Genomic DNA, 72,089 nt, shown 5'->3' on the forward strand with positions numbered 1-72,089 from the left:
ATCAGTTTCATTACAGATACACGGCGCAGAGCACGCACCGCACATCAGTATGGCCGTGTCGCCGCGGATATACCAAGGCGTGAAATTTACATCTAGACGTAAACAAATTAGCTCATAGGTCTTGATAGTTTTATTGTAATATGGTTATCCAAAACTGCTTCTTTATTATAACCTTACTTTACCAACCATTTAATATAAACTTGGGCAACAATTAATGATTTAAACGTAGAATGTTGTTGCAATGATTTGGACTTAAATAGTTTTAATTTCTACTAAAACAAACTAGCTACAAAAAGTATTTATGAATTGTTAATGGATGACATTTTGACGCAGGAAATAAATTATTAAGTTTGCATTTTGGTTAATATTATTTCTGAGAGGTTTTAGACCTCCGTAAAATCGTTTCATATTTTAAAATTAATAACTGCATTGTAATTTAAATTATTACGCAACTTAGAAAACATTGTAAAAATAAATGAGTGCAATAACGAAGCAACTTTGTCGCCTCTGAGTTACGAGAGTGGGGATTCGTGACACGTGCACTCGCTTATTTAAGACCGAACGCGGCGGAGCTCAGACACCTTTTGTGTCGAGCGCTCGAGCGGTGAGGTCTTTCATTTCTATTTTTGTGCGATTATTTTTTTAATAATTTTACTTGATTTTTGATTGTTTGTTAAATTATTCATTTCGAGATTAACTAAAACTATAAATCAAATATTAATTGCTTTGTCTTTTTTATTTACAGTCAAATTAAAATTACCCTGTTAGATTTAGAATTCATCGAAGTAATAAAATTAGGTTAAGATTAATAAGTCATTTCACTCGATTTTTATTATTTTATTTGTGATTAAAAAAGAATAAAGACAACATGGCCGATGGCTCTAAAGGAGTCAGCGGTCATGACCTTTTTAAAAATTCTGATTCTAATCAAACTCCGACATATAGTATAATTTACATTGAAAAAAAAACTTACGTAAGATAAAAAAATGTCTGTGGAAAAAACTAAAGTGTAGACTATGTAGCAGTACGCTGCCTTTTTTATTTTATTTTTTGTCGTGGTGGAAAAGCTTTATGGCTACCTCTGTTCTTTTGGGCAGGGCAGAGGTTATGTGGAACTCGTTTACCCGAACTAAAAACCACCACGGCATGTCCCTCTCGTTGGCTTTATTGGACGTCCGGGGAACCCGTTGTATACTTCCCAGAAACAGAAACAGTACGCTTGCCTGCCAAAATTACGCGGGCGAAGCCGCAGGGCACATGACTAGATGTTATAGGTGACTACCTATAAATCTAAATTTTGAACACGTCCTATAACGTACCACCCTGTGTCCATACACCTAAGGCGGTGTTTAGCCTCATGAGCCTGTAATTACAATAGCAACCACGTTCTTCAAGCTTTGCAGCCTTGCAGCAGAAACGACGGTAGTACTTATCTGGTCGAGCTCTGTCACAAAACGCTCTACTACTACTATGCTACTTTTTTTTTTATTCCAATACAAGTTCGCCCTTGACTGCAGTCACACCTGGTGGTTAATGACGATGCAGTCTGAGGTGGTAGCGGGCTAACCTGTTAGGGAGTATGGTAGTCATACCCCTAATCGATTTCTGCGTGACATCGCACCGGAACGCTAAATCGCTTAGTGACACGTCTTTGACGGTAGGGTGGTAACTAGCCACGGCCGAAGCCTCCAACCAGACCAGACCAGAAAAAAATCACAAATTATAAACTCCCAAATTGCCCCTGCTAGGAATCGTACCCGGAACTTTCCACTTGAATTCACAGCGCTCACCGTTGCGCCAGTGAGGTCGTCAATAAATAATCTTTAAACCTAACTTATTTCTAAGGACTTGTGGAAAAATCTTGAGGAGGCCTTTACTCAGAGAGAGATCCTTAAACAATAATATTAATGATAATATTATATGGTTTTTTATTTTTTATTTTATTTTACTTTATTTATTTCTAAGGACTGCACCACAGTTAAGGATATGGTTTATATCCGCGAGCATTACCGGCTTGCATGTATATTATTTGTATACTGCATGTATACCTCCCTCTCCTCAAACCCCGCGCAGATAAAAGGCCCTGACTCCGGAGGTCTCCATGCCGGGGCATGTTGATAAGAGACTGAATCTCGCCGTTCACCTATGCCAAGCTCGCAACAGAGCCGCTTTTGGGTCGTTTTAATATTTGTAAACTAAGGAAAATTACTATGCTTAGTAACAATATAACTCTTAACCTTTATCCGTCTAAAATTATTTTATTTTTTATTACTCCTAGCTTGCGCTCCACTCGTACTTAGGAACGCAGTAATCTTTGCATTCTAATAATTTCCCACAAGTTGATACTCCATCGAGTTCGAGAAATTTAGTGACTATTAAGAAGTCACAGGATCCTACTGCGAGGGTATTCACGTCAGGTTTTTTTTTATTCCAAAAGACTGCAATATCACGTGGTGAAGTGATGTTGAAGTTTAAGATACTAGCGGGCTAACCTGTGAGGGGTTTTTACATACACCATGCGTTCGGCAGCATGTATGTTTCGCTAGGGTGGTAACTAGGTACGGCCGAAGCCTCCCACTGGAGCAGAGAAAAGTCATACTGATATAGGTTCCAAACTGCTCCTGCCGGAGATTGAACTGTGGATCATCCAAGACCTGGTATGAATATTTGAGACGCGATTTACACACGCGATTGCACAATTTAGTAAGAGTAAAAGTTAGCCGTAAGATCTCTCGTTTAATGTCAACTGTCCAACATGTCGGGGGTCTTCCAATGGTGTTTTAGCTATTTGCCCTTCCTATTGCCACTCGTTGTATAACGGTAACTCTGGTTCTTCTTTGGATCTCCTCATTCCAGATTTGATTATGTAGAGATACTCCGAGCTCCTTTTAACGCTGAGTGACTCTGAGCCTTCTTTCGAGACCCATAGTCAGCGCTCATGTTTCGAAGCTATAAGTCATCTGGCAACACACATTGTTCGAAGACTTTGGTCTTGAGGCACTGAGGTATTTTGGTCGAAAATATGTTACGGGGTTTCCCGAACGCTGCCAATCCAAGATGGCTTCGGTGTCCTAGGTGTACGTATCCGTCGACAATTTCGAGTGCTCTAAACGATTACTAGACGACATATTGTTATGTCCCAAAAATTAAAATTATTATTTGATACGAATAATTTTTTTTTTTTTAAATAAGTTATACATATATTGAGAGAGAGAGAGAGAGTGGCTAGTTTTACTTTTATCTTATGTCATGATCTGATTTCTGTGTTAAATAAATAAAAAAGAAAAAAAACAGCTGGAGGAAATACTGAAATAGTTATTTGAAAACGCATAATATTATAATAATTAAAGAACTTGCACCAAACTTTCTCCCCCAATTGAAAGAGCTGAAAGTCATTGTACAAGTAGCAGAGACTGCAAGTGAGAATAAACCAGATCAAGAAGGTTGAGCCACAGGGCCCCTTGGTGTATATCTAACTGAGAAAACCTAAATGGGAAAATCGCTGCGTTCGGATCTAGCTGTTCTTGCTGGTATAATGTGAGTTCATCATTCCCGAGGACCTCTGGGGTTATAACCTATTTTAAGTAAACCATTATTATTTGCGCACAATATCAACGTTTTACTCACATTTAATTTCTATGTCAGTAAATATAAAGTCTTTGATGGAATAAACTTGGCGTAGGTTTGTTGTGGCAAACAATTATTTGCTCTACTTTTCACTGTATAAAGACGCAAGATTTCACTCTACTATACATTCGTTTGTTAGGTTGAACAGTTGTGAGTGCAAAATGAATTTTTTGAGAGTTTGTTTTTTCGTCTTCGCTATGATTTCGATGATGCTGGGCACTGCCAATGCAGCACCTAGCCCAAGGTGGAAAATAGTCAAGAATATTGTAAGTAATTATTCTCTTACCTTTTAGTCCTGAATAATTATCAACATGCAAAGAGCCAGAGAGGATCTGTAATGGGATATACATAATTGTGGGCTCAGGTAACTGATTCACTTTAGGAATAAAAGGAGATTACCTTACCGCTTTGAACCGAAAAGTGGCAGGCAAGACAGGTACCCATAACGTGTGTCGTCGTGAAAGTAAGTAAAATTTTAGATATTTTTTTATTAAGTTTACAACAATGTGTGATAATGTTGAAATGGACAGTAAGTTTTTTTTTTATAATAATAATTGACGGACAAAGGAGATGGCCCATCTGATGTTCATTGGAAAGCATATAAACAGGGCAACACTTCGCGTAGGGCATGTACAGAAAACGTCCTGCAAATGGCCGCCCTGTGACCGTCACCCTGAGGCGTTGGCGTTAAGCCTCTTGTGTCTGTAATTACAACGAAAACCAAACCGTTCAGATCAGAACACAGCATTGCAACTCAGAAACATCCTGTTATAATATTAAGGACTAGCTGACCCGAAAAACCTAGAAACTAATTGCAGCGCTACCTACCAGGTGGACCTGTTTTATTTCTAAACTATGTTATTCGCGGCCGTACGTGTTATTCTATACCCGTCGCAACTTCTAAGCGATAGCTTCAATTTGTATATTTTAAAACTGAATTATAATATTAATATTTAGTAGGATGATCGAACGCATGCATTCGATCGTTGTCCCATATGCCTCGCGACTTGCTGTTATCTGCGAAGAGTTATGTCCTTTATCTCCGACAATATTTATCAGATCTTCATTAAAATTAGACAGAACATGCTTGATAGTATACACTTTCAAATAAAAAAAGAATTGTAAAAATTTCTTGACCCGGTATATCAGCTACCACTATACCAAATTTTATTTAAAGTTCAGTAGTTTTCACGTGATGCCCGGACAGACAGACAGACAGACAAAAATTAAATAAAAATCTGTTTTGGACTCAGTGTCGATTATAAAGCACCCCCCGGTAAAAATTTTCAAAATATATTAACTGTACAGAAATATTCCAGTTACAGTTTTATTATAAGTAAAGATTACTTGAACGATAAAAAAGCTTGGGTGTGAATTGCTCTAGCTTCATAGTTTAATATAAATGTACTGTGAAATGATGATAACAATAAAAAAAATTACCCGGCTAAGTTTGTTGTGGGCTCTTCTTAGACTAGGGCGCGTTTGGAACCCTTGTAGCTTTAGGTTTAAGGTGGCGAACGAAGATATCACCATCCCCTTACAATTATGTAAACATATGTATGAACGCTTCATAAGTGCTTGTGATGTGTGCCTACATGAATAAAGAAATTTTGAATTTGAATTTGTACGTAGTTTAAAAATTACAATCAAAACAAATTGTTAAAAATTCCTTTCTAGTATCAAATAACAATTGGTATGTTCTGAACCCCGTTCGCGGCGACAAATTGACGCGTAGACAACATTTCTAGTGTCTTGTTATTATGATTTCTACGGTTAATAACTATCTATTGCAGCGAGGTTACTACACAATCGGTAATTTCGTAATGATTAAGTTACTTAGAAGCACGGGGCTCTGCATTCAGCTCTTACAAGATTGAAAAATAAATGTTAAATTGTGAATGATTGATCTTGGAAAAGAACAAATGCACAATGTTTTGCCGGTTGCGTCTCAGTAGAATCTAACTACTGAAACGGTGGTAGACACTATAGAGACAGATTTCACGTTTCAAAAGAAGACGTAGATTAGAGTAAGCCTTCTTGAAATAAATGAATTCTACATTTTTGTACTTTTTTCCTTACAGGATAGAATTGGCAATAACATTCGTAATGGAGTAAAAGCTAGTTCAGCTTCCACCCAAAGCGGGACCATCGCTAAAGGATAATTTAAAGCTAAGGTTCGAAGCTTACTACCATCGCTTAAAAATAGTATTATTTTAATAATGTTGACGGAATTTGACGCCCTTGGCCATACTTTTATCAATACCTTTCAGACAATTGACTTGATACAAGAATAATCACTGAAAATAGTCACTTTGTTAGCAAGATTCTAATTATTGTAGCTAAAGTTTCTATTGTTAATTATTTGGATTGTTTCCGAACAATAAAATACTTATGAATTGTTAATCAATATTAATTTGTATCTGTACAATATTCTTCCGGATACTTGCTTGACTGATTAGATGCGTAATAATTATGAATCTTAAACGTCACGGTAAGCAATATAAATCTGCTATTTAAAATCATACGGCTTTCGCTCTGACCTAATTATAAACTGACTTTTTAAACACACTGGAGTAGCAGTGCAAACGTCTAGACACATGAAAGTTATTGGCCCCATTTGTAAAGCCATTCTCTTGGTATTATAATAAAGTGCTTTTTATTTTAATCTATTGGAGATATAACAAAAAGACAGCTAAGTTTCCAGCGGTAATAATAGATGTTAAAGGCTTTTAGCGATGGTAGGCTTCTGAGTATATATTTTATATAATGGTCTTAAGTAAGTGCTCAATTTAAATATATTGTTACAACATGCTGTTTCATTTATTCTCCCTTTGTGTGTTAACTTCCTACTTGAGGGAAAAGGGTAGACATCAGCAACAAAGCTGTTCACTGCTGGACTAAAGGCCTCTCCCAACGGGAGGGTTTGCCCATAATCACCACGCTAGGCAGACGGATATCGCAGTATTACGCAGTATATGGCAGTAGAAGCATAAATGTACATATTTGAAAATTTAATTTATGTCCATAAAAATATAACAAAATTTAAAAAGAAAATGGACTGTAACAATATTTATATTAGGAGCAGAAATAAACTCGTTGTGCAGTTTACTAGGCTACACAAAGTTGCTAATTCATTCAAGGGCAATTGTATATTATTTTATAACAAATTACCAAATGAAATCTTTGAGATGTCTCTCAATAAGTTCAAAGTTAAAACGTAAGCTTACAGAAAAATCCTATCATAATATTAAAGATTACTTGAACGATAAAAAAGCTTGGGTGTTAATTGCTCTAGCTTCATAGCTTAATATAGATAAACTGTGAGATGGTGATAACCAAAAAAAAGTTACCCGGCTAAGTTTGTTTTGGGCTCTTCTTAGACCAGGGCGCGTTTGGAACCCTCGTAGCTTTAGGTTTAAGTTGGCGAACGAAGTTATCACCATCCCCTTACAATGATGTAAACAAATATGTATGAACGCTTCATAAGGGCCTGTGATAGGCCTACATGAATAAAGAAATTTTGATTTTTTTTTTAAATGGTCGCTGCTGCCTATTCTTTGTTATATTCCCTTAGTCGTCTCGTACGACACCCGAGGCAAGAGGAGGGTTGGTGGCAACTGTATTCTGATATGCATTCACCACACACAAAGCCTGTTTGCAAGGCAAACCTTGAACCGCTAGTACGTTGATCGTATCAGAAGTAGTGGGTGTATACGTGAGAAAGGCAGTGGAAATGTCAGTGGCTGTGGGGTGGCTGTTGCATGTGGTTGTGGCTAAGGGTACGGCTAAGGGTACGGCTGTGGGTGTGGCTGTGCGAGTGGTAGTGGGTGAGGGTTTGGTTGTGGCTCAGGAGGGGCAGTGCTAGTGATAGTGGAAGTAGGTCTGACTGTGGGTGTGGCAGTGCGTGTGGCAGTGGGTGTGGGAGTGGCTGTGGGAAAAGCTTTGGGTGGGCAGTCGGAGAGTCAGTGGGAGTGGCTGTGGTTTGGTTCTCTTTTCTTTCTTTCCGCGGGGAAATGCATGCGTTTGGCTATGGAAGTGGTAGGCGGAGTGGCAGTGGGATTGGCATTGGAGTACGTATAGCTGTGGGTGTGGCAGTAGGAGTGGGTGTGGGCGTGGGTATTGCAGTTTGTGTGGCAGTGGTTAGGTACACATTAATTAATGACACTAACATTGAGAATTGCCCGGGAATGCCCCGGCGCGGTGTAACCAAGCTTTATTCCGTAACGTATTAATAAAGTCAACAAATTTTAATATTTTAATAAGCTGCTTTTAAGTTTTGATAGGCCAATTTTGACATTTAACTTAAGTGCTGACGTAAGACTTTAAGACTAAACTTCGTAGGGCCGGCCGCATAATTGCTTTAATAATTAATCCAAAGTTATTCAATTTTATCAGTTTCAGAGACACGTTTTAATATAAAAATCCCTTGATATTCTAGAGAAGTTTTGATTAAGGTGCTTTATGTCTATGTTAACAATTTAAGTGAGTTTTCAATTTAAACTTCACTTAATTAGATTATTCTCAGAACGAGGAAGTAGTCGCCTACCATGGCCAAGTGCGGATTGTTAGACTCAACACGCCTTTGAGAACATTATACTCAACTCTCAGGCATGCAAATTTCCACACGATGTTTTCCTCCACTGTTAAAGGAAGTGATATTAAATTGCATAAAAGAAATAAATTTGTGAGAAATAAAGATCACAAACCATTTTTTATATTTATTTCTACCACAAGTTAGCCTTTAACTGCAATATTGCAGCCCGTTACCATATTAGACTGGTGATATCACCAGTCTTATATGGTAACGGGCTAACCTGCTAGGTGTATGACAGAGTTACATTAAACTCATACCTCGGGTTATCACTACCGGTACTCATAAATCGGTTTCTACGGCGACATCGTACCGGAACGCTAAATCGAGAACGCTAAACACCAAGCGGCACGACTTAATTGGTAGGGTGATAACTATCCATGGCCGAATCCTCCCACCAGACTAGACCAGAGTAAATTCAGAAATAGTAAATTCCCAAATTTCCCCTGCTGGAGATCAAACCCGGGACGTTCTACTTAAGAACACAGCGCTCGCCACTGCGCCAGGGCGGTTGCGATATTGCACGTTTTCAGTAATAGCTCTCGATAGTGCTCTAACTGTCGAAACTTCAGAAAGAAAACGGAAGGCCATTATTTTGAAGGCAATAGTAAGAGACTTTGTGTGTGTTTTACGACGAATACAAACGTCTATAAAACGAGTAAAAAACCTTCTTTTCACAAGCTTGTTTGATTGAATTTTCTGTTTAGATCGGAAAATAATGTCGACAGGAAGTTTTAATTAAACAAGTTTTTGATATTCATTCGATTGTTTTTGGAATTTGTGGAGATTAAAAATTAGACGTATTATTTTTTATTTTTTATAAAGTGTGGTAGTAGGATGTCGCTTTATTATAATTTTTTTATGGTCATTCTTTTTACAAAAATCAGTTACATCGCAGCAATAAATACTAACGTAAGTTAAACTAGCCCATACTCGGCGAAGATAGGGCTTTTGTTAGAGATTGCTTGCAGAAATAAGGCAACCTTTGCACGCCTAAAACTTTATGCAAATTTGTGTTATCCGGTTAAAAACTTTAACTGCCTCCGTATAGTAGTTACTATTTTTCTCTAATAACAGATCAAGGGTTCGGATTACCGATAATAATTATCCACAACACATAATCTTTAAATATATATTTCTTGTGTGCGTGTGTATGTCACTGAACTCCTCCTTAACGGCTGGACCGATTTGAATGAATTTTTTGGTATGCGTTTGGGTGGCACCCTGGACGGTTTAGATTCACAAATCAGCCCGACAGATGGCGCTGGGGTCCGCTAGTATTTAGTAATAGTCCTCAGTTAAAGATAATTATAATAAATTATAGGTTTCACAAGGGGCCAAGTTCGAATCCCAGCACGCACCTCACTTTACTGTTATGTGCGTTTCAAGTAATTAAAATATCACTTGCTTCAACGGTGAAGCAAAACATCGTGAGGAAACCTGCATGCCTGAGAGTTTTATATAATGTTCTCAAAGGTGTGTAGAGTCCGCCAATCCGCACTGGGCTAGCGTGGTGGACTACGGCCTTAATCCCTTCTCAGTAGAGGAGACCACAGTAGTGGGCCGGCAATTGATTGATATGATAATATTGACGATGATTATATCAGTTAGGTCTAAGTTTAATTTAATATTTAATTAATCATATTTATTCCAGAGTTTCCATATAAGTGATCTGTTTAATGCCGGTCATAAAACGATGATTCATTTAAGGGTGAGTTTAAAAGTTTTGTAAACAGACTACCGCAATCATTACCAACCCATTGCCGTAGATAAATAAATAAATAAATATACTACGACAATACTTTTATATATATAAATTTTAATATATATATATATTTTGATTTAGTTTAGTTTTTAATTATTCTATTTATGTTATAGTGTAGTGTGTAGTGATGGGTCATAGATACCAAATAAATAAATAAAATAAATAAATAAATAAATACACACATCGCCATCTAGCCCCGAGCGTATTATTATAACCCGTAGGGTAGCTTGCAATTACTGCTGTCAAACGTCACTTTTGTTTATTTATAGTATGGAAAAGTTGACATCAGTGATTGCAAGATTTATGCCCGTCGCAAGCCTGTTTCGAGATACGTAATCAGCCCGCGAGACGAGCTGTCACAAAAAGCTATATTACTATTGAATGTATGGAATAAAACCTCCATCCTATGAGCCTAACGTTGAGTCTTGATTATCAAACTTTTTCAGATACCACGTCATATAAAGCCAGAGACTGAAAATATAATAACTCATGTTTTAAGAGCACTAAAACAGAAATACCCGGATGTGAATAATAAAGGTACAAAACAGGCATGGAATAATAAAAAGGTGATGCGAATTTTGAAGAAGAAGTTACAATTGTATTTGAGGAACGTAAAAAACCGAGGGAACTAGCAAATAAACTTTTCTTTTATTTAATTTGTGTGTAAATTTGTACCTTCTTCCACTAAATTTTATTCAATTTTGTTCATCTATTGTTAGCCAACCATAAGTTATATTCGGAACATCTTTGCTCTGAAAATAGGACGACAATTTAGACGACTTCCCTGGCGCAGTGGTTGTGGTTTCTAGTCCAAAGTTCCGGGTTCTATCCCGGCAGACACATTTGAGAATTTATAATTTCATAATTTTCTCTGGTCTGGTTTGGTGGGCGGTCGTGGTTAGTTACCATCCTAATGATAATGACATGCCGAAGGCTCTTTAGCGTTCCGGTACGACGTCGCGTTGATACCGAGTGGGGGTATGGGTTTAATATCACTGACATACCCTAGCCAGTCAGCTCGTTACCATCTTGCTGCGTAATCACTTATCATCAGAGGAGATTGCAGTCAAGGGCTAGTTTGACTGGCTGTTGCCCGCATTCTTCGTCCGTATTACGGTTATTTCGAATCTCGTGGGAACCGTTATCTTTCTGGGATAAAAATTAGCCAATATAAACCTCCAAATCAAGTAGATTGATTGCTATTACTAGTATTGACTTATTAGTACTTCCTTGTCATTGAACAACCAAATATAATTGCAATAAAGAGCTTAGCCTAGCTTAGCTTAGCTGGACAAGGTATAAACCCTGGACACTATACTGAAGACGCTACAGTCGCTATAAAGACTGACATCAATGCATGTAGTATTAATTTCGGCATCGGCAGTGGGGGAGCCGTAGTAAGAGGTGACTGGTAATTTTCTCTTCTTGCTCTGTCAAGAATACTTGCCATTGTTCGGTATTACCAACACTGAGAGCAAATAGTTCTTCTTTTTTATGTATCTGAACAACAACACACGACACAGCTTTAACAGCAGCCCCACGATTTTTTTGCCTTCGTCTAATACTAACATTAAAGACTGATATAAATACATATAGTACTGATATAAATAAATACATAATTTCGCCATCGGCAGTTAAAGAGCCCGTAGTGGTCACAGCGCTCAGGCCGTCATTGCCGGAGAGTTGCAGGTTCAAATCCTACCGGTTCCAAAAAAATTTACATGAATTTTGAATTAATAAAATTGACATTTCCTCCAAGTGTTCCTAAACACTACAAAAATTTAAAAAATATACTAAAGAGGCAAATAAATTACAGAGACTTTTGAGATAATGCATGTTTAATCATTCATTTTAATGTGTACGATAATATCAACTGGTTTTCCTTTCCCGTCGCTTTCCTTCGAATTTGACATCTTTGAGTCCGTCAGGACATCGTTGAGCGTAGTCTTAACAAACCTCCTGTTACTTTTGTCCTTCCTTCTCTTCTTTCTTTGATTCTTCTTCTGCGTTAATTTGATGGTGTTTTTAGAAGATAAAGCCTTTTTATTCTTTGACACCTTCTTGTTTTTCTTTTGTCGTCTTTTTCGAAATTCTTCGAATTCTGTCTTTTCTTGTTCTATGCTCTCAGTAGGGTCCCTTTGATGCACTTGCGTATCCTATTGCAAAAAAAAAAATACATAGAAGTAGAGTTTTTTGTGACACAGCTCGTAGTGCTACTGTCAATCATATTTTACATACAAGCCGGAAAGCCCGGCTTGCGTTACAATAAATCTCCTAAAATAATTTATGCTGGATAGGAATGAGGAAATAAACTATAATATTAACTTTGACACAACTGTGTATGCACAATGAGTATAAAAACACTACGGCTCAAGGTGTGGAAGCAACCGGCCCACAGAATTACACTGTGCGATATTCGAACGCAGCGGTACGGAATATCCCGAACGCAGCGAACTTCCGAGTGGCGGCGATAGAATGCCAAAATATCACAAACGCTTGCCCATCTTCAAAACCCCAGGAACCCTACGCTCTTCAGACTGGAACGAAGCAGCATTGCTTTGTTCCAGTCTGAAGTGTTGCTCTGCTCCTAGGCGATGGTTTTCCATGAAATTTCTGGTGATCCATTAATTATTGCAATAAAAAAATATATTTATAAAGTCAAAGTTAAATCTTTCTATAATTAAATGCCACCAGTTTCCCAGTAGGTGGTATTGCAGTGAGGCGATTTTGTTCATTTTCTGTATCTTGACAGATCTTGACAAATGCTACAAAATTTCCAAGCGTGCCCTGGTAAAAGAATCCCCCTCTCGTGTATTGGTACTTAAATAATTAATCTTACCCGTAATTCTTGAATATGCCGTCTTTCCCAACTTCCAAAAAATGAATTTAAGGGTATTATTTCATTATTTTTAGCTTGCACCTGTAAGTAAAGTTATATCAAGGATTTTGTTTATGTTGCAAAAGCCAAACTGGCTTTGACTGAAGCTTAAATAATATATATATATATATTATCATATATATATATCATATATGTATATATATATATATATATATATATATATATGTATATATATAAAAATCATATATGTATATATATATATATATATATACATATATGATTTTTTTTTAAGTAAATATAAATCTACTACGACAATACACATATAGCCATCTAGCCCCAAAGTAAGCTTACCTTGTGTTATCGGTACTAAGATAGCTAATGTTTTTTTTTTTATGAATTCAATACACACAAATACTTATAATATACAGATAAACACCCAGACACTGAAAAACATTCATGTTTATCACACAAACATTATCCAGTTGTGGTAATCGAACCAACGGCCTTCGACTCAGAAAGCAGGGTCACTGGCCACTGCGCCACTCGGCCGTCAGAATTAGAAATAACCAAGGAAGATAATACAAATATGGTTCATATCATTTTATATCAAGCTTAAGACTAGCTTGGTTTTATATTTCAAGATAAAAATTAACTTAATAATAATGCAAAATCATTTACTTACCTTATTTTCAAAGCTTATATTAATGAATACGCAAAGAAAGGAGCTGATTACGAGTTGAATGTTCTTCATTTCAAGTAGCTAATGTTCAAACAACTGTACCACCAAGAAAGCGATTAACATAAAGGCAAACATTTAACTGTTTACAAAACACACATGTTACTACGGACATAGTTTTCGTTTTCCTTGTAGTCTTAAGAAATTCAATCATTTTTACACGCTTTATTTTAGCTTCACTTGTATGTTTGTAACCGACTTCTTTGTTACGTCTTAATTAAGACTCGTTGTTAAAATAAATATCTTTTGGTACCTAATGCAACCCCACTCAATCGACCGCAACGCCACGCGTATTGAGTCAAATAAAATCTTAGTATTTCGTATAACTACACTACGATTTTATTGAACTGAACCTCTCGAAACACGTTACCAACACCCATTAAGTCATGTTTTCGAGGGGTATCAACATCGTCAGTATCATAAACATACATGTTAATAGACAATTTATTATATTTGCAATTAGTATAATAATCATTTAAACGTTATATATTCGACGTATGGGGACGGATCTTAACTCGAATGTACTATTATGTGTTTATAATCTAGGTACTCATATATCAATGATACTAAATAAAAGGCAAGATATACACCATTTTGAGGTCGGTGCCATGTAAAATACTATATACTTTGTACACCGTTTGCTAAATAATATATTTATATAATTCCAATTTGCAAACATAATAATAATTACAGATTATTATATAATACACTAGCTGTTGCCCGCGACTTCGTCTGCGTTTACTTTTGTTTTTAAAGTATTCAGTATCGCTAAGCCTTAAATGAGTATAGTAGTATATATATCTATATATATATATAACACGTGACTGTCAATTAATTATAGACAAATAATTTGCAATAAAATAAAATTGCGACTATAATTAAAGATCCAAGCTATCCTATCTCTTAAGTTGGACCAGACTGCTCACGGTGTGCCAATTTAATTTAAAATCGGTTAAGTAGTTTAGGAGTCCATCGCGGACAAACATCGTGACAGGAGATTTATATATATTAAGATTATTATTTACAAAAAATATAAACCGTCTAACTGTTCACAAATGGGCGTGGTACCCGAAGTGCTGGCACTATTGCCCTATTGAATTGCTAGACTTAACCGTTGGGATAAAAATAAGCGTCACCAGACGTCAAGACCAATTGTAATACAGATAAATACAGCTTTTATATTTGGAATTACTTTGTAATTTTTTTTTTAATCTTTGCTGATGGTAGCAGTTTCTTTTAGTTTAAATATTTCTTATGTTTCTGTATTATAAATAATTGATCTTTTGTACGCCACTGATATTTAATATAAATAAAACAGAAAACAGTCTATGTGACGTAGAAATAAACCTGCGACGTATGAGGTTACCTCAGTAAAATATGTACTCATGAAAAACCAGTCCTTCTGGATTTAACACTATCAGCAGACAGCTGCGGAAGGAGACATAAAAGCCGCTGACCCTCCTACGCAGCCTGGCGGCTTTTTATCGGCGGCTTTCATTTTAGACCCGATTGACAAACATCTATTTTAGCGCTCGATGACCTTTAGAAAGGTCACCTTTAGAACATGACATAATAAAATTTGTGTGGAATAATATTTTTTTGGTCAAAATTCTAAAATTCGTTTAGAATATGGCCTTTTACTGTTTAGTTGAAGTTCATGATAGCTTGGCAGCGTTCTTCTCATATGTTGGTCAGCGTACATCTGAACATAAAGAAATAAGAACATTGAATGCCTGATTGTCAATTTAAATTTTGAAATAAATTTTATAGCGTCACTTACTTCGCTCTTGTTTCCATGGTTGTGAAAATCTTGAAGTTTTCTTTCTAAATAATTAAGCTTGTCTTGATAAAACTGTCTCTTTTCAAGGGTCAGTAAATGTTCTTCCGGCCGCATAAGTGAGTCTTCATTTTGAAAACCAGTTGTTTTTTCGCCTTTGCTATTTTGATTAATTTTATTTCCATGTTTATTAAGTATTTCTAGTAATTCCTCGTTATCATAAGTAAATGAATTGTCTTTTAGATTACCATCCATCAGGTTCACTTTCATAGAGTTTGTATTTGTGTTTTTGTATGGTTGAATATTTGGTATAGTTTTATTGTTATGAACTTCAACAAGATTTTTTTCTCTTAAAGAGATGAACTGCTGTTCATTTTTACTAGAACTTTTATTTTCAAGAAAGTCAGTGAGGCTTAAAGTTTCATCTGTTGCTTTATTTATGTTACTATTAATTTTTGGCATAAAAGCTTTCTCTGCAAATGCGTTATATATTTTCCGAATTTTATGATCCAGTAATTTTTTTCTATCGCAGGCTAGTTTGACATACTTAGCTTCTTCTTCTAGTTTATTTAACAAGTTAATTAATTTGTTGTTAGAATCTCCGTTTGAAATGTTTGTATTTTGTGAGGAAATATTATCATAAACTATTCTTCGCCTTGTAAGCTCCATGAAATTATTCTGTTTTGAAGGTGAAGTTATACTGGAGTCTTCTACATCATCGTTTAGCGTCAACTTTGTCATATTTGAACGTCGTCTTATATTTAAGTATTTTGACACTAGATAACGTACATTGGAGAAATCTTTCCTCGGTCTTACATCCTTTTTAAGATTTTTTGTTAATGCACTTTCAGTCATTAGTTTTCTTGGAGGCAATTCAAATACTGATGGTTTTAAAAATACACTTCCCCTTAGGTCGTGTCTCTGAAATAAAATTTTGTTAAATATTTCTTAACTCGAATTCACTGGCTGAGTTTATATTAATACTATGTATAATATAATATATAGAGTGCGCGAAGTGTAGGGTCGAAAGAGTATTTTATTAGTTTGTGCGCAAAATTTAATCTTACCCTCAAACGAGTATAATCTAGGTGATCTAGATGTAATTCATTTGTGCTTGTGTTGCAATTACTTCCATTTTTTCTGAAACACCAATAGCAAATTAATTATATTCTTTTACTTTAATGAATTTATATTGACAAAAAGGTAGAGCAGGACAAAGGAAGGGATGTCTTGATTTGTGATAGAAAATACGTGTAAAGGAGTGGATAGTGAGATGAAGGCTAATAGAAGTAAGAGGAAGAAGAAAACATGTTGTGCCGACCCCACTTAATGCGTGTTTAGCAAGAAGATGTTGTTAGTTGATTTTTTTATAATTTATTTTTTATATATGTAGCGGACTGACTGCTCAGTATCCTCTGGTATCTTCTATATATTTTACAGGCCAGGGCATTAATTCGGTGTAAAGCTGAGGTATAAAACTGAGGTAATTTCTACTTCTTGCTCACTTTTACTCTTACTGAATTTTATGATAGCAGATATTACCGAAATTCTATGTTGAGCTTGGATGGGACATTTTCCACAGTGAATATCGGCAAAACTACTACGGGAGGTTTCTTCTCTATACCGTTGCACGAACTCGCTGGAATAAATAGAAATATTTCATAAATCTCACTCTTCTCAGTCGGTGTATACTTACTTTCATAGTTCAAAGATGCTTTTTAATGCCCTTAAAGCTGTACAAAGCCTTGTTTATTAACCGAATTTCTTTATACAAGTGACTTGTACAGCTAAGTTGCAACGTGTTTACCAGCACAGAACTTTTGGTGCCGATCTTCGTGGCAACGAAAGGGTGCAGAGTGGTTTTTTTTTTTTTATTGTTTCATGGACGAAGGTTATTTCCTTTAGTGCCACATTTACAATACAGTTTGTAATGAAGATCTGGCGTATCGACGTCTCCTTGTAAGATTTGGCATTAAATTTAACAACTTTCACCACTGCGTTCTCATTAGTATAAATATGAATGAATGAATGAATACACTTTTATTGTACACCAAAGAAAAAAAGTAGTTACAGAGATATAAATACATAGCAAGAGAGTACAATTTGGTGACCTTATCGCTACATAGCGATTTTTCCCAGGCAACCAATGGCGTATAAGGAAAAAACATAGAAATGATAGGCGGTGCAATAAATAAGATTTAAAATTATACAAATATATAAATATATTACATATAAATACCAATAAAATATAAACATACATGAAATCACCCACAATTAATGTAAACTACTAACAATCATATACAACATATATAAATATGTAAATATATAACATAAATACCTATATAAATATATAACATATAACATCCTCAATTTATATGAAATACATAAATAATTAAAATTAAAATGATCCGCTTCAGCGATGTTCGGCGGATAGAGACAAAAAAAAATGCTTAAATACATACGTAGTTTCCTACCACTTTCGTAGCATAAGCAGTCCTCGTCCTCATCATAGCCAATAGGGCAGCCGCATTTGACGGTATAACCTACTTGAGTGGGGGCATCAGTCTTATATACCCGGTCTTTCCTCGGTGTAGTATGGAGCCTTGATGATAGGTTGCAGACGACGCGAACGACCTGAAAAATCCCGCCATATTGTTTATTCATATTTTCTTAAGTTATAATTAACGCACCAAGCAGATGATAAGTTTTGACAGTTTGCGTGCGCAGTGGGCAGCAACCCAGCCTTCTGAGTCCAAGGCTGTGGGTTCGAATCCCAAAACTGAAAAAATGTTTGTGTGATGAACATGAATGGTTTTCAGTGCCTTCATCTTTTTTACAATTTTATGTGCGTTTTGAGATATTAAAGATTACTTTTTTCACCAATCACCAAACCTCTCTTCAACTTTGGTGGAATACGGCCAAATCCCTTCTCACTCTGAGAGGACACCCTTGCTTGCTTTATATCGGGCATTTAGTGGCCTTATAATGATAAAATATTATTATATTCAAAAGGTATACATTACATTGTGTATTAAATCCACTTTGTGTTCTACAGATGCATGAAAAGAATATTCCTTGAAGACGGATATGCCGCAACCAACGTGTGTAACACGGCCATGCACGAGTGCCAAAAATGCATTGGATCCTAAATGTTTCGGCCTGAAATTGAAATTCTTTATTTGAAAAAAAAGTGTAGACACTTTATAGTGTCAGGTATAGGTAAAATAAAATTAAACTATTTTAATACAGGGCTACAGGGCACGTGACAGACCCACATAGAGATGGGGTTAAGGCGGTTGTCAACCACGCAGGCGCAGTGCTGATTGGTAGAATTCACAGACCTTTCAGAACATTATGGGGAACTATCAGGATAATACCATTTGACTACCATGAAACTAGTTAAATAAGGAAGGGATTACAATTACGATAGGGTATTACATGATTCATTAGGAAGAATACTTTTGCTTTGTAGTAGTAGTAGACTACGCTTCGGAGACGTGGACCCTGAGGGAGACTGAGAAGAAAAAAATAGATGCTCTAGAGATGTGGTGCTGGAGGAAAATGTTGGGAGTGACCTATAACATGTTTCGTGCTAATGAATCTTTTCATGACGAACTCAGCATCAAACAGCGCCTATCTTCTGCAGTTTAAGCGCGAATTCTTAGTTTCTTCGGTCACGTGTCCAGGCGTAATGACGTGTCCATTGAGCGTCTTGTGGTTCAACGGAAAGTAGAAGGTACCAGAGCGCGCGGTAGATCACTGATGAGACGGACCACGTGAAGGCCAGAATCGAGGCTCCTCTACATGAATGCGCAAGAAAGGCAACCGTTAAAGAAGAGTGGCGAAGGATTGTAAAGCGAGCCACAACACCCACATCACGACCACGACCAGTCTGTCAAGACTGTAACGACAAAGAAGCCCTTTTTCTGACATAGCTCGTCCAGGGAAATACTACCGCCTGGTTTGTTTGCCGCCAAGCATGTGTTCTCGGCTGGTCATGGTTGCCGAGAAAATATCAGGTCCATTAACCTCAGGCGTAGGTCTTAAGCCAGCGATTAAATCGCCATCAACGCCCTTCAGAACGGAACACAGCGTTGCTTCTTGGCGGCAGAAATAATCATGAGCACTTCTTCGGACAAGCTTTGTTACAAGAACCTATACTACTACAAAAACTTCCCTTCCCCCACCGATTTTGTCGAGTCCTGAGGCTTAACTTCTGGTGAGTTTTGCGCTCACCCTAAGCCCCCGAAGACGCTATGGTTATCAACTACAGTCCATCTATAACAACAGGTGTAATAACGTTGGAGAATAGATTATAAATATTATTCCTTACCATATATCATCAGCCTCTGTGATGTCCTCAGGGTGAACAGATTGTTTAGTTCTGTACCACGATCTTAACATTGAGTGAATGCCGTATTTCACTTTCTCCAAACTGAAACCTGTGTAGTTGAATAGTTTTCTGGCGTTGATTGGTATCCAGTTTTCATCGAAGCGGGTTAAGCCCGCCAATTGAGCCGGATCAGGGAACCTTTCTTAAAGAATACCAATACATCATATTATATTTATTTTCTTAAGCATATTTTCTTCATTAAAAAACCGTTCCAGCACTTACTATAAGAAATGTGCCGTCTCCTAGAATGAAAGGTGTTTAGGCCACGCGGGCCAAGTCGGATTGGTGGATTGTTGTACTACACATGCCTTTGAGAACATTATGATAGACCATTGGGTAGGACTTCGACTCCACTGTCGGGGGGCCGAGTTCGAAATCCAGCACGCACCTCTAACTTTTCAAAGATATGTACGTTTTAAGCAATTAAAATATCACTTGCTGAAGCAAGGAAACTATCGTGAGGAAACCTGCATGCTTGCGAGTTCTCCATACTGTTCTCAAAGGTGTGTGGAGTCCACCAATCTGCATTGGGACAGCGGGGTGGACAACGGCCTTAACAGGAGGGGTTAACATTGTGGGAGGGGCATGGTAATGGGTTGATATTATGATGATGACGATGAATTATACTTACTGGTAGCTCTGCACATGTCAACACTTATAATACATGTGTTAGCCCACACCTGGGCTAACGTGGACAGTTCGGGATCCCACTGCTGAAGCAATTAAATGAATATGTTACTATATATTATATATAATATATTACTTTACTTATATCTAGTACAACTTTATACTTCTGGAAAACTTTTCGTGAGACAATGTAGCTGTAGATGGGAGAGGTATAAAAGAATTATTCGTCTAAGTTTGTTAGAGGCTTCTTTTCAGACCAGGTCTCTTTTGGGAACCTCGGTGCTTAAGTTTTTTTTTTATTACACTAAAAGTTAGCCCTTGACAGCAATTCCACCTGGTGGTAAGAAATGATGCAGCCTAAGATGGTAGCGGGCTAACCTGTTAGGGAGTATGGCAGTTATATTTAAGCCATACCCCTAATCGGTTTCTACGCGACCTCATACCGGAACGCTTAATAGCTTAGTGGCACGTGTTTGTCGGTAAGGTGGTAGCCACGGCCGAAGCCTCCCACCAGACAACGATTTTTATTAATATAGTTATCACCATCTTCTCACCTGACTAATTTCGTTAAACATCTACTTAGGCAGTTTGAAAGTCCTAAAGAAAGTCCAGAAGAAAGAAAGAAAGTAATTTTATGGTTGTGCGCGTGTTTTGTCGACCTCCTGGCGCAACTGCTGTGAATTTAAGTCGGCCCCGGGTTCGATTCCCGGCAAGGCAGGAATCTTTTTGAAGAATTTATAATTTCTGAATTTTCTCTGGATTGGTCTGGTGGGAGGCTTTGGCCGTGGTTTGTTACCACCCCACCGATGTGCCGCGAAGCGATTTAACGTTTCGGTACGGTACGGTAATATTACTGCCATACTTCCTAACAGGTTAGCCCGCTACCGCTCTTAGACTGCATCAGCGTGAGATAGCAGTCAAAAAATTTATTTTTCTAAAAAGAACACCTTATTAATACGACTGCTGTTTTTAAGATGATGTTACGGCAAACTATTTTCTTGTTTTTATGTGTCGAGTTTCTGTTTATAATGACCTTAGAACATAAATTACGGAACTCCTCAATGGCCATGCGAAAATCATAAGCATTCAGAGTTACACTGTAGCAAACAATAAAGTTTCAAAATAACTTGTGGAAATCGGTTTCGGTATTCGATTGGTACGAAATTAGGGCTTATAACTGAGGCGCCTTCGGTCCATTTTGCTCTGACGTTCCAGATTTTCGATACATAAAAACCATTAACACTTGTGGGGTGTAACAATATCGTATATAAATCTCCGTACAAGAGCTCAACACTTCAAATAGCTTTACAAGAATTCGGTTGACTCTCATGATACTCCAATGACGTCCTTAACGATCCCGAAGATCTGTCAACTACAGATAATTCATGACAAGGGGCAGTGCACACTTCCAAAAACCCGGCGGAAACCAAACAAACAAAATGGCCGGTCATTTTCGAGCCTCCTAAGACCCTATGTCGGAGTTTTTGGGGCTTGCTCCAATACTAGACGACTCTGCGAGTTTGCTGTAATCTCTGGTTTACTGCTTACGATAGGTATTCAATCCATCTGATATTGTAACTAGTTTGGATGTATGTTTGTAACTCAATAAAGCCTGAAAGGCATGTGTTCAGGTATCTTACAACAGGCTTGCGACAGGCATAAATCTCGCGTTTTTTTCTGTATGCATTATAAAAGAAAGTGACGTTTGACAGCAAAGATTGCAAGAATTACGCCTGTCGCGAGCCTGTCGTGAGACACGTTATCAACCTGCAGATCTGGATTGAATTAAGCACAGAAATAAGTTTTACTGGATTAACATATTGACTACTTTTTATCCCGTAATTGTTTTTCGATTTTTACAGAGCGTGAGATCGTCATTTTTGCATTGTGATAGTTCAGGGGTTAGACAATAACATAGGCATCATCATCAATAGCCCGTGACAGCCCACTGCTGGACTAAAAGCCTGGCCCAGCTGGAGGATTTTCCCACAAGTGGGCAACACTGGTTATCGCGAAATAAAGAACCAAAAGCGAACTACAGCGCCGAATCTAACTTGCAGGGTTAAAATGAGTATGAGTAATGTGTATTTGACAATCTCCATGGTGCAGTGGTTTTAAGTTTGAGGTCTCGGCTTCGACTCCCGCATTTTGAAATTTAATGATTTCTGACCACCCTACCGACAAAATGTGCACCAAAGAGATTTAGCGTTCCGGTAGGCTGTCGCGTAGAAACCGATTAGAGATATGGGTTTTAAATAACTGCCATGCTAACCCTTTACCATCTTAGAATACATCATCAGTTACCATCAGGTAAGGCTAACTTGTAGAGGAATAAAAAAAAAGAATTCTGTGTACGATCAGTCATTTAACTCTTGTTCAAACAGACGTGTTTAATGGTCGATTGCAGTTAGGAAATAAATTTAAATGACAGATAGGACGCAAGTCAGACGTTTCGCTTGTACTTCTCATAAAAGTGAAGTATTTGTTATTAAAAAAAAAGTAAAATGGCCTTACTAATCGATACATCCCATAAGCTCTTGGTAGAGTTAGATTTGCAAGTCCAATCGTCCTGCCTTTAGCTGATCTGCCTCTTATACTAGAATAAAAGTTTCATCATAAAAGTTTCATCATAAGACTTTCTTCCAATTGTATATAAGACGTGTATATATTATCTTCCTACTAATATTATAAAAGTAAAAGTTTACGAGGGTATATGGATGAATGGATGTTTCGTACTCTTTCACGCAAAATCTACAAAAAACATATGACTGTAGTTTGGAATGGAGATATACCCTGGATTAACACATGACATTTATTGCATGGCATGGCATGGCATTATTGTAGTTAGTAAATATAGTATGTATGTTTCAGTACGTTTTTTTTTTTTGCACCGTCCACTTTTAAACATTATTTATTTATTAATAAATAATTTTATATCGGCTCCGTACGCTCGGGTTGCCTTTTAAAGATCACTATTAGCAATACGCCTTTGCACCCTAGCACTGAGTATCTACTATTCCAGTTTTCTTTGCGTTTTTCCTTCTGTTGAAATAAAGGTTTTTCTATTATATTCTTTGGCATTTTAACCCGGATTAAGCTGTCCCGATCTCCTTCCTTTGCAGCGCTGGAACCTAAACACTTCGCTGGGGTGGTTGACAGATGTCTAGGAAGTACACAACCGGTTCCCCGGGTTCCCCGGGTGTCTAGTAAAACCAACAAGAGTGATGTGCCGTGATGGTGTTTAGTTCTCTTACGTTTAGTGTTTACTCCCATTCAGAGAAGGTCCCGTAAAACCTCCGTCTCGCCGTTGGGATAGAGATAGCATTAAAGCTTTTAACAACGAACAGTAAAAAAAGGCGTAGTAACCCCTTTTTAGCATTGTTTATTAAGTACTAGGTGTTGCCCGCGACTTCGTCTGCGTTTGATTTTGTTTTTTTATTTGGCATTAAATTTAGTTGTAGATCTAAAAAAAATTAAAGTATGTAGTATCGCTAAGCCTTAAATGAGGAAGGAGAAAAATAATTATTTAAATCGGTTATAATTTTTCGGAGTTATGGTGTAAAATCGACAAACACTCATCCCCTCTCCCAAAGGAACCGAGCTTAATGTCGGGATAAACAGTACCCTACATTACTTCTAACACTTTCAAGAATATGTGTACAAAGTTTCATGAGGATCGGTTAAGTGGTTTTTGCGTGAAAGCGTAACAAACAAACTTACATTCACATTTATAATATTAGTAGGTATAGGGATAGTAGGGATGAACACGCAACTCACAGGTTAAATAAATCAAGAAATAATTCAGCGTATTCTGAGGTGATAGATACGTTTCTTGTACCAACGCAGAGTGGCCCCATCGCTCTATTCTGTAAATAAAAAACACTTTTTAAGTAAATAAATAAATCTATATATATAAAAGAGAAAGTGTGTAGGTATGTTCCGTATAGGTTCCGAAACGGCAGGTACGATTACAATGAAACTTTCAGGGAATCTCCGGATTGACCTGGCGAGTAATCCTGTAAAGTTTGGTGACGATCGGAGCACTCCTATTTTTGAACTGTCAAACTGTCAAATACAGCTTTTATTTACAATGATGATATTCTATTGTGTACATGGGTGTAGATAATGATCTTCACCCGCTCGAGAAGAGAATAGAAGAGAATGAATACGTAGAGAAATAAATGATTTAATATATTATGAGACTTAAATAAAAAAAATAATGATGTAAGTTTATTGTTTAAATAAAATAAAGCAAAATCTAGCTCGGCGAAGCGGGCTGGGTACGCTATTACTATATGAAAATACACATATTGTTATACATACCTACATATGTTGTACTACCCGTGTACCTACTATAACGACTGATGAATACTTTTATGAATAACTAGCTGTCCCAGCGAACTTCGTATCGCCTAACAATTTTGTTTTCATGAATACTATATTTCAATACTTTATATCCTATTCCGGACTAAGCGTAGGTAAAAAAAGTATCATTAAAATTGGTCCACTGTTCTTGAGTTATAAATGGTGTAACTAACACAACTTTCTTTTATATATATAGATATACATATCGGCGCAACGACATATGAAGTTGCTTAATAGATTATTTTAAAAACTAAATTGATTCAAGTTTAATCGTAATTGTTTTGCTCATGATTGAAGATGTGGAAACAATAGGAATCATATTTGCTCTTATTAATGACTCCTAATTTCCAAACCATGTACTACAACTTGGTTTGGAAATTAGAAAGCTTAGTAGGTGTATAGGTGCGTAGTATAAATCCATTTTTAAAAAGATTTAGGGGTGGCAAACGTGACATAATATACTCACGGGATTAAAGTGCGTGCACATAATGTGAGTGCCCTCAGGACACACCCCTAACCGCATGCAGTAGTCAGTAGCAAAGAGGGTTTGCTCCGGTATCTTGTCTATCACTTGAGAGCATTTCACAATTGCGTGCAGTATCGCTAGTATCAAAGGTATCTTCAACTAAAAAAATAACAATGAAAAGAATAACACACGTACACGACGACCTGGTTATCTGATCAAACAATCATTTGCAAAAGAGTACCTCTCTATGAAAATACCCATTTTATAAATTTTAAATTGCATATACAAATTTTCGGAACCGACAGGATTTGAACCTGCGACTCTCTATCAATCGCGGCCTAAACGCTATAACAAATTAAGCTACGGCTCTCCTACTGCGATGACGAAATTAGTATATGCCTTTTACATCAGTCTTATAGCGACTGTAGCGCCATCTAGTAGGAAACATTGCAGTTTCGATCTACTTTTACTTTTTAGACACTTTTGTAACAAGAGATGATACATTGCTTTTTTATAATTTTATTGTTTTTATTAGTATTCGTACCTAAACTTGGAAGAATTATCAATTTTAGAAAATTTAAAATGCATATACAATTTTAGGAACCGATAGGGTTAGAACATGCGATCGCAAAAATTCTGGAAATCGCGGCCTGAGCGGTTTATCATAAAATCTATGACACTAATTATTTAATTGGTGTATTAAGAAACACTCTATAGCGGGTGCAAGCGTCTTAGTGTGGTAGAAGTATCTGAAAATCCGAGTATTTATTTTAATGTGAAAGTATTCGAATTGAGTAAGTATTAGAGTAAGTTCGATGTAATTACAGGCACATGAGGCCTAACACTTACTCCACATTTGATGATGGCTTATCATTTACCGTCAGGTGTGATTGCGGCCAAGTGCTAGTTAGTCTTAATATAAAAGAAATGTTACCTGGTTCTTCATTGTTGCTTTATTTTATTCGACATGTTAGTATTTAGTTTTCTTACGTCATCAGGTCGACGGCCGATTGGCGTAGTTCGCAGCGACCCTGCTTTCTGAGTCAAAGGCCGTGGGTTCGATTCTCACAACTGGAAAATGTTTGTGTGATGAACATGAAAGTTTTTCAGTGTCTGGGTGTTTACCTGTATATTATAAGTATTTACGTATATTATTCATAAAAATATTCAGTCATCTTAGTACCCATAACACAAGCTACGCTTACTTTGTGGCTAATCTATATCTATATATATATATATATATATATATATATATATGTGTTTGTTACTCAGTTACGCAAAAACGGCTGAACGGATTGGAATGAAATTTGGCACGCATGTAGCCTTTGACATGGAAAAGAACATAGGCTACCTTTTATCTCGATTCCTTAAGATGTTTCTGAGGGAAAATTAAAAATTGTTTACGAGCTAAGGCGCTCGCAGACAGCTTTGAAATTTGGTATGCTATGGAAAAGGACATGTACTTTCTATACTGATCCCTCAAACAGTTCCCGTGGTAGGATTAAAAATTGTTAACGAGCGAAGCTTTTGACCCAATTCTGAAGTCCACGCAGACAACGTCGCGGGCAGAAGCTAGTTATAACATAAATGATCTCGATACCTCTTATCTCTTTATTCTTGAAACCCTAAATCTTAGTTATTTGTTTCACACGTCTACACGTCTACTAATTTTCACATAAAATTATAACTGACCACCTGTGAATTGAAATTTTAATTTTTTTTAACTGATTTTGTTAAAACAATGGTGTTTGGAGTCACAGAATAAAAAGTCAGTATCAATAGCTTTTTTGTCAAATCTCTTGTATTTTCTTTGGAGTTCAGGTAAATATGATCACTTTGACAACGTGATTTGGTAATAGCAAGGTACTACTCGGATGGTTTTATGGTTTTTGCACGTCATAAAGACTCGACTTATATTATTAAAACGCATATTATTGCGTTCGTATAAATTAAAGATGAAGCTTTCAAAACTTTTAGGCCAGTCGTAAATGACAAGTTCATGAGTACTTAGTTCACAAATTACAAAAGCAAATAAGGCAAAGATATCGTATTACAATGAGCCTATTTATTTTTGCTGGTATTACAGTGTGGTTACTATACAATTCACTTAATTATAAGATAGCTTGAAAAAACACAGCTCTGCTTTCAGATTTCAGATACAAAAAAGAGCAACTGTTAAGTTTCTTGCAGGCTTCTTCTCGGTAGAATCTGCGTTCCAAACCGGTGGTAATTTTACTACAAACAGTTATACCCACCCAAATACTTATTTATTTATTTATACTATTTATTTGCACACTACAAGTTAAAAAAAAACACAGACAGAAGCAGTATACAAAGGCTTAGTAGCGATCTCTGTCAGGCAACCTTAGGATAAGGAAAACATGCTGGATTTACTGACAGGTTTGGTCTCTTTTTGCATGGAATGTGAGTATTCCCCTTCGAACCTTGTCAGCCGAACTTCTCTGCAGTTACCGACTTATCTATTTCACTAAGCCAGTTAAATTGATTGCTTTACGCTAATATAAATCGGAGCGGCGTTTTCGAGTTTTAGTGAGACTAAGGAACAGAATTTCATTTTTATATAAATGTACCTAATCTAAATAAAATCTTACCGGCTTCTTGTCGATAAAATCTGCCTTCCAAACCGATGGTAGAGTCACTACAAACAGACGTACTTGACGTTTTAAAACTGCTTAAATAAGGCCTACTTGAAATAGATGAATTTAGAATTTTAATAACCAGCTATAACCCCCCGGTTATTGCAGTTTTATCCTAGAATCGTCGCCTACTTCAAGCTCGACTTTACAGTCAAGTGCTAACAAACAAATCCGAGAAAAAATCTTCGGTCCGCTCGCACTCGGTATGTCTGAACCTCGTTTTAGTTGTTCATTATAAATTTGTTACATCCGGCGAGTCAATAAGAGCTCGACTAAGTTGCCTCGAGGCCTTAAAGTGAATCCCTAGATCTTGAATTTGGGCGTAAACATTTGTTTTTGAATAGTAATAGTTTATTAATTCAGCTTTATTTACGCAACGTAATTTAATTAATTTATTAAGAGATTGCTTTGAAAAACGAGGGCTGGTATAATCCATAGCCTAAGAGTCCATTGCTGGACTAATAGGAGCGTTAGCCCACCACGCTCGCCAGACGGGTGGGTGGGGTGTTGTTGATCGCAGTAGATTTTAGTAGTACAATGAGGACGCTGTTGCAGTTGCAGTAGATTGTAGTAGAAAAGGAGGGGTGGTGACCAGTATGTTCTGGTGACAGCAGACCAGAACATAAACAGATTTCCAATGAAGAAACGTCTAATCTACTTTTAGAAAAATACTTTATTTCGTAATTGTAAATTCTGCCCAAGAACAAACAAATTATTAATTTTTATATAGAAATAAAAATGGAGACAAGACTGGTTGCTTCTCTGATGGGACGTTTCGGCCGTGGATAACTCTACCAACAATGTTATGTTGCAGAATCTGATTAGGGCTAACTTGCAGTAGATAAAAAAAACTATAACTGCCTCATAGGTGTAGGGGTTAGCATGTTGAACTACGAATTACGAGGTCCTAGGTTCGAATCTTGGGTCGGACCAAAAATTGTTTTGGTATCGTGTATTTATTGTTTAAGATTTTTCAGTACCAGCCCAGTGTTAGCAAATTGGTAGTCCCCTTGTCACAGAGAGCAAGCGTTCTTTCTGAGCCCGGTTAGTCATTAAAGACCACCAATCGGCATTGGAGCAGCGTGGGGGATATATGGTGTAACACCGTCTCTCATAACAAAGGAGGCGTATGCCCAACAGTGGGAATCATCATCTCATCTTCTCGGCGGGTTTCTTTACACAACCTTTCTTTCCAAGCAGGTTGTTAGCTAGCTACGATCAAAACCTCCCGCCAGATCAGATTTGCCAGGGTCGTTTTTCGGACGTGAAAAATGTGCAAGTAACAAACGTTGCGATCCGGTAGCATTATTCTAACAAACTTTTAAACAAACAGCATTCGAGCGGTTATAACAATGCTGTTTTGAGTTAGATGGTAATAAAGATTCTTGGTTTACAAAAGCTGCTTGTTAAAAGGAAACCTTTTTCATTTTCCAATAATTCTTAGGGGTATTTGCACGTTATGCTAGTTCTATTGGTTATGGTGTACGTACTCGGAGACGTATTTGTAGCTTCCGAATCTATTCAGGTATTTTTTATTTATACTAATATTATAAAGAGATAAGAAGAGATAAGATTATAGAAATAGAAATAGAAATAGAAAATATTTGCCCCATTTATTATCAAGGTTGTAGGCTCTCTCTCAAATCTCCGGATCTTTTGAACTGATTTTGAATATTCTTTTACCAATAGAAAACTACGTTATCTGTGAGTGTCATAGGCTATATATTAACACGAAAAATTTCAAACAAAGTTAAAAAAAAAGGGGGAACGACAACCTTTTTTGCGAACGCTGCCTTGACAATGAGAGATATTTTTTATTTGGATCATGATTGAGTTCTTGAGAATAGTTGTAGGTACAGTTAGTTAATGCTAATAATAAAGCCAGGGCAGAATATGTCTAACTTTTATAATTAAGGCACAAAAAGTAGTTTCATGTAAAAAAAATTTTAATTAATTTATATCCATCCGCGCGAAGCCGTTGCGGGCCACTAGGATTTTAGAACGTGGCATGACGTCGGAAGTGTGTTCATGCTCTGATATTTGAAAGGCGCTGTCAGGTGACACAGCTATTCCGTCGTTATGCTACGTTTATTATTAAGGCCCTGATTATACCTGTAAGCATCATGGCGTAGGTGTTTAGTTGGTTTAGTATTCATTTTATTGCTGAATTTTTTGTTGCAATTTTCGTGTTTTTTTTACTAATATAAACTTTAGTTTGTCTATTAGTAAATTAAAATATACCCACAGTGGAAAAACCTGGAAGGTTTCCCTCGTTCTCTTTTTTGAGAGAAGAGGCTTGTGGCCTGTGTGTGTGCGATGCTCATACCTTTATGCAGCAGTATTTTGTTCTATAGATACAATCCATTATTTTTTTTTGATCCAGGATACATCCGCAAATATCCTCGGAGATAAGCGTATTAAGCCAAATCAAGGAGCTCTGAGTTTTTATGCGTCTGTTAACAATAACCCGGTAAGCATATATTGCAATCTATTGCTAAGCTTTATATATATAAGCTTTATATAGCATTTGCCCCTGGACGTTTTCTCCCAAAGAGCTCTGCTATATATATATAGCCAGACTAGACACTTCAATATAATTTATTTGTGATTGTTTAGATTACCTACCTATCGATTTATTGGTCAAATGGGTTCATTCAATCCAATCAAAAGCGGATTTGATACAGGACTTATAAATCCGATTAATTGAATGTACTCGTACCTGTACGATGTGCTCGCAAATCTCCTATAAACGAAGTTCAAAGCTAACTCGTAAGATAGATGGGATTACAAGATGCTCTGAACCGGGTAATGATAGAGCTTTTACTCTTTTATTAATCGCCGACGCAATAACGACGGAGTATATAAGTTTGTCGCATGCGCGCGTGTGTGTGTATGTGTGTATATGTGCTTGTGGGTGTGTGTTTCTGTCTGTAGCATCGTATTTCCAGTAAGGATAAACCGATTTTGATTCTGTTTCTTTTTTTGGTCGATTTTTATTACTTAGTGAGATTTCGAGATGGCCACCGTCATAAAATGGAGGATAAAAATTAATTTTACACAACTCCGTAAATATGTACAAAAGATACTATGCTAAAACGTTTGAGAGCTAATCTTATTGAATAAATAAATGAAAAAATTATCCAACTTTTTCCCTACTCTATAAATGCATTTTACGTTAGGTACATATAGCCCTTAATAAAGTGGGCTATATTAATAAAGATATTGTGTGAATCGGCCAAACTATAAAAATAAGTTTCAATTAAGTCACTGCCAAAAAAAAAACTTCCTACTCACAATAAATAAGAAATTCTTCTTTTGGAGTCACTGGTATCGAACCACAAGAACTTTAAAGCAAACTCCGTAATTCTGTACTACTAATTTTTATTTTACAAACATTCTGGCAAGAGCAATACCAGTAGAATTGTTTACAAATATGAGCTTTAAATTGATTAAGATGAGTTCCATTTTACTCTGACTTTGAAGTGTTTCGATACTCAAAATCCACTTCACTTATGTAGGGTGACGTTCTTGTTTATTTCTCAAAAAAAAAATGTTAATTGCTTTTCAGCTACCTGTGAACAAAACATACTATGACAAAGACGAGAACCCACTACGCGTACCAAAGAAGTTCTACGAGGAGCGGAAAAAGAAAAGTAAGATAACAAAGTCACCGAAAAGGACCATACAGAAGATTATAAAAAATGGCAAGAGCAGAAGCAGGAAGATCTACGTAAATCCAATGACCCGAAAACCAACGCAGTCTTCTGTACATGTAGAGATCACAGAAGCCAGTACATATAAGAATAACGAAGCCCGGGTATCAACGGAGCACAATCACAAAAGGAAGCCGAGGAAAAATTCAAAGATCGTCAGATACCCAATGCCGTTTCATAAGTTTCAAACAAAAAAGGGAATAACACACAAAAGAAATAAACGGGAGGTCGTTAGAGATGATGTTTTTATAATTAAGGATTTGGACGAAATGGAATTTCTCAGCAAAGATAAAGACTACGATGTTGTTAAGGCTCATATTCAAAATTATTGGTAGATTTAGGGATCTTTATTAAATTGTATACGAAAGCGTGAAATGCATTTCTTTTATTCATCGGTTGCCTGTGTCTTCTATCACGTTTATTTTGTAATACATTTTCCACATTCAACTTTAATTCCCTGTTAAGATTGATTTTCCCTGTTATTCTCTTTGGTTAGTGGTAACATGTTAAATGTATAAACGCTTCATAAGTGCCTGTGATAAGGTCTTCATGAATACAAAACATACATACACATAAACATTTTTGGATGTGAAATTTTACATGCAGGTTTCCTCACGATTGTATCCTCCACTGTTGAGGTAGGTTATGTTTTATTGCTTAAAATGGGTCTAGGTCCACCGATGGTAGCCAAAGTTTTTACAAATAGGCCTACCACCGATGTATAAGTAATTGATTAGAATTTAAGATACCAGTAGATAAATGGATTGTACACGCCAGTGCTACCGTATATAAAATTGTTGTACCCTTACCGGGGTGATTTGAAACCGCTATGGAAACTATAGTTTTTAAGTTGAAAAAAGAAATTGTCACCATCAAATCTGAACAATGGAAACAATATTAATCGTCAAAAATTACTTTCGGATAGGAAAAGTATATTATTTTTGGAATATTGTAAAAAGTTTTGATTTATTAACCCCGTATTTAATGAAAACCAATGAATAACCATAGATAATAAGTTTTATTTTAATAAAAAAATCTATACTAATTGACAATATTTACACGTACAAAATACTAGACTTTGATACACACTAAAGCTTTAGAAGTTCCTAGATCTGAACTTAAAGAAAGATTCATTATACCACTTCTTATCCACATTTCACTCAAACATAGGGTTATATTGCCAACTTACACGCAAAAATATTAAAGCAAATAATATAACTGGTGAACTAGTACAAATTCGTATTGCAAATATTTCAATACAAAGCATACCTAATCTAATATACAACAATAGATTCTATTTACAATTTACTTATAAAGTTTACACGTAAACGTCCTGAATTTAAAGACGAATGCCAACGAGGTACTTACGAGCTATTATATTAATAATTAATAATACAATATAAAATAATTTAAGTAAGTATAATGTTTCGAAAAATATTCAAACATTTTCTTTGTATAAAACCTAATATAAAAATAAATGATATCAGTTTGACTACCTTTAGATACACGTTCATTTGTCTGCGTTCAAAATAAAAAAGCAAATACAGATCAACAAGACTAGAATCATAGAATTTTATGTACACAGAACAAGACGAAGCGTCTGATTTGGCTTTTGTTTTCCGATGTCTATTGACTTTCATATTTGTTTTTGTATTTGTAATCAATAATATTCGTTTCCCTCTTTATAACGTCGAAGACATATACATGCCACAAATGTACGTTTATTTGTCAAATTGGATCGGAAACTTAACACGATGAAGACATATGTTGAGTATTTAGCAAAGAAAGTATGTTTATTCGCTAAGTTAAATGAGAAAAACGCTCAAAATAAAAATTTCTGTGAGATTTATCGATGCTCAACTATTTCACATCATTGTCTCTAATTTTTTTGTATTTAGAATCAATGATAATTTGTTTCTTCTTTATGACATTGAATACGAGTAAACCCTTCTTTCAGATTTATTAACACTTAAATGTCTTGCAATCATCTTTGCTTATTGATGATAATTTTTAAAGTATTTATGACAAAAAAATGGCTTGCTTAAAACTAATCGTCCGTCATGCATTCTTCAAGCAGATTACAGCTTGTTTATACACTTATTAAGACTTTAATTAAAATCGTCAAATTTTACAACTGTTTTAGTCTCACGCTTCTTCGGCTTTAATGTCTTCTGCTCCTTTTTTATTACGGTACTCCCAACCTTGGTACGCCAGATCTTGGGGATTAACTTCGTGTTCCCTGAAGGCCACGCCGTTGGAACCATATTTATTATATTGGTTACCCTGAAAACAAGATGACACAATTTGTCTTAAGTGCGGCCAATTTATCCGCGAACCAAATGTATACAAAAAATCTGTAACGGCGTTGGATTAACAATAAATAAATAAATGAAGCGGTTATAGCATAGTGGGTCGGCCTTCCTTTAGTGGAACCATTGACTTTTCCCAATCATATGCGTTTTTAAATTAAGCTATTTAAGCTTTAAACGGTTCATGCCATGGGAGTTCTCTGAAAAGTTTTCAACGGCATGTGAAGTCCACCAATCCGCACTTGGCCAGCGTGGTGGACTACGGTTTAAACCCTTCTCATTCTGAGAGGAGACCCGTGCCCTGAAACAACCCATGTGCCGTGAAACAACCCTGGTAATGGGTTGTTGTTGTTGTTGTTGTTGTTGTTGATGATGATTATGATGATGATGATGATGAGGATAACGATGGTGATGGTGATGATGAAATAAATAAACACAAAACTTACAGCGTAGTTTTCGTAATGTCCATAATTCGACGGATTATGGCCTTCCCTATAGGGGCTCAAACCAATACCCGCAGGAGAGTATTGAGGTCCGTTGTAATGGTTGGACGAAAACGGTGAGGTCAGGTTGGGCTTGCAGAACTTGAAGTAACCAATAACACCTGTAAATCACAAAATAAAATAAAAAGCGCACGGCGTATTTAAACGAGCGGATATTAATGTTCACTAAAGGCATAAATGAATATCGCTTACTAAAATACTAAGTGAGTGAATTTGTTATGGCGACTACAAATCTAACTCCCAAGTAAAATTTGTCTTGGATTAGATCGACCGGGGCTGTTTTGTGAAATTTTGGGAGTAGGGCAGCTGCATATTATCTATTGCTAGAGGAATGATAATAGCATGGTTCAAACCTGGAACAATAAGAGCCATGAATCCAAGGAACTTCTTGAAGCTGGCCAAACCGAGGATCAGGGGCAGGAACAAGAGCAGTTTGAGCTTGAACAACTTCAGGATTAACAGCATAGGGATGATCAGCTTCTTCAGCTTGTGACGACCTGCAAAATAGTAAACATTATATACCGACCTTGTTTGTATTAAGTAAAAGTACTGTTCCAAACTACTTATATAAGTCCCCCTTATGGTAAGATGAAAACCATCGTCTATAAACAAGTCAACACTAAGCGGGGCATGCAAAAAACTAATCCTACAACGTGTCGCTTTGTATCCATTATCCTGAGGCGTAGGTGTTAAGCCTAATGTGTCTGTAATAACACTGGAAACCATTCCCATCAGACCAAAACACAGTATTTCAACAAATTCAAATTCAAATCTTTATTTGCATGATTGCAGTTTAAAAATTTGATCTTATATTAAAACATAACAAGCTCCCACGCATATGTTTGCATGCTATTTTATTTTCTAAGTTTCTTCTGTATTTGTGTGAAATGTGTGTGTGCAATAAAGACTTCAAACAAACAAACAAGTTTCGTGCTACAATCTGCCATTCTATGGCATGTATATGTTATAACTTGTATAATAACACGTTAATTATAAAAATATTTTTCCATATTATCCAAAATATCAGAAAATTAAGGTATCAAAACTGTGAAATTAAATAACAATGTCAAGTCAAAATTAAATAATATAAAGTAAACCAAAATATAAACCTAGAAACATATATATATATAACAGATATTCGTCTACTGAATAAAACTGACGAAGCATTCAATAATTTTAATCGTAAATTTAGGCAACGATGCTTTGTGGCAGAAATAAGCGTGACGCTTCTCCGGACGAGCTGTCACAAAAAGGTCTACTACTACTAGAATATAGTTTTATCAGTTGATTGAAGTTTAAATTGCTTCGTTAAGAGTTGATAAAGAATTGTTAGGACAAGGAGTTTTAAAATTCATGATTTTAGTTTGCTAAATATTATACAGTAAATATTTCTCTTATTTTCGAAATTATTTCCACCTATACCAAAATAATTCTAGAAAGGATGTGTGTGGACACTAACTTTTCGAGGGGCTGGCAGTTAGTTAATGTGAACATTTTACTACAAAGAAAATAAATAAAGTCTCAAAATCTCATAGACACATTCATATTAATTAAAATTAAAACAGGCATTCATAAGAACTGCAGATGGAAGTAAAAACTCAAAACAAAACACAACAAAAAACAAAAATAGAACCAGTCAGTGATGTACAATTCGAAGGCTGTACCCATCCAAAAAGTGAAACAAGCTTATGATACAGTTGAGTGTATACAATGTAATAGTGTATATACACATGCCGCTATATTGAACGTCACTCGTCAGGCGCAATACGTCAGCGTGTCGAGGTCATCCGTGACGCGTTGACCAAAAATCACCCAACGCGGCTAAAGAAGTTTTCACCTCGAAAAGTTACTTACGGAAAGGCGGGGCTTTTTTATCTTCAATTATGTCAACTTCGTCGGCGATCTCATCGAGGAATCTCGGAGCTATAACACCGTTGGATGTCACATCATCGTTTAGTTCTAGTTCCATGGCTGTCGATCTTAGAAATCTGAAAACAACAAAAAGGTACCTAAGTAATAAGTCTACACGGATAAATTGAATAAAAAAATTGGGCATTTTTTTTTATTCCACTACGAGTTAGCCCTTGACTGTAATCTCACCTGGTGGTAAGTGATGATGCAGTCTAAGATGGTAGCAGGCTAACCTGTTAGGGAGTATGGTAGTCACATCGCACCGGAACACTAAATCGCTTAGCGGTAAATATTTGGTCAGCCAACGGCCACCTGACCAGACCAGAGAAAATTCCGAAATAATAAATTCCCCAATGGCACCGTCCGGGAATCGAACCTCCTAATTAAATTCACAGCGCTCACCGTCGCGCCAGGGAGGTCTTCATTAATATATAACTACTAGCTATTGCCCGCGACTTCGTCTGCGTTTTTTGATGTGGCATTCAATTTAGTTGTAGTTCTACAAAAATTTAAAGTTTTCAGTATCGCTAAATGATGGGTTTGCTACTGTCTGCTGAGGAATTCTGTCCTCTATCTCCAACCACATTCTTCAGATCTACACAAAGTTTGGGCAAAATTAAACACATATTATAACCTCTATAGTACAAAAATAACTATTTAAATCAGTTATAATTTGTCGGAGTTATGGTGTAAAATCGTCAAAAACTTTCATCCCCTCAAAGGAACCGAACTTAATGTCGGGATAAAAAGTATTCTATATTACTTCTAACACTTCCAAGAATATGTGTAAGTACAAAGTTTCATGAGGACCGGTTAAGTAGTTTTTGCGTGGAAGCGTAACAAACGAACTTACATTGACATTTATAATATTAGTAGGGAAGTAGGGATAGGGATAGGGGTTTTGAAATTCGAAAGCTAACTGGGATAGTCTGATTTTAAATGTATCATTTATATTTACTCTCGAGATTTAGATATTCCGTGCCATGTTTATAGTTCGAAAGGCAGTTTAGATGGAAATTAGAAAGACGAAGTCATAAGATATTAATACGCAAACACAGAGCCCGTGCTGTCGGATATAGGTTAAGTGACTGAGGATCGTTTAGAACTGCCTGTATGAAAAGTTTTTCAATAAAACATTTTTTTCCAATAACTAAAACATGAGGCTATAACTACCACATAAGAATCGTGAATTTTTCGAAATAAACATTGTGTTCCTTCAGGCATACTTGTATAATTTATAAAAGCGAAAATGTGTCTGTTTGTACGTTTTTACCAATTTTTTATTGTTCCACTACAAGTTAGCCCTTTACTGCGATCTCACCTAGTGGTAAGTGATGATTCAGTCGAAGATGGTAGCGGGCTAACCTGTTAGGGAGTATGGCAGTAATACCCCTAACAGGTTACTACGCGACATCGCACCGGAACACTAAATCGCTTAGCGGCACGTCTTCGTCGGTAGGGTGGTAACTAGCCGCGGCTAAAGCCTCCCACCAGACCAGTTCAGAGAAAATTCGGAAATAATAATTGCCCTGCCGGGAATCGAACCCGGAACCTCCTACTTAAATTCACAGCGCTCACCGCTGCGCCAGCGAGCTTGTCAAAACCTATGTTCTCCTCAACCACTCCACCGTTCTTAATTTGGCACTAAAGCTTACGGCACCTTGAATATGGACTATTAATTCCAGAAAAATTCCGAGGTAATGATCCGGTGAAAATTTTAGATTATAAACCGCTAATGTCTTTGTAGCGTTTGTTAAATCTCGGAGGTAGGAACTTATAATTCTTTGAACCGGGGTCGGTATCCGCGGGATTTTAACGGAAAAAAGCGTATAAAATACAGGTAAAATGGGCAGTAAATCATATGTATTATGAAAATTAAGCTTAATTTGCTATACTCCACGAATCAGCAGGAGAATCTGTATGGTGTAATTTATAATTGCTTCAATCCGTATACTCCACACCAAACAGATCTTCGGCAATGTACCCTCTACGCACGTCTCGCTCCGAAACCGGAGCATCCTCCTGCTGTTCGCGGAGTAGGTATAGCAAATTAAGCCTAATTTTCATAATACATTATGGATTTCCGCAAAGTAACGCCTGCTTCTATACAAAATATGTATACTTTTATTGGCTTAGTATCAAACGATTAATCGGATTAGACGAGAAAAATATCGTCAGTTGTAAACGCTTTTTCATAAACTAATTCCTGTTAGATCTGACGTAGCAATTACACACTGTCCATGGCATATTGGCTACGGGACGGACCAGTGTATGGCATTCTGTATAATGGGTATTACAAACATGAGCTTTGTAAATAGCGTATACATTATTCCATTCGTGCCATTATGCACCAACTCGGGTGTAGACTAATCACTATCTTAGTCCAGGAATGTCCTTGGCCTAGGCCTCCTCTATTAAAGGAGAAAGGGTTTTAGAGTACCCACTATGCTGCTCCAATGTTGGCAGGTAAGTAGTAGTAGTAGTAGTAGGTAAGTATTTAAGTCTATAATAATTAATCTATAAATCTATAAAGATGACGATGATGATGAAGAAGACAGCCGCGGCTCGCACCAACCGTCAACCGTCGTGTCGGTATGATTTTGATGCAAAGTGCTTAAAAAATTTAAATCTATAAAGAGTCACAGCCGCGGCTCGCACCAACCGTCAACCGTCGTGTCGGTATGAGTTTGATGCAAAGTGCTTAAAAAATATAAATCAATAAAGAGTCACAGCCGCGGCTCGCGCCAACCGTCAACCGTCGTGTCGGTATGAATTTGATGCAATGGTGCTTAGAAACTACACGCTTACAATGTATTTATTGTACGAACTTTAGTTAAGTACCTTATTATAAAAGCGCCTGTAAGTTATATGTAAGTGGAAACTCCTTTATGGAACAATAAATATATTAAACAACAAGAAACGAGAAATTGATTACCTTAATTCATTGTAATGACTTGTAATCGCATTTGTGTATTTGTGAACGTGTATGAGAATTATTATTTAACTAATATCTAGGGCCGTAATCTTTTTTGATGCGAAAGCAATAAGCGACCCGTTTCGAGCTTTATGTAAGCACAGCTGATCATGTGGTTGCCATTGCGTATTGTTGTTCTGAATACTTTTTAAAGTTATTTCTATGAAAGAATTGTTTTGGAAAAAAGTTCTGACAACTAAAGTTTTTGTTCATGATGAATAGGCACTCTTATACTTCGTCAGCATCTTCATCATAATTATTATTATCAGCCCAATACCGGCCACGGGTCTTCTCTCAGAATGAGATGGGTTAAGGCCGTAGTCCACCTAGCAGTCTGTGGTGGAATGAGCTACCGAGTGAAATAAGACAGTCTAAAACTCCAAACATTTGACGGCCGATTGGCGCAGTTTGTAGCGATTCTGAGTCCAAGGCCGTGGGTTCGATTCCCACAACTGGAAAATGTTCGTGTGTTGAACATGAATGTTTTTCAGTGTCTAGGTGTTTATATGTATATTCTAAGTATTTATGTATATTATTTATAAAAATATTCAACAGTCATCTTAGTACCCATAACACAAGCTACGCTTACTTTGGGGCTAGATGGCGATGTGTGCATTGTCGTAATATATTTATTTATTATTTATTTATTTATTTATTTATTTATCTTTAAATCGCGCGTAAAAGACTATTTCCTATCTAATATGTAATGTATATATATAAAAATGTTAGGTTGGTTTGTGTACGCTTCAAAAACTCAAAAAGTTCTGCACCGATCGAGCTGAAATTTTAGCGTGATATATAATACACATCAAGGATTGTTTTTATCTATTTTTTGCATCAATCACATATCCGCGACCGCGATACTACAGTTTTTTTTAACGATCGATGTACCAGTGACCGCGCCATTTGCCGAAAGTGAGAAAAACACTCGTATGCATTTGTATTTTTTTTTGTTTCTCATTTCTCAACCATTCCATAAAAATGTGCCACAACGAAGCGTGGCGGGGTACAACTACTGCTTTATATATTTATATATGATTTATCTTTATATTATGTATTATTAGTAGGTGCTATGAAGTGTATAACAATTATTTATTTTTAAATTGAATTTGGCACCATCCCGTTTTGTTACCAAACATGCTTCATCAGGCCTTTGCGCAAATATATTTATTCACCTTTTGTTTTGTTAATTTGTGTTTTTTTTCTGTATGTGCATTAAAGACTTTTTATCTATCTAGCTATTTAAACGCCTTTGAGAACATTATAGAGAACTCGCATGCGTGCCGGTTTCCTCACGATTTTTTCCCTCACCGTTTAAAGAAGTGCCATTGTAAGGTTTTAAATTTAAAAAAAAACTCTCAAGTTCTAGCCCCTTTGCTTTCACCGCGTTTCTCTCTCCATCCGAAAGCATAGTACCCCCATTTTTATAGCCTTGTATATTTAGCGTTTTGTTTTCAAAGATTTCCTTCGGAGGAATAAAACAGGTTACTGCGCTGCTGGCTTTGTTTCTCGTCTGGCCATTCTATTTTATGATGCTCATTCCAACGGATATTATTCTGTTATCTCCAATATAGATAGCAGCAGCCGGTCACACAATGTTTTACATAATATCATTGACATCGGTATGTTCTTTGATGGTTCCAGAGATTACAGCTTTTTACACTAATGTAGTGAGCTGGTAAAAGTCAGTAGTGGTGATAGTCTATTGTGTAAGGCACGTAACTCTAATTTTTTGGTGTTATGAGCGTTTTAATTTAAGCAATTTAATATCACTTGCTTTAACGGTGATGGAAAACATCGTGAGGAAACCTGTATGCCTATAATTCCCCATAATGTTATCAAGGGCGTGTCAAGTCTACCAATTCGCACTTGGCCAGTGTGGTGGATTTCGGCCTAAGCATGAACGAAGACTCAGCACCCTAATACTGCTCCGATGACGGTGGCATGTTCAAAATTTAACATATAAATAAGGCGAACAAAAACCCTGTATTTACCTTTCAATTTTCCTCATTCCGTATTTGACGAGTCCATCCCAGTCGGAGTCTTCGCTTCTAGGCTGAGATGCCAACTGCGGTGGCTCTCTGGATAGTGCACGTGCTTGGGATTCTACTTTGACTAGGACTGCGTTGTCTGAAAGCCTGAAAATTCAATAATGATTGACATTTTTACGTCCGACTGGCGCAGATACAGATAAACACACAGACACTAAAAAACATTTATGTTCTGATGAACATGAAAGGTTTCAGTTGTGGGAATCAAATCCGAGACCTTGAACTCGGAGAAGAGTCACTGCCCTCTGCACCAATCGACAGTCTACGTAATTATGTTACAGACACTGAATAATCAAGATCCCTAATAAATTTAAATTCGAATTCATAATTTCTTTATACATGTAATAATGTAGGCTTATCACAGGCACTTATGAAGCGTTCATACATATATGTTTACATAATTGTAAGGGGATGGTGATAACTTCGTTCACCAACTCAAAAAGCTACGAGGGTTCCCAACGCGCCCTGGTCTAAGAAAAGCCCACAACAAACTTAGCCGGGTAATTTTAATTTTTTGTTATCACGATCTCACAGTAAATTTATTTAAGTTTAAGTAATCCTTAACTTTATAATAGGATCTTTCTGTAAGTTTACGTTTTATATAAACTTTGAACTTATTGAGAGACATCTCAAAGATTTCATTCGGTAATATTTTGTTATAAAATAATATACAATTGCCCTTGAATTAATTAGCAATTTTATGTAGCCTTGAACACTGCACGACGAGTTTATTTTTGCTTCTACTATTAATACTGTTACAGTCCATTTTCTTTTAAAATATTATTATATTTTTATGGACATAAATTTTAATTTTCAAAATAGTAAAATTCCCTTTTAAATAGTCTCAGGATTAACAAATACCGATAAGTGCCGAGGCAGTCTAAGATAGCGAGCTGTTCTGTTAGGAGTAAGACAGTTATGTAAGACCCACACCCTAATCGATTTCTACGCAGCATCGTACTGGAACTCTAAATCGCTTGGCAGAACCTACCTCTCGGTAGGGTGATTACTAGTAAAAGAATTTCAAAGCAAGTTTACGTTTATTGAGTAGACGTTTACACAAAAATACACCAACCCAAAACTCATTGCCTTCTATCAGGCCTTACTTTAAACGTTCATCAAAAAAGGAACTTACTGGTAAGCTTGTTTATCAAAGAAGTCATCGAAAGATCTCAAAGCTTGAGCCTTGAAGCAGTCGGCAAGGTCACCGTTGAGACATTGCTGAGTGGACTGCTGGATGTAAGGATCCTGGTCTTCGCCTAGACCAATCCAGTCAAGTAGACCACGACCTTGAGCTTCAGGCTGGAAACAATGTGAGAAAAATAAGTATAAATAAATAAAGAAATAAACTACGACAATACACACATCGCCATCTAGCCCCAAAGTAAGCGTTGCTTGTGTTATGGGTACTAGATGACTGTTGAATAATTATATGAATAATATACGTAAATACTTATAATATATAGATAAACATCCAGACACTGAAAAACATTCATGTTCATCACACAAACATTGTCCAGTTGTGGGAATCGAACCCACGGCCTTGGCTCAGAAAGCAGGGTCGCTGCCCACTACGCCAATCGGCCGTCAAAATATCAAGTATATTTAAGACGAATAATAAAGCAACACTTAAAGTCGTTAAAGTAAGCGGAAATATTGAGCTCCATTTTTTGCTAATCTTTGATTATTTTCGTTAAACAGTACCTTGCGAACTTAACTTCCACGTTGTTATCTATTAAATAGACTTTTTCGTTTACCTGTATGTTCATTACCATTTCCCGTGGCTCACTTTGGTGTTAAATGGGTTAGAATTTCTTGTTTCCGTCTCTTAATGTATAAATTGTACAAAAACATTATTATATAGATATTTAATATTGTGTATAAATTTCAAGTCAATCCAGTATAAAACTTTTGAGTTTTGTGGACACAAACATACGGGAGCTGATTTTAATGTGTGATAACAGGGAGAACTAACCGATCGTCCATGGTCATTGTCGCTAAAGTGTAAATTCCGTCCCTCAGTCTCTTCTTTCGGTGGTTGATCCGGAAGCCTGAACCCGCCATCTCCTCGCGACTGCAGCGCCAGTAGTGCCGATATGGCGAGCATCAACCACCTTGCTCGATTCAACATCCTTGCTTATTATGATGTCCTGGTAACAGAAATGCTTAATTTATTATTACGTCAATATTCGCTAGGACATCTACATGATTAATTGTAGCCTAGTGTAGCAATGATAGCCTAGTTAGGACTTCGGCTTCATTTTCGGGGTGCCGAGTTCGAATCCCAGCACGCACCTCTAACTTTTCTAAGTAATGTGCGTTGTAAGCAATTTAAATATCACTTGCTTCAACGGCGAAGGAAAACATCGTGAGGAAACCTGAAATCTACATGTCTGAGAGTTTTGAATGGCGTATGGAGTCCACCAATCCGCCCTGAGCCAACGTGTTGGGCTAGGGCCTAACCCCTTTTCTTAAAAGGGGTTGATATGATGAAAAAGCGGTGATAGCCTAGTGGTCTCCAAGGCGTTTGAAATCTACCAACCCGCACTCGGGTAACGTGTTGGGCTAGGGTTAGGGTCGTCCCTAACCCTTCTCATTTTGAGGGGAGACCAGTACCTTGTAGGCCGATAATGGCCGCTCATGTTATGGATGATGATGATGTTTTGTCATGATATCTTAATTGCATTTTAAAATTCAAAGAAACAGTAGGATCATTATGATTATCGGCTTTGCGACCAAAACATTACGTAGTAACCAAAACACTCGAAAATAACGTTAGCAAAGTCAGAAATCACATATATCTTAGATAAATTTAAAACGGATCCAACCATGAATTTTGTATTTCTAACAAGAAAAGTAGCGTCAGAAAATCGACAGGAAACTCACAGGTGCAAATATTGGATACACGATTGTGCAAAATCGAATAGAAGATAAAATACAAAAGAGCAATATATTCTATTTGTTACCTCTACGTTTATAATAAATCTTCCAACATAATTTCGTCAATTCACACACACATAAGTTAGAGGTACTACATTATCTACCAGGCTTAACTTTTACAGAGTACTAAAGTTATACCATTACAAGAAGTAATTTGCACATAATCGATGTCGCACCGTAACTAATTTATCGAACACTAAGTGTACGAATATTTTTCCCACTTTTACTCGACACTTTCGCCTGTATTTGGCATCGATTGACTAGCAGCAATAGCATTATTAAATAGATTTTCTACTTTAATAACATACTTCACAATCTTGTTCCCCCTTCCCCGTTTTACCACAGAACAGCGAGACACCGAGAGCGGTGGCATCCTTATGTGGTTGATATCCCATCAACACGCACGAAACGTTTTTTATCCACGTTTCTGATACGTGCCGCTAAGATGTGGAACGCCCTCCCGGTAACTGTGTTTCCTGCCACGTATAATTTAGGTACCTTCAAGGCTAGAGTGAATAGGCTTTTTCTAGGCAAGCGTGCTCCAACCTAGACCTCATCATTGCTTTCTAACGGGCATGATTGTCGTCAAACGCTGGCCTATCGTTAATAAAAAAAAAAAAAAAAAAAAAAATACTTTTTAGGTTTAAATTTGCATGCACAGTTAATATTTTTCTCTTTAGTTCTAATTTAAATTATTATGATAAAGTAAGGGAGTTTTATATCATGTTTAATGATATCTAACTATCTATCTATCTATCTAGATATTATGTATAATGATGCTGTGTCAAAGTAGGTAATGGTAGTGTGTGAGTAACTCAATTACTTCATAAACGGCTTAATGTATTTGAATCGCAATTTAGCTTGGATACAGACCATGTTTTGGAGCAAAAAACATAGGTAGGTATTTTATCGCGAGAAAATGTTAAAAGAAAACTTGTAGACATATAATTTTAATTATAAATTGACACTAACGAGGAATAGAGAGGTTTATAAAAAAATATATAAATTATTGCGAATAAACTATGGCGTACCATTCAATTATACATTTGGAACAAATCTCCTAGTGATTGAACACAGTGTCACACACAACTCTTAAAGTATTTTTAGCCACTTATAGTAATTGCATTGAATATGGACACGATAAAAAACATACTGCGGTATAGTTGGAAAACACATTTCTATGTGCGAGTGAGAGGTATGAAATGCGGTCGAGAACTGCGCGTGAGTTGATAGCAAAGTACCGTAGAATAGTATATACAGACATGATAAAAGAATTTCAAGATGTATGTATGGTTGGTAATATTATTTATTGTATTAATATAGAATTTTTACTCTTGATTGATGCAAAATGATATCTATGACATAAGCAACATGCAAAAGCAACCGTGTAAAAGTGTATTAAAGCGTTTTCATTATGTATGGGTGAACAATTTAAGAAAATCCATACACTATGTATATAGCTATGTAATTCAAAACATATTCATACAGACGGCCCATTGCCTTTATTGTTATGTGATGAAGATGATGATGATAATGATGATGGGTGATGGAATACATGCATCATTAGACCCTAAGAAAAGTCAGAAATAAGCCTAAATACTAGGGGTTAATAAAAGACGAAGACACAGTTCTTTAAAAAAGGAAATGATTGGGTTGTACGCAACGCAAACCTAACTGTAAGTTTCTTTGCTAAAAAAGCCAATACCTAATAATTTCCTTTCTGTACGGAGATTGAACCCATTATTATGTCTAAAAAAACCTCCTTTCCATAGACAATGTGGTGAAAATAATATGGCGCCAAAATCAAAAAACTTTTCACGAAATTTTGATGAAAGTGAGATAGATATTCGTTTGATGAAAGTGAGATATTCGTTACTATAAACAAAAGCTTCTTAGCCGGGTGTTCTCGTTTGTTATCACCATCATCATTATTAGAAGAGCAACCTAGTTAGAGCAATAAGTCACACCTAAGCTTTTTATCGGTAATACTTTTTACTATAATAGGACTTTTCTATAAGCACAAAATACAAAATTTGAACATCTCCAAGATGTCAAGCGGTATTATTTTTGTGCACAGCTGTATTAGTGACCTATACCTAAATGTGTTTTTTTTAGTTTCATAAAGCGCCACATCTGACAAATTTTATTGTTCTTTGTGTAACGGTACGGAAGAGTTGTTGTCGTACTCTTTTGGAATACAAAGTAATGGCATATTTTTAAAAATGGACGTGTTTAAACTTTTCCTTGAGAAATGTTTGCTTGATATTTGTTATGTTTTTGGCGTTTGAATCCGTTACAATATCCAAGAATAAATTCGTTTTATTTATAATTTGTATAGAATTCGTTGCCGATTGAGCCAAGATACTCTTACTATCGATGCCGAAATTATTATACGGGTTCTGATAAGCCTTATAACGACAGGTAATGGGAAAAACTACAGTTTTTGTCTACTTTCTAAAGTCTAAATTACAATATAAGGCTACCAAAATTTTCAGAAATTACAGAATACATAAATATTATGAAAATTAAGCTTAATTTGCTATACTCTGCGAACAACAGGATAATCTTTATGGTGTAATTTATAATTTCTTCAATCCGTATACTCCACACCAAACAGATCCCTCTACGCACGTTTCGCTCCGAAACCGAAGCATCCTCAGGGGACGTTGACTTTACAATGAATAATTGTTAAGTAACAATTAGGGATTTCCGCAAAGTTACGCCTGCTTCTATCAATTAGAATATATAAACTATAAAAATATTTACATATAATAATAATAAAGAACTGAGAAAATATAAAATTTCTGTATCCACCTGCTTAAGTACGGCCACAGGGGAAAGGGATAAATTGTAACGCCCGTTTAATACGCATATACTATTTTAGGTGAAGATAAAAAAGATATTTATTAATTTTATTTATACTCTTTATTCACACACAAAAAACACAGAAGAAGAATAAAAAAAAACACAAACAGAAGCAGTATAAAAAAGACGGCCTTATCGCTTAGTAGCGATCTCTGCCAGGGGCAACCTTAGGAAAATTTGTATTTTCCCCGGGGAGAAAATGTCTCTCAAATAAAAAAATAATAAATAAATATACTACGACAATACACACATCGCCGTCTAGCCCCAAAGTAAGCGTAGCTTGTGTTATGGGTACTCTCTCTCTTTAGTCGGTCCCTCATGACTGAGGATCGTGATAACTGGTATGGCGAGTAATCTTGTCATATAAGATCTCTCTCCATCGGGTCCTGTCTTTGGCCATTTGTATTGCGTTATAGAAGGTACGGGCACCAGTTTCTCTTAGTTGATCTGACCACCGGGTTGGAGATCTGCCACGGGGACGTTTGCCTTCTACATTTCCAACCACTATCAACTTTTCAATGCTCTCGTTTCCGCGGCGTGTGATATGTCCAAAAGATACTAAGATGACTGATAAATATTTTTATGTATAATATACTTAAATACATAGAATATACATATAAACACCCAGACACTGGAAAACATTCATGCTCATCACACAAAAAAATTCCAGTAGTGGGAATCGAACCCACGGCCTTGGACTCAGAAAGCAGGGTCGGCCGTCGATGTCTCTTGTCCATGCTATCCGTGCAGGGATGACCACGAGTCACGACGGACTTTATTGAAACTTAAATACTGAAGTTTCTTATTTAGAAGTGGTATGTCACAAGCAAGTAGCATACCTATTACATGAAGATTATAAACTTTTTATCAAGTATTGTTTTATGTTGCGCTTCTTCAAATTTTATTTAGTCTGTCTCGAGGTATGGAACTTGGTAGTGCTATTAGTGAGAACTCTTTCTGAATACTGAGCGGGTCACCACTTTTATTGCACTGTCGTAATTAAGTAATGTATTCTTGTAATGGATTTTATTTGTAGCGTCTAATTGAATTTGCCCCATTTTATTGCTTTAGAAAATATTCAAAATTAGCAGCTCATCATAATCCTCACCATTTTGACAACCTTCCTGGTGCAGTGGTGACCACTCTGGTGATATAAGTTTTCTAGGTCCGGGGTTCGATTCCCCAGCGGCAAATTTCTGAACTTTCTCTGGTCTGGTCTGAATGGCTTCGGCTGTTATTAATTACCACTCAACCATTAAAGACGTACCGTCAAGCGATTTAGCGTAGTAGTAGCGAGATTTTTTTCGCTTTATTTTTTGCGGGATCTTTTTTTCGCTTAGAAACCGCTTAGGTGTATGGCCTATAACTACCATACCTCTAACGGGTTTATTCGATACCATCTTAGATTGCATCAACACTTATCATACTGTTTTTATTTTACTTATTTGTATTTTTGTTTATGTATTCGTATGTAGTTATTTCAATGTAGGTTTATAATAATTTTACACCACCTATTTGTTCTCGCTCTTGTTGTCCTAATCCTAAGGTTGCCTGGCAGAGATCGCTTTTAAGCGACAAGGCCGCTTTCTGTATTCTACTCCAGTCTTTGTGTTTCTCTCTATTCGTCCTTTATTTTCCTAACTGTGTAGTGGTGTACAAATAAAACGTTTTAATAAATAAATAAATACCATGGGATTGCAGTCAAATGCTTACCTACTTAAAGTGATTATATTAAACGTCGTAATTTAGTATTTGATCATAGTATATCCGCTACTGCTACTTTAGAAAAAAGACGTGATTTAAGTGATCAAATGTTGTTATATTAAATAATACATATTTTAATTGACTTCCCACTTATTCTAAGTAAAATTGATTTTGCCTGTCGTCGGTCAAATGCTAGACGTTCCCTTTGCGTGGGAAGACAAAGTATTGGGCAAATAACTTTTTATATCGTGCGTGCAATGCTTTCAACAGCAAATATAGTAAGACGGACATTTTTCACGTCAAAATTGGCACTTTTGGGAAAATAATTACGGCAAAATACCTAAGTATCATAAACTTATTAGTCTTAGTTTTTTTTTTAATTTAATTCTTTGTACTTAATTCCTAAGAAATATGTGATTAATGTTATCGTTGTTATCTAAGTTGTAGAAAGTTTATTGGTTTATGTGATTTGCCGGCCGATTGGCGCAGTGTGCAACGACCCTGCTTTCTGAGTCAAGGGCTGTGGGTCCGATTCCCACAACTGGAAAATATTTGTGTGATGAACATGAATGTTTTTAAGTGTCCGGGTGTTTATCTGTATATTATAAGTATTTATGTATATTATTCATAAAAATATTCATTAGTTATCTTAATACCCATAACACAAGCTACGCTTACTTTGGGGCTAGATGGCGATGTGGTTATTGTCGTTATTTATGCATTTAAAAAAAATTGGCATTACTCTTATGTATAATAGTATTGTGTATCCCTTGAAAAACTTATAAATACATAAATAAAATAACTTCATCAGCCTTCTACTACCCTACTGCTGGTCAAACATCTTCTCTAATAAGAAAGAGAGATTCAGGAGCTTAACCTCTCCACTCCAGTATGTTATGACCTATACCATAAAATCATCTTACTCACATCCTGGGGTAGCTGGAAGAGATCTCTTATAGAGATAAGCTTTCCTTTGCACACTTAATGTATCATACACTCTCACCAAAAAAAAGACTATTATAGTATAAAAGAATACCTTAGTGGCAGTAATATAGCTACTTAGTAAACTTTTGAAACCGTACAACAACATTTGTTATTGTAATTTATATTTTATTTTTTAAAAAACATTTGCACACTGTGACAGTCGATTGTGAAGGGTCTGTTTAGTGAAATGTGCACTTATTATGTACCCACAATTGGCAAATAAATAAATGTTTAAAAAAAATTTATATATTATCATATGTTCTCATTCACAATTTATGATACATAAATAATAAATAAATAATTTAGGGGTTAGTTACAGATAACAGAGATTATTCACCGTACCGTAAACAAACTTTTAAATCAAAGAAACAAAATTGTGATATGATCATCCATCTAGAAGCTAAGATGTCTCAAAGTAAAAGGAGCTAAACAAAGATATTATCACTCTATTTAGTCAAAAAGATAATTAGGAAAGCCTTGAGAACAAAGGCCAAACTAGAAATAGCGACTTATCCTTTAATACCGTTTTGCTCATCAAATTTATCAGGGGATTGCAAACAAAGACATGGGATTAGACTCACAGATTGGGTGTTAAATTGGATGGTCAATGGAAGTTCTTTGTGGGTAATTGTTCTGTGGCACACACGTCGGGTTTTCAAACTGGTATAAAGGCCAGATGTGGCGACACTTTTTTCGCTTTATACTGTGTAGAGCTTTTTTTTACCATCGCTAAAAGAGTTTCGAATTTGCGGGAAATTGCAAAGTTCTTTGCTGTACACCTTTGGGCATACGTGTATAATTAATTTATGTTTAGTTTAGCCCTCTGTTTATGTTTATTTTATTTTTTTTTAGCTATTTTGGCGAATCTCCTTGGTAGTTAGCGTACTACGGATCTGAGAGGGTCTGGAGGTGAAGAGGTCTTGAGTTAGTAAATAATATTGAGTTTATTCTCAAATCAAAATCTGTATCTGCCCGGATTTCCGTAATTAGCGTTGTCCAACTGTGCGTCCAGAAGAGCACGTAAACCCGTCCGTTTCATTTTTAGACACTATTGAGTTATTATAATCATTTTGTAATAACTCAATAGTTCAATAACTAAAATCACTGTACGGGCGATGGAGAGAGAGATGCTCGGAGTATCTCTACCTGATCAAATCAGAAATGTGGAGTTCCGTAGAAGAACCAGAGTTACCGACGTAGCTCAACGATTCGCGAAGCTGAAGTGGCAATGGGCGGGCACATAGTTCGGAGAAACGATGGACGTTAGGGTCCCAAGGCGCTGGAATGGCAGCATAAAACCGTGGAATTTGGAACTCCCTGCAAAAGACCTATGTCCAGCAGCTCCGACTCTCTCTCACCTATGAGTGATTAAGGTCCTAATGGTTGCAGAAATATACCAAATTCTGATAAAGATTGACTTTAATCACACCTGGTGGTAAGTATTGATGGAGTCTAAAATGGTAGCGGGCTAACCTGTGAGGGAGTATGCTAGTCATACCCCTAATCGGTTTCTACACGACATCATCGCGTAGCGGCACGTCTTTGTCGTTCGTGTGGTACTAGCCACGGCCAAAGCCTCCTCTGGTGGGAGACCAGAGAGAGTTCAGAAATTATAAATACACAGATTTCCCCTGTTGGGAATCAAACCCGAGACCTCCTGCTTAATTTCACAGCGCTCGCCGTTGCGTCAGGTAGGGCGTCAAAGGTGTAACGGAATAAGATATTTATCTCTTTTCAAGTAAGAAATCTAATGAAAGTTTATTTTTACCATCCTCCGTATTGTGGGAGTTGAATAGACAATATTTCAATGGGAATAAATTTAGCGCGAGCGACTTTTAAAAGGCTTTTGTTTTCGTGACGAGCTGAGAATATGAATGAGGTTAGAATGGTTTTTTTCGGACTTTTCAACAGTAACCCTATTCATTGGAAACTTTAATGGAAGCTGTTACTTAGGGGCTCCATTCTCAGACGATCCGTTCTGCGTTCTCTTGCACCAGTAACTTGTGCAAGTAGCTCGTGCTTGTACCTTGGAGCTTGCGCTAGTAGCTCAGAGTTTGCACGTTTTAAAAGAGTGGAAACACGCGTTGTTTGTTTTTAATTCTACCACATGTTAGCCATTGGCATGTTTACATGTTAGGGGTTTGCCAGTTATATTAAACATTTTTTGTTTCACCTTAAAAGTTCTAAAAAAGTCTGTGACAACATATTTCTATCTTTTAAGGTTAACCTATACGCGGTTGAAACGCGTGACATCTATCTGTATATATAAAAGAGAAAGTGTGTGGGTATGTTCCGTATAGGCTCCGAAACGGCTGGACCGATTTCAATGAAACTTTTAGGGAATCTCCGGGTTGAACTGGCGAGTAATCCTGTAAAGTTTGGTGACTATCGGAGCACTCCTATTTTTGAACTGTCAAACTGTCAAATACAGCTTTTATTTACTATGATGATATTCTATTGTGTATAATCTTCACCCGCTCGAGAAGAGAATAGAAGGGAATGAATACGTAGAGAAAAAAGTGATTTAATATATTATGAGACTTAAATTAAAAATTTAATGATGTATGTTTATTGTTTTAATAAAATAAAGCAAAATCTAGCGCGGCGAAGCAGGCTGGGTACGCTAGTAATAAATAAATTTAATTCAATATTATTGTTAAACCATACCTAACCTAACCATTCAATATATTAATGTTTATTAAATTTAAAAGTATTAAAATGTTTATTAGTATGTATGAAATTACGTTCTGGAATTAAAGGCTATTTTTATTTTTGATAATGTCGCGAGGGAACGCTAGTAGTATTATACAAGTGTAATAAACTTCATATACAGTTCACATTTGTGTTACCAAACAGATGACATAACTGGCCTTCTGGGCCAACTGTGGACAATGTAAGTGTATTTGTTATGCAATTTGTTTATTATTTGTAACAGGTCTTTAAAAGATTAATTATCACAACACCAGAATTGTCGAAAACTGTTATTTTAATTGTATAACTACATTGGTGTTTTAACCTAACTTATAACTGAACGACACAATGTGCGGACCGATGTGAGGCTACCGCGACATTAGCATGGGACAGAAGCAGCCAATCTGTTTTATTACAAACATGTGACGTCATCCTCATTATAGTCAAAGAGCCCACAGCTCGCTAGATGTAACAGATTCAAAAAAAATCTGCGAAAACATCGTATAAATACGAAAGTGTGCTTGTTTATTTTTTTGTTTGTTTGTCCTTCTTTTACGCCCTAAATAAGCAACCGATCAACTTGATTTTTTGCATGGAGTTAGTTGAAAGGACAGAGGATTTGATGGATTGACTGCCGAATGGCGCAGTGGGCAGCGACCCAGCTTTCTGAGAGTAAGGCTGTGGGCTCGATTCCCACAACTGGAAAATGTTTGTGTGTATATAATAAGTATTTATGTATTATGCATAACAATATTTATAAATCATCTTAGTACCTATAACACAAGCTACGCTTACTTTGGGGCTAGATGGAGTTTTGTGTATTGTAGTAAAAAAAAATATAGGCTACTTTTTATCCCAGAGGAATATCGTAATAAACGCTTACGCAGAACGCGTGCGAAAGTTACTCTTTAGTCAATAAATAACTGACTTTAGTCATAGATTAAAATACCCACCTCAACGCTTCGCTTATGAGGCGTGCAATTAGAAGTGTGTTTAAAAAAAAAAAGAGTTTTAATATCAAGACCCACCACACAGTTGTTATTTCTATACATTTGTGGCATAGTTTAGGAGATAAAGTAACTTTATTAGAACGAAACGTGCGCCATTAAAAAAATACTTTGCGAACTTTAGTTACGTAGGTGTAACTGGGATTATGCAAGCGAACTGATATTGTTACGCGAATTTTGCTGAGTACATCATGATACAAGTGTCAAGAGAACTAGGTATAGGATATCATAGCACTTTCACTAGATCTTACAGTTCTAGCCTACCAAGTTAAAATTATATCCGCCATAGAATCCGCCTTTTGCGAAAAATTATATATGATATAAAAGATTATATGATACTAGCTGTCCCGGCGAACTTCGTATTTTTTTTTAAACATTTTCCAGTTGACCAAATTGTGAATCTTAACCATCCTCGGATCCGCTTGAACTCACACAAAAAATTTCATCAAAATCGATCCAGCCGTCTAGGAGGAGTTCAGAGACATACACACGCACTTAAGAAATTTATAAATAAAGATTTACTAGAAAAATGTTTAATTCACATATCAGACACTTATGAAGCGTTCATATGTTAATATTAATGTTAGGTGATGGTGATGACAACATTCGTTAACTTAAAACTAATACGAGGAGGGTTCGTTATTTAATTAATTCGTTCACTTAATCTAAGAGCCCACAACAAACTTAACCGGGGGTTTTATTTTTGTTATCACCAACTGTCACGCATAATTGTGGGAAGTCTAGTAGACTCAGCTCAAGTAGAGCCTATGTCATACTTTACGATATAAGTTATTTAGTGAGGAGATGCTAACTAGAAATTAAAAAAAAGTTACGTATATTTTTAGATCATCATATAAACCCATTAAAGGGCATGGGCCCAGTCCACAGTAAGAAGGGGTTAAGGCCGTTGTCCACCTCGCTGGCCCAGTGTGGGTTGGTGGACTCCACACACCTTTGAGAACTTGATGAAGAACTCTCAAGCATGGAGGTTTCCTCCAGAAAACGATGTTTTCTTCACCATTGAAGCAAGTGATATTTTTATTGCTTAAAACGCACATAACTTAGAAAAGTTAGAGGTGCGTGCCGGGATTCTAACCTAGTATGTCAACACTTTTATGGTTATAATATCAGACCACATTATTTGTTTATCTGCTTTCATTACTATTTACTTATTAAGAAAAGACACTCACCTAATTTAATAATTTGAAAAGTAACACTCAAATGTAGATCAACGTTCAATGCACTGAACGATGGAAACGAGAATGACCGACCGACAGTCAAACCTTATATAATAACAACATAAGAATTGCATAAACTTCTTGGATCCGCATTGTATGAAACCAAATCTAATAACTACGGCTAAATTTTAACCTTAAACCATTCCATTAAAGTCTATATTTCTTTGATACTTGAAATCTTTCAACGCTTTGAAGAAGTTTATGAAGAGCCTACAGTGCAATGGAAAATAAACTCTAAATTCAACTACAAAAACGCTGTTTATTGGAAATCAGTACCATCTTCTTTACTATGAGTAAGGCGCCATCCATACAAATATTTAAAGCAATTTAATTTCAATTGTATTTGCTTAAGTTAAAGTTCAGTTTTGTTTGCGCTATGATGTTTTTTATCGGTGTGCTTAAGGAAATTATTGTCAAAGTAAAATGAAACATAACATAAACAACTTACGGTTCAATATTACAGCGTTAATAATTCACAAAATGATCATTTGAACAAAGTTAGCGCAACTCTGGGATACCCCAGCTGTTGTTTCACGGTTTGATATTATGGAAATGGACTATTTTAATGCATTCTTTTAAACCTTGATTTTCTTGAAATTACCAGCCTTTTTTTAATTAAACATGAAATTCCGAAGAGGGTTTATGTGAATATTTAAAATGTTCCAAAACTGAACTTTTTGGAAAAATAAATATAAAGACTAATGCATACACAGTAATACTTACACAAATTCTATTTATTTATTTAGACTAAACTGATTTCGTAAATAAACAGGCTATATCTATCCAATAATACATCTAGCCTATTTCTACGCTAATACGCTTGTTTTCCACAAAATAATAACTTCAATATAAAAATAATCTCAGGGAATGCGTCGCGCATTCACTGAGATAGCTAGAGAGATACAGATAAAACATCGATTAAGAGCGGTCAATCGACTAGGTCAGAACTCATTCTTGTTAACCTGCTCATTTATTTTCCTGTATACCTTTATTTTCCTCAAAAAAGTAGAGTTTATAATTACGTAAATAGCCAAAATATAAAATTGACGAACAAAAAAAATGGAATGTCAGATTTACAGTAAAGCGGATGTAACGTTAACATAACTTTACACTAATAGGGAAATAGCGTTATCCATCTATTTTTTGCTTATTCAACTAACGTATATAATATTAAGACCTGCAGGGTAACCTCGAGCCAATTGGTTTTCGATGTATAATGGCACTATGAATAATTCCTACGATCATACGTCGCGCCCGCGCCATTCTACTACTTGAATATTTTATAAAAGCTGTCTCTATACAACTGAGCCGCTGATATCCTGGTAAGCTTTCATAATTTGGTTCATGGAAATACGGAGGTTCCTCAACTTCGGATTGATGTTAGGAAACTCGCCCCATGGGGTTGCAAAAACATGTAAATCCCTACCCTTCTTATATACAAACTAGCTGTTGCCTGCGGCTTTATTCGCGTTGGTTTCTGGTTTAAAAAAACCCCGAGCCAATTGTTCATTTTCTGGGGATGAGAATTATCCCTTTTCCGTCTTCAGGATGGATCTATTGTGTATAGAATATGTGAGAAACTGTGGGTAGAACTAGTCGATACTTATTTTATACTAATTACTGGTCACCCACTGGTCAAAATTCAACCATACCTAATTTAAATTATTTACTGATTTTTTTTAAATTTCATATACCTCCTTCCGCGCAATTCATGTAAACAACACAATGGGGTACAAAGTTTTCTCTTCACGTATTTATATACAGAATATAGATATTCGAATTTTACGAGTATAACAGAAATTTATCACAGAGTTTAATTATAGCCTGGGATCAACATTACATCGACCCATTATCGGCCGTCTACAAGGCATGGATCTCCTCCCACAGTCAGAAGGGTTGAGGCCGTAGTCCACCACGCTGGCCCAGTGCGGATTGGTGGACTTCACAGGTCTAATATCACGCTGACGGAAAACGTCACGAGGTATCCTCGTGACGTTTTCCGTCAGCGTGATATGAGAATTAACTTAAAGTCATATAACTTAGAATAGTTAGAGGTGCGTGCTGAGATTCGAACTCTAATACTACTAGAAATAAATAAATAATACCAAAAAAAATCGCAATCCGTCTAGGTATATTTGCCGGTATAAAAATCCTATATCACGCTCCAAAACACACAATTATAAGCAAAAATAACGTAAATTTATTGCTTCGTTGCTGCGTAAATAAAATATAAACCTACATAAACCCTTTCCCCATAATAATATAGATATTGCCATGGAAAATACTTTTTTGTGGCAATGATGTTCCCGCCAAACTTTGTATCGTTTATAAAAATACACATAAAAAGTTCTTTATAGGATTTGTATCACGCGCCGAAAGTTTTAAATTATCTTTTTTGTTGTTTTGCGACTTATTACGATGAATGCCACTAAGAATAAGGGCAAGGACAATGGCGTCCGAACTGCGTCCGCGACGGCGTCAAGTTCTGCGTCCAGCATGCGAGCAACTAAAACCGGGCGTTTAAAAAAAAGCATCATCATCATATCAACCAATCGACGTCCACTGCTGGACATAGGTGTTTTGTAGGGAGTTCCACAATACACGGTCCTGGGCCGCTTGCCTCCAGCTGCTCCAAGCGACTCGCCTGATGTCAGCTGTCCACCTCGTTGGGGGCCGACCTACGCTGCGTTTACCGGTGCGGGGTCGCCATTCCAGCACCTTAAGAAACCAACGTCCATCGGTTCTCCGAGCTATGTTCCCTGCCCATTGCCACTTCAGGTTCGCGACTCGCTGAGCTATGTCGGAAACTCTAGTGCTTCTACGGATCTCCTCATTTCTGCATAGCATAGCTCTCTCCTTCTCCCGCTGAGTGACTCTGAGCCTTCTTGACTTCTGACTACGCTAACAATGGGCCTCATAAAAAAAAATGTAGAACTAATTACCTTAAGCACGTCTTAGATATGAGAACTCTTAATCTAAAGGAAAAAAATACAAAAGACCGATTTGGAAATCCTCCCTGCAATAATATATATTATATATATATATATGAATATATAGATAATATCTCAACCTAATACCGGCCCACCACAACCCACTGGGTTGTCGAACCCACGAGTGTGAGAAGTGTTTAGACCCTTCATCTTGGAGATGTCTCTTAAAAAGTTAAAAGCTTGTATTAAACGTAAGCTTATAGAAAAGTCCTATTATCGTATAAAGGACTACGTAATCGCTAAAAAAGCTTGGTTGTGAATTATTGCTCTAACCAGGTTGCTCTTCTAATCTTTATATCTTTAAACGAGCAATTCTTGTATATATGGAATCTCGGAATCGGCTCCAACGATTTTTATAAAAATTAGTAGGTATATAGGGGGTTTCTCGAGGGCGATAAATCGATCTAGCTAGGATTCATTTTTAGAAAATGTCAGTTTATTCGTGTTTTCCGGTAATAACCGATTTGGTGCAACTGCACGGGTTAGCTGGTAATTTTAAATGACAATGTGAGATGGTGATAACAAAGAAAAAACACCCGGCTAGGTTTGTTGTGGGCTTCTTCTTAGACCAGGGCGCGTTTGGAACCCTCGCAGTTTTAGTTTTATGTTGGCGAATTTATTTATCGCCATCAAATCACTCCTATTACACATTTTACATGTTATGTACGTATCTAAAGTGCCACCGATGGGCCTACTTGAATAAAGTTATTTTTGACTTTGACCGTAATCCACCTCGCTGGCCCAGTTTGGATTGGTGGACTTCACACGCCTTTCGAGAACATAATTTGAATTTTCAATTTTTGATTACTTAAAACGCACATAACTTAAACTGTTAAAGGTGGACGAGATGGGATTTAACTCGGTACCCAAAAAAATTGGGGGCCTGGGACTATCGTATAATGTAATTACTAAACATTGGGTCACTTGGTTACCGGTTCACTGACCTACATTGGAACTCAAATGCTTGAACAGGTGATTCATAAAGTGATTGTCTTTGGTGCAAAAAAAAAACGTTAATAACATATCCTCATTAGGAGAAGCTTTGCGTGACTTTTACAGAGATATTTGAACGCCACATAAAAAGAAAAAAATCAAAGCCAAATATTTCTTTACTAGCTGTTGCCCGCGACTTCGTCTGCGTTTGATTTTGTTTTTTGATGTGGCGTTAAATTTAGTTGTAGTTCTAAAAAAATTAAGTATTCAGTATCGCTAAGCCTTAAATGAGGGGTTTGCTGCCGTCCGCTGAGGAGTTCTGGCCTCTATCTCCAACCACATTCAGATCTACACAAAGTTCGACCAAATTTAACACATATTATAACCTCTATAGTACAAAAATAATTATTGAAATCGGTTATAATTTGTCGGAGTTATGGTGTAAACACGTCAAACACTTTCATCCCCTCTCCCAAAGGAACCGAGCTTAATGTCGTGATAAAAAGTATCCTATATTACTTCTAACACTTCTAAGAATATGTGTACAAAGTTTCATGAGGATCGGTTAAGAAGTATTTGCTCGAAAGCGTAACAAACAAACGTACATTCACATGTACAATATTAGTAGGGATAGGGATAGGGATAGGGATTGAAACAGGCCTATATTTTTTTTAATTCGTAAACTTACGTCGTTTACGGTTTTCGTAAACTTGTAAACGTAGACGTAATTTTAGATTTTAAGCAAAACATTTTTAAGGACCTTCCCTAAAAAGGAGTACCTTCATGTGTAAAATATGTGTACTCGCGTGTACGTGTACACGCACGCACGCGTGTATATTATGTAGTAGTAGAGCTTTATGTGACAGAGCTCGTTCGGGGAAGCTCATACTTCCACCATGCTTATTTCCGCCGCTAAACAGAATTGTCGCAATGCTGTGTTCCGCTCTGAAGGGCGACCGTGTCGGTGTCATTACAGGCACATGAGACTTCACATCTACGCCTGAGGTTGATGGACACAGGGCAACGGTGTTCCTTTGATGCCCTGCGACGTGTTGCTCTGTTTATAGGCACCTTGACGGCCGATTGTTGCAGTGGGCAGCGACTCTGCTTTCTGAGTCCAAGGCCTGGAAAATGTTTGTGTGATGAACATGAATGTTTTTCAGTGTCTGGGTGTTTATATGTATTTTCTCAGTATTTATGTATATTATTCATTGAAAAAATATTCATCAGTCTTCTTAGTACCCATAACACAAGCTACGCTTACTTTGGGGCTAGATGGCGGTGTGTGGAAAATGTTTGTGTGATGAACAGGAATGTTTTTCAGTGTCTGGGTGTTTATATGTATTTTATCAGTATTTATGTATATTATTCATTGAAAAAATATTCATCAGTCTTCTTAGTACCCATAACACAAGCTACGCTTACTTTGGGGCTAGATGGCGGTGTGTGTATTGTCGTAGTATTTTATATTTATTTAATGATTTTCCACTTACCACCTGGTGGGCTACCTGCTCGGTCCATCAATTATTAACTATAAAAAAAATGTGTATACGCTTGCATGCACGCACTTACGCACTTTCAAAGGGGTTTTTTTGGTTGCTTCATAAAGCAAGAAAGAGGTAAAGGAAAAGAAAAGACAATTCTGTGGAGGAGAAGTCCCGTCCAATTAAAAACTAGCTGACCAGTGAATTTCGTCTGCACCAAATCGGTTATTACTGGAAAACACGAATAAAATTATATTTTCTAAAAATGAATACTAGCTAGATCGATTTATCGCCCCCAAAACCCCGTGTTTACTAAATTTTATGAAAATCGTTGGAGCTGATTCCGCAATTATATATATAAGAATTGCTCGTTTAAAGATATAAGATAAGATAACACAAAAATAAAGTTTACTACAAAACTCTTTTTTCGGGGGAAACGAGTTGGCACCTCTAACTTTTCGGAGTTATGTGAGCTTTTAATTTCGTAAGTTATAAAATATCCCTCGCTTTTTCGGTTAAGGAAAATCGTCGTGAGAATTTCGCATGCCTGAGAGTTCACCATAAAGTTCACAAAGGCATGGAAAGAATCATCTCTTGGCTAGCGTCGTGGGCTACAGCTTAAACTTTTTACACCCGTGCCTTTGAGGGCGGCGGAAATGAATTGATGATGACTTGATGATTAATTTAGACATTACCATCATCATATAAGATTTAATATAAAAATTGCGTATAAGACGAAAATGTAAACATGACCTTGCCCACTTATGACTCAACGTAACGCCAAAACCCTCGATTGAGCTACTAACCGAAAAGCATAATATAATGCGTTACCCAAGATTATGCAGTGAGGTTTAATTTAAAAAATCCCTATATAATATTATTAGAAATTAAACCTTATGAATCAGAACTTATGGTTGTATTTCTACCGTTCGAAGTAACATATGCGACCAATCGCATAAGTGAATTATTCTGTAGTTTGAAAAAGAACTCTATTTCAATGAACATAAGGTTGGAGCAGTGAATAAAACTTTATGAAGGGAGGTCAGCTTTCTACTGGTAGAGTAGGTGCGAACCGGATCTGCGTCTACATTCACTAGACATGGGTGAGTAAGTCTTGATACTTTTATGACGTCATTTGTGTCAATAGGTTACAATGAAAATTTTACATAAGGTATTATATTAATGCCTATGCCACTGTTTTTCTTGTACTTTGATGGATTGAATAAAATAACTTTTTAACGAGCCAATAAAATTGCTTGAGGTGAAAATTTCACGACTTTTTGTTTAGTTTTATGCACTAATCATTGTGATCTTTAAGATGGTCTACGTTTGGAGTACAGTGCTGTTGTAATAACCCTCAATTAAAGAAGACCTGTGCTCAGTTGTTGTGTTGTTGCTTATAATAATGTTGATAATGTTGAAAAACCACTATCAAAATAAAATGTAAATGAAACTCTCGTTTCAAAACTCTATAAGGAAACACAGAAGTAATTTAAAAAAACAACATAGTATTAAGTTATTAATATGTTTCAGTATTATTTAGGTTTCCTTCACTTAAATTTTCAATTTTTATTATTGTTTTATTTCTGGCGGCTTTAACCAATAGAGAACTCTTAACTGTCAAATAGCGGAGGTGTGGTATTAAAGGGTTCGATGGCTCATTTCAGGCATGGAACTCTTATAACGCAAAGACTCTTTTTATGTTCTAAATGCTGCAGGAGTTTATATATTTTATAAAAAAAATCTGATACGCGTATTTTAGAGTTACTTCATAACAGTTATTTGAAATACTAAGAACTGTTGTAAGACTTGGCTAGGACATTTAATATATACTTATGCACTTGTAAGAGTTAAATTTTTTAAACACATTTATTTTTTTCTCTTTCTGTAAGCAGTTGCCACTCATTTCACATGCGGACGAATTCCTAGTTTAGTTCCAAGTACTAAAGTATCAAGACTAATGTACTGCGGTGCTCTAGAATATGTAACAGTTAACAAGAAACAATGAATCTCTGTTGCATCTTTCAACGCTTTTGTACTAAAATCTACTGTTTTTGAAAAAACTTCGTTAGTAGTAATAGAAACTTTCTCTTCTTCGTCGTTTTTTCATTACTGACGGACGTGCCCGGATTTCAGTTTTAAAGCCTTCCATTCTTTTCTATCCTCGGTCGGGGAGAATAGACCGGAAAAAATAGTTAGATCTGTCCACTCGTTGGCAGCAGGGGAACAGACAGCAATATTTATTTCTATTTGTCCACCTGAGGGGACAGACCATGGGGACAGATAGAAATAATCCTTTTTGATAGGCTGTAATATGCCTGTGAGCCACTTTACCTGGTCCATCTGCTAGACAAGCGATGAGATTTTTTTTATTTTACAATAAATTAGACCTTGAATCCTTTGACTTGACTTGCACAACGTTTGACATCAAAGATTGTCAGATTTACGCCCAGCCTTTCGTGAGATACGTAATCACCCTGCGGGCGTTAAAGGGCGTTGTCAGTGTTATTACAGGCACAGTTGGATAGTTTGTTTGTTTGTGCTGTTGCTCTGTTTTTAAGCTATGGTTTTATACTTACGTCAGGTGGACCATCTGATTGGTCTATAAAAAAACTAACTTGCTGTTCTATTACACAGCAATGAATGGCGAGGTTTTAGAATATCACCAATCATTTCAATCCATTTGAGTACCTCCCTGCACAGCGGTGAGCGCTGTGATTTGTAGGTCGGTTTAGTAATTGTAAGGAGGTCCTTGGTTAGATCATAAATCCTGACTTTCATAATTTGTAAACTAACTTTGCAATAAATACTTGTTAGCAATTATTCATTGTAAAGTCAACATGTAGTGAGGATGCTCCGTTGTCGGAGCGAAACGTGCGTAGAGAGTATATTGCCGGAAATCGGTTTGGTATACTCCATATAATGATTGAACAAATTATAAATTACACCACACAAATCCTCCTGTTTTTCGTAGAGTATTATAGCAAATTAAGCTTAATTTTTATAATATATCATGGAATTCCGCAAAGTAACGCCATACTTCTAACCTACACTCTTACTTCATCGCGCGGTGATAATCATCACTTGTGATCGGTCGTTCCCTTGGCGTAATCCTAGATGCTTCGGCTTGGCCTTGCCTTTACGCGACAAGTACCTAACAGTCTTCTGGTTCGTCGTAAGCAGGACGCAAACTTGCCTTGGTCTAGCTTTTACCCAGTTTTCTTCAAGGCTGTATAAGGTGTTTGTGGTATTACTTACGTTACAAAGGAGAAAAATGACAAGCCATGTAGGTATATTACTAATAATTAATAACAACCATGGTTTCTAAATAATTTATTTTCATAATAAGTTCGAAATATTATAAAACTATAATAAATAACACTTTTTTCTAAAACTTAAATAAAATATACGGCATACACACATGCATACAATAAATTACAATCACTCAATAAATAATATCTCAAATTTTTATAAATAATATTTAATTAAATTTATTTATTAATACTTATTATAATAATTTATATTAAGGACTTTGCAAACTACGACATACCTATTAAAGTACAGCCGACTACGTCACAGATAAAAAAAAACCGTACAAGGCGATCGATTCAAATGCAATCCGTTGCAGCGAAAGATAGACAGTCGCAGCGATCCATCTTTTCAAATTTACCGTCCACACACGTGCAATCGGTTGCTGCAATCCATTGCTGGGACTCGTTTGCAATGAGACGTGGCATCACGTAAAGCTTCAGTAACTGTAAACTCGTAGAGTCACTGGAAGGAGGTATTTTCCAGTAACTCTACGAGTTTACAGTTGGTTAGTATCCAGTCAACAATGAACATTTACTGAGACTGTATCCTAATCGCAGCACGTTTATGTCGCTTATGACGTGTTTCGACTGCGCGTGAAAATAACGTAGTGTGCAAAGATTTAAGAAACCTAAGCTTATTGATTATTTACAATTCCTTAATTTTAATTATTTCTTTTGAAGTTATACTTCTGCATGGGAGTAAAATTATACGATGATTACGCGCGCACATGGTTACACGACTTTAGCAGGATGAAGGTAGTTGCGAAACCGAGTGAGAGCCTCGTCCGTCGGCTCACTTTTTACGATGCGCGCGCACACCATCACAAAAAAACGGCACCCTGAAGTTAGCTACTCGTAACTATAAGGTTTGACAGCGTCACTTTCTATTGTCAAAGCTTATTACGGTGATTTAATTAATTCAATTGTTCATTTCAATGTTGAGTGAAACTTGGTGCTCCGATAATGAGATCACTAGATAATACGTTATATTAAAACTTTCAATGTATTAAATATCTTTTTTTCTATTAATTATATATTATTATATTGATAGTGACGTTTTCTCTACAAACGTAGGCGTAAGATAAAGTTTTGAAAAGATTTTTATCTTGTTACGCCAAAGAAATATAACTTCTAACGCGTGTACACACACGTTTTTTTTATTGAATTTTATTTTGTTTGGCATTCGTAACAAACTCTACCCGAACTCGATTCACATAAGCCGCAGAGAGACGCTCTGTTATTTAATTGTATTATTTTACAAACTGAACTGGCAAATTTAAATCCGCCAATAGAAAAGACGCGATGAAAATATTTATCTTTATTATATATATGTTAATTGAAACAATTGAGATTTGTTCATCTTATTCGAAGATTTTTCATATAAAAACCTCTTAAGTAATTTCTTGCTGCTAATAAGATTTTTCATATCATAAGATATACGAGTATGCAGCCAAAATTTAGTTTTTCTTTTCTTAAAAATGGCATCCTTTTCCGGCTGAGTTATTAATAATTCCTTTTAGCTTTTCACCGAGCATTAACTTTAATCTTGGTACTTATCATGCTCCACCATGCTGCAATGTCTTTATATTATTATGATTTCCATAGACCTTTAACATACTAGCACCTACTTTGTGTGATTTATGTTTCTTTTAGTATTCCGTGAAAACTATAAAGACAGACGTAGATATTTGGTTATATGACGTATTCTATGATATTTTTATGATCTGTGCTCTTAAAGAACGTAAAATGTTTATACACAGTGTTTTTATCTTAATTACATATGCATGGCAGATCTCCAACCCGGTGGTCAGATCAACTGAGAGAAACTGGTGCCCGTACCTTCTATAACGCAATACAAATGGCCAAAGACAGGACCCGATGGAGAGAGATCTTATATGACAAGATTACTCGCCGTACCAGTGATCACGATCCTCAGTCATGAGGGAGCGACTAAAGAGAGAGAGAGAGACATATGCATGATTAATAACTACGACCCATTGTAAAGTATATAATTTTCACGCATTTCAGCGATGCTAATGTATATTTGATTATGAATGCATGCTCAATTATTGAACTCGTGACTATATTATTCTACTTGCTTGGAAATGCTGCAGTCTGTTAAGGCTCTTATTTTTTCATTTGCTAATTATTAGGAATTGTCTTTTTAAATTTACATGGAAACCATACTTATAAATATACTATTGTTACGAGATGTTATATTTATAATTCTACATTGATTTTACCCATGGACGTGCGATATTATTAAAAACGCCGTTCATGTACTTACATATCTGAACATATACCATTGCGGTATCTTAAGTTTTGTAATACTTATAAGTAAATTCATAATTTGGATATCTTTTTTTTTACCTGATAACACCCAAAAAATGATAAAGAATATTCTGCATTCACACTGCAGTTTTCAGATGCCTTGTGTTTTAAATGCAGCCTTTCATTAGAGTTTCTAAGTATATTTATGTATTTAATACCACAAACGTGGTTATTATATGAGAAAGGTGTCTATAAGTACACTTTTTTCTACATCTAGATTTATCGATGAGTGACTAAAGTGGTACAGTTTGAAGGAAGGAGAACATGCACAAAATACTAAATAGCACAACTCATGCAAATGGTATAAATTTGAGTGTCTTTTTTATGTGAATTCAATTTGTGGTGGTGTGGTATGTTTATGGAGCTCGCTTGTATAGTAAATCTTTTTATGGATCCAGCTTCACAGTAGCCTGCAATGTTAAACATAATTGTTAATATAAACTAAAGTAGGCTAAAGTCCTACATAAATAAATAAATAAATATACTACGACAATACACACACCGCCATCTAGTCCCAAAGTAAGCATAGCTTGTGTAATAGGTACTAAGATAACTGATGAATATTTTTATGAATAATATACATATATACTTATAATATACATATAAACACCCAGACACTGAACAACATTCATGTTCTTCACACAAACATTTTCCAGTTGTGGGAATTGAACCCACGGCCTTGGACTCAGAAAGGTCGCTGCCCACTGCGCTAATCGGCCGTCAAACATCTAGCTTGATAGTAGTAAGCACTTAGTTTGAATGGAATGTTCTCAGCGTGTGAAGTTTACCAATCCGCACTCGGCCAACGTCTACCACGTTACACTAAGGTCTACAGGATGCATCTGACTCGCTTGCGTATCGCTACAAACGGCCGTCGTCGGCGTGTTTAAAACACGTGGTGTGCACAGGCCGTTAGATTTCCAAGATCTCGAGGAAATTTGTTTGTCAGTCACTATTTTAACAAGTTTTGTACACTACAGAAAAAAACACTAACAAGAAACAAGAATTCATAGAGCAAGTTCGATGGAAGGTACAATTTGGTGTTTTATTGAACACTGCAGTACTCTGTAAACTTATATATTTGCTCTGTATGTATTTGTATATATTTATATATATATATATATATATATATATATATATATATATATATATATATATATATATATATATATATAAATATATACATTTGCTTAACTTATATATTTGCTCTGTATGTATTTGTATATATTTATATATATATATATATATATATATATATAAATATATACAAATACATACAGAGCAAATATATAAGTTTACAGAGTACTATATATATATGTATATGTGTATGTATTTCTTTCTATATAATTTGTATTTGTATTAGCTATTTATGTATTATTGTTATATATAGTTGACGTAGTTTATGTTATGACATATTTTAAAATTGCACTATCCCGTTTCCATAATCATTTTCTTCTGCCATTAAGGGTTGTCTGGAGGAGATTGCTTAAAGCGATAAGACCGCCTTTGCGCATTTTTATTCTTCTTGCATTTATGTTTTCAATTTATATTATTTTTATCCGTTATTTTTATCACATAATATTTTTAAGAGTCTTCTAAAGAATTACTATCTAACACTGTAATTATGAATCTTATATTCCACATTTACCTTCTGTACCGTTAACATTATCTATATATATATTTCTTGTGTGCGTGTGTATGTCATTGAACTCCTCCTAAACGGTTGGACCGATTTGAATGAATTTTTCGGTAAGCGTTTGGGTGGCACCCTGGATGGTTTAGATTTACAAATCAGCCCGACAGATGGCGCTGGGCTCCGCTAGTCTTTATATATATATTTCTTGTGTGTGTGTGTGTATGTCACTGAACTCCTAGACGGCTGGACCGATATGAATGAATTTTTCGGTATGCGTTTGGGTGGCGCCCTGGATGGTTTAGATTTACAAATCAGCCCGACAGATGGCGCTGGGGTCAGCTAGTCATATATATATTTCTTGTGTGCGTGTGTATGTCACTGAACTCCTCCTAAACGGCTGGACCGATTTGAATGAATTTTTCGGTATGCGTTTGGGTGGCACCCTGGATGGTTTAGATTCACAAATCAGCCCGACAGATGGCGCTGGGGTCCGCTAGTTATTATATATAGTTTTACTATTAATTATTATACCGTAAATTTTACCATAGGGAAATATTTATTAGTTTTATATATGTACTGTTTTTGTAATTATTAATATGTATGTAGGTATATTCGCTATAAGGATTCATATGTGAGTCAATTCCTCATAATGGATGTAGAAATCACTATAAGGCCGCCTTTGTTACACAAATTTAAATGACTTGTACCTTTGTTGTCTTTTATTTCTTTCTTGTGTGCAATAAAGTATTTTTGATTGATTGACTTTTGGGAGGATTATGGTGAACTCACAGGCATGCATGATTCCTGAAGATGTTAACTTTCACCGTTGAATCAAGTGAAATTTAATTGCTTAAAACCCCGAAAAGTAAGAGCTGGGAATTTAACTCGGTATTTTCGAAAGAGAGGCCGAAGCCTTATAACTAGGCTATCACAGCTTCCTAAAAGAATTATTTTCGCTTACTTACCAGTCAAATGTTTATGTATACAATTTTCTCGCGGTCACAAGTTTGTTGATGTCATGATAAGCGGCTATCATAGTGTGTGATGGTGCAGTGTTAGTTGAACATGCTGGATGGGCTGTCATGCAGTCGGTGCCTTCTTGACCCCTCCTGGCAGCGCGCATGTATCGGAAGAAACGCAGAATCTCCGGATTGTCCGACACTGGACGACGAAGTTCGTTAAGCTCCCTGGAAGCAGAAAGGTGTTGGTATCACGTGAATTGTATCGTTGATTTTTTTTTAATATTAATAGCGGGCAATGGGTCACCTGATGGTAAATGATCACCGCCGCCCATAAACATCTGCAGCACCAGTGGAGCCACCGATGCGTTGCTAGCTTTATCATACCATACCATACCATCACATAATCATATCAATCCATTTCCGGCCCACTACAGGTTTCAGGTTTTCTTCCGCAATGAGAAGCATTTAGGCCACCACGTTGGCCCAGTACGGATTGGTGGACTCCACAAGCCTATTGAGAACAAATGGAGAATTCTCATCGGTGCAGGTTTGCTCACGATGCTCCCCTTCACCGTTGCATAGTATATTATATTCAACATTCAAATTAAAGTGTGTCTGCTACTCTTTTTAATAAAAAAAATCTGTTCATTTAATAAATAAACGGTTTGCAATTCATTTCCGTACTAAGTGTTAAAGGTACGAGCTTGCTAAATTGTTGCAGGAATTTAATTAAACTGGCGTTACATCAGGAACACGCGTTTCATACCAAATAATCTGACATATTTCCTAATATTTCAGACGCAGATAGGGGCGCAGAGATTTTAACTTGAAGCTTTGACAGATTATACCCGTATTTGAACTGCTATTTGTATATACGAGATATTGTAAGTTCACGAGTTGTATGTTTGCATCATGTTCGTTATACTGGGAAGATAAAATATTGGAAGACCCCACGGAATTCTCTGTCGTTTTAAAGGAACACTTAAACAATCTTTTTGTGTATTTGCTTATTTATTTATTAGGAAGCCATTTAACAATTATTTTAGGTATAATGCTGTACACTCCAATTAAAGGCTAACTCAGCATGTATAACACAAAAGACACTCTTTGTTTACAACAAAAATTTTGTGATATTTAGCCGCTAAATAAAAGAATAATAAAATGGAAAAGAAATCTATAATAGGTACTTACATAACGAATCAAAAGAAAATAACTAAAAAAAAATGACTACCTTTCATGCCGTACTTTTAAAAGTTTTTTGACTTCTTTTTTGAAACACGGGGCGGAGTGACAAAAAATATCCAAGGACTTCCAACCAAATTGTTGTAGGTAACAACTATTCTACACAAATAATGATAATAATGTTTATTTCCAAAAATCTTAAGTTTAAACAATATAGTAAAAACATTTCTTATTTTATAGGATGGGACATCCATGAAAGGAGAAGAGAAACAAAGGAGCGGACTTAGTGTCAAAAATCAAAAATCACATTAATTATCGGAAGAAGCTAATAATATTAAAAATCTCATCCACCCGGGATACCGAATCTTTAAATACGCCATTAGTTCAATTGATGCCGTAACCTTGACATAATGTTACGCGTCAAGGTTATACATACCTACTCAACTGCGCCGATACCAGGTTACTGTAAGGCGCGTACTTCGCAGGACTAGAGTACATAAGGCATATGAGCTGTTCACGACATGCCTCCAGTTTAACATCGCTAAGGGTTTGACCACCGATCATGGTGCTGTCTTCCGTCGTAGTTTCTGTCGGAGCGAGACCTAGAACAATATTACAATTAGAAAATTCATCATTCATTAACGACCTTCGTGGCGCAGTGTTGAGTGCTTTGGATTTATGAGTGGAGGTCCTAGGTTCGATCCCCGGGGCATTTTGGGAAGTTTATAATTTATGTATTTTCTCAGGCTCGGTCTCGGTTAGGTTTTGGATAACTAACGGTTCCGGTACGACGTCGCAAAGAAACCAATGAGGAGTATGGCTTTAATATAACTGCCAATCACCTAACAGGTTTGCCCGTCACTATCTCAGACTGCATCATCGCTTACTACATCACGCTTAATTCAGGTGGTATTGGAGAAAAAAACTGCTTCTTGTAATATGAAAATATCTATTAACAACAAGTCAATACTTGATCTGGTGGCTGTTTCTATCTTCAAAGTCTTCTTTACTCTAATTCTTTAAATAATCTACAGATTCAAGGGTTTTTTTTTTCAGGGTTAAAATTTGGAAATCTCTTTTTGTACTCTACGGGGCAAGGATCTCCTCTCTAACGAGAAGTGGCTTAGGTCGGAGTCCAACACGCTGGCCAAGTGCGGATAGGTGAACTTATACATACGCATTTAAGAACATTATGGAGAACTCTCAGGCATGCAGGTTTCAGGCCTGATGATTTGATCCCTCACGTTTAAAGCAAGGGATATTTAATTGCTCAGAACGCACATAACTTAGAAAAGTTAGAGGTGCGTGTCGTGGTTCGAACTCGGCTTCCCCGAAATAAAGCCGAAGCATTTTTGAATTCGATTATGTAAAATAATCTTCGCAAAAGTATTTCAGGTAGTAAGAATAACACAATACATTACATGCTCTTTTGAAACGTCGATTCCGACGGTTAATTTCTGTGACCCTAAAAGCGTTCTTAATGTATCGTCTAGGTATTGAAAAATCAAAAAAAAAAAAAACACCCGGCTAAGTTTTTTGTGGGCTTCTTCTTAGACCAGGACGCGTTTGGAACCCTCGTAGCTTTAGTTTTAAGTTTACGAATGTGGTTATCGCCATCATCTCACTACCGTGTAATTCTTATATACCCATCAAAAGTGCCACCTATGGGGGCCTACTTGAATAAAGATATTTTTGACTTTTGACTTTTTTTTTGACAAATACACAGCTACCTTTTTAAAAAAAATTTAAAGTAATCCAACGTTTTTTATATTGAAGGATAAAATATGCACCGATGACTTGTTTGCTCGCATAGTAGATAATAATATTTATGTACCGATTACTGTCTTAGGATTTTCAACTTTATTGTGATAAAGATAGTGCTCAAATAAGCTTACCTAGCCTTGCAAAAATTCCATCGAGGCGGGAAAGCACCGGTGAGTAGAAAGGATCATAGTTGCTCAGAATCATAGACGAGGCCGGAATTTTCTGGAATATCTGGAACACAATATTATTTTCTTTACGTATAAATTGATGATAGGTTTTGAACTTATATCGGTCCCCAGACAATGTTAAGACGTAATCTAGATTAATAATCGCTGTAACCTGTGTTTTTCCCTCTGGTTAACCCGTTTTTTTAAACAACAGATTAAAAAACACTTGTCAGATTATTAAATCACAGTTACATGAATAACACATTTTTAAATAAATCTGCCTGTATTGACCCCATACTAAAATTCAAATGTAGAATTATTATATATTAGTCATGTTCCCATTAGCTTCTTCCAATTGAGTTAAATCGCTACTGAACTTAAACATCACTTTTAAAATAAACGTGGCAACATTATTTTACAAAGTGACATAAGCAACCGTCATTTTATATACGTAGTAACTTTCAGCAACGACTTAAAAATGTTGTAGAGACTATTTATTTCTTGTGTTTTTAGTTTTATACCAAGTCGGTACTTTTTTGTTTTTTTTTACATAAAGTCGGGTTTTTAATTCACTGGAGTGCACTGATAAACTCACT

General features: G+C 36.3%; 4 protein-coding genes and 1 long non-coding RNA gene across 7 annotated transcripts in view; 2 read left to right on the plus strand and 3 right to left on the minus strand.

Moving 5' to 3' along the window:
• Window positions 1-9,884: 9,884 nt before the first annotated feature.
• LOC120634048 lies at window positions 9,885-10,639 on the plus strand. The gene is made up of 2 exons (XR_005659231.1): window positions 9,885-9,929; window positions 10,430-10,639. It is a non-coding gene; the product is annotated as an uncharacterized LOC120634048 (long non-coding RNA).
• A 1,170-nt stretch (window positions 10,640-11,809) lies between these two features.
• LOC120634330 lies at window positions 11,810-13,649 on the minus strand. Its single transcript, XM_039904840.1, has 3 exons — window positions 13,505-13,649; window positions 12,823-12,903; window positions 11,810-12,139 (listed from the first exon to the last, which is right to left on the minus strand). Exons 1-3 carry the CDS (start codon window positions 13,571-13,573, stop codon window positions 11,822-11,824), a joined length of 468 nt encoding a protein of 155 aa, XP_039760774.1. The 5' UTR covers window positions 13,574-13,649; the 3' UTR covers window positions 11,810-11,821.
• A 15,599-nt stretch (window positions 13,650-29,248) lies between these two features.
• Window positions 29,249-32,090, plus strand: LOC120634293. Its single transcript, XM_039904784.1, has 3 exons — window positions 29,249-29,368; window positions 30,227-30,313; window positions 31,412-32,090. The coding sequence occupies exons 1-3, from the start codon at window positions 29,303-29,305 to the stop codon at window positions 31,889-31,891; spliced, it is 633 nt and encodes a 210-aa protein (XP_039760718.1). The 5' UTR covers window positions 29,249-29,302; the 3' UTR covers window positions 31,892-32,090.
• A 1,212-nt stretch (window positions 32,091-33,302) lies between these two features.
• On the minus strand, window positions 33,303-50,240 carry LOC120634254. 3 transcript variants are annotated; one of them, XM_039904735.1, is made up of 8 exons: window positions 50,140-50,240; window positions 43,280-43,454; window positions 42,440-42,606; window positions 41,248-41,391; window positions 36,223-36,356; window positions 34,722-34,865; window positions 34,312-34,469; window positions 33,303-33,839 (listed from the first exon to the last, which is right to left on the minus strand). In XM_039904735.1, exons 2-8 carry the CDS (start codon window positions 43,433-43,435, stop codon window positions 33,702-33,704), a joined length of 1,041 nt encoding a protein of 346 aa, XP_039760669.1. In that variant the 5' UTR covers window positions 43,436-43,454; window positions 50,140-50,240; the 3' UTR covers window positions 33,303-33,701. The 3 variants fall into 3 exon arrangements, with proteins under 3 accessions (XP_039760669.1, XP_039760666.1, XP_039760667.1); XM_039904732.1 differs by lacking the exon at window positions 50,140-50,240 and adding an exon at window positions 45,276-45,433; XM_039904733.1 differs by lacking the exon at window positions 50,140-50,240 and adding an exon at window positions 44,271-44,336.
• Window positions 50,241-68,389: 18,149 nt separating this feature from the next.
• LOC120634360 overlaps window positions 68,390-72,089 on the minus strand; it is an 18,158-nt gene continuing 14,458 nt past the window's right edge. Inside the window, exons 5-7 of the mRNA XM_039904873.1 lie at window positions 71,458-71,557; window positions 69,999-70,164; window positions 68,390-68,605 (exon numbers count right to left, since the gene is read on the minus strand). Of these exons, the coding sequence (XP_039760807.1) occupies window positions 68,395-68,605; window positions 69,999-70,164; window positions 71,458-71,557 (477 nt within the window). The 3' untranslated portion in view covers window positions 68,390-68,394. The remainder of the gene's footprint in view (window positions 68,606-69,998; window positions 70,165-71,457; window positions 71,558-72,089) is intronic.

Source organism: Pararge aegeria, chromosome 23 (assembly GCF_905163445.1).
Source record: "Pararge aegeria chromosome 23, ilParAegt1.1, whole genome shotgun sequence".
Lineage (NCBI taxonomy): Eukaryota > Metazoa > Arthropoda > Insecta > Lepidoptera > Nymphalidae > Pararge > Pararge aegeria.

What these genes read in the sequence shown, in the direction of transcription:
- LOC120634330 (XM_039904840.1), bottom strand. Translation starts at nt 13,573, where the DNA reads ATGAAGAACATTCAACTCGTAATCAGCTCCTTTCTTTGCGTATTCATT. An exon ending in ATATAAGCTTTGAAAATAAG is followed by an intron (nt 12,904 to 13,504) that starts GTAAGTAAATGA and finishes CTTTACTTACAG; the next exon opens with GTGCAAGCTAAAAATAATGA. An exon ending in GGCATATTCAAGAATTACGG is followed by an intron (nt 12,140 to 12,822) that starts GTAAGATTAATT and finishes TTTTTGCAATAG; the next exon opens with GATACGCAAGTGCATCAAAG.
- LOC120634293 (XM_039904784.1), top strand. Translation starts at nt 29,303, where the DNA reads ATGCTAGTTCTATTGGTTATGGTGTACGTACTCGGAGACGTATTTGTA. An exon ending in TAGCTTCCGAATCTATTCAG is followed by an intron (nt 29,369 to 30,226) that starts GTATTTTTTATT and finishes TTTTTGATCCAG; the next exon opens with GATACATCCGCAAATATCCT. An exon ending in CGTCTGTTAACAATAACCCG is followed by an intron (nt 30,314 to 31,411) that starts GTAAGCATATAT and finishes ATTGCTTTTCAG; the next exon opens with CTACCTGTGAACAAAACATA.
- LOC120634254 (XM_039904735.1), bottom strand. Translation starts at nt 43,435, where the DNA reads ATGTTGAATCGAGCAAGGTGGTTGATGCTCGCCATATCGGCACTACTG. An exon ending in TAAAAAAGCCCCGCCTTTCC is followed by an intron (nt 34,866 to 36,222) that starts GTAAGTAACTTT and finishes ACTATTTTGCAG; the next exon opens with GTCGTCACAAGCTGAAGAAG. An exon ending in CATGGCTCTTATTGTTCCAG is followed by an intron (nt 34,470 to 34,721) that starts GTTTGAACCATG and finishes TGTGATTTACAG; the next exon opens with GTGTTATTGGTTACTTCAAG.